Source organism: Ostrea edulis, chromosome 5 (assembly GCF_947568905.1).
Source record: "Ostrea edulis chromosome 5, xbOstEdul1.1, whole genome shotgun sequence".
Taxonomy (NCBI): Eukaryota; Metazoa; Mollusca; class Bivalvia; order Ostreida; family Ostreidae; genus Ostrea; species Ostrea edulis.
The window spans coordinates 11,857,165-11,923,993 of NC_079168.1; the positions used below are offsets into that span (position 1 = coordinate 11,857,165).

Consider the following 66,829-nt stretch of genomic DNA (forward strand, 5'->3'; position numbering starts at 1 on the left):
AACCCTACCTATGTTTTTGCTGCCAACCCAAGATATTTTATTGATAATATATATGAATAAGATAAAAATTCAGAATTTTCAAACTGGAATTATTTTCTTTTCATGTTTGAGTTTCTCTGATTTACATTTTCACTACTGTTGATCTTCAAAATGTTTGAAAAGTATTTGTAATGTATATAGACATGTATTCAAAGCATATCAAAAACTAAAGATTTCAAATGAAATGTTTCAATAGAATAAAATGTTTTAAACTGTACTTACCTACCCTACCTAATTTTTGGGGGACTGAAATAGGAAACGCACATATATTTTATTTTGGCCTAATATATTTGGATGTGTTGTATTGTACATTGTCTTTTATATTTGTGACCTTTATTTGGTTTATTTGATGGAATATTTAACAGAGAGAGTGGAATGTACCTATAGAATATTTTATGGGTGAATACAATGTATGTATTGAATAGTTTACGGAGTAAAAACCATTTTATTACTAATCATGATACACTTAATGCTTAAGGATGATGAACCATATTCCTGTCTTTGATAAATATGACAATGAATTGTTGGTATATGAAGACTAATATCTGATGAGTTCAATCCAAATTCAAGAAAATGCTGCAGGTTTTCTCTTGTTTTGTAAATTCAGTTTATTCAAATCATTGCTCCAATATGTGTCCAATTCATGAAGGAAAAATCTTTAAAATTTAATATCTTTTTTGTATAAATGTCCTAATGGGCCAAAATGCTTCTATTACCTGTGTAGGAAAAATCTTATCATATCTTTTCATTAACATTAAGAGCAAAGGTGTTACATATGATCATCCTCATATAGTGTTGATTTAGGTGTGAGTGGAAACTATGATCTCTAGGATCTGGAAGACTTCTTTCTAGGTAAGGACAAAGTAAGGCAGGTGAGCATTATGTTCAATAGTTATCGTATTAGAGGAATTTGCAGCCTGTGATAAATTTTTATGAATAGTGCTGTTTAATATATTACATGTAAAGACCATTTACAATGTATATTACCTGTGAAAGATGTATATGGAAAGTCTGATGATATTGCTGTGTGTGGATACGAATGATATACTTTGAAAAGTGTACCCTGTCCTAAATACAGTAGGCAGATACACATGTAGCCTCCGTTACTGTGGAAATCACTATCTGTTTATGTGTATCTGTCATGATACTGATGAAGCTGTTATGATACTATTAATAATTGAATCTGAGATTACAGGTATATACTAATATTTAACATTTTGATCACTATCTGTAATATATATGTCTGTAATGATGCTGTTGATATGACACTATTAACAAATGAATCTGAGATTACAGACAGTATTTAACCTTTTTGTGCAATACTTTACCATCTAACGAGTCTGTAATGTACAGTTACATAATCATATCTTTGTACATCACAAGTGTTTGGTTGCGAGGTTTGATGTTTTGTTTTTGTTTGTCGTTGTACGTCTCAATCAAGAATTTTTCACTCATGATGAGAGGTCATCAGCTGTGGGTGAAGTGCCACATACTTTGACCTCTGCATGGTGCGTACAGCCGTATAACAGGGACGGAGGGTTCTTCATCATGCCAGTACCTACCGTTACTGGGACCTCCTATTTCTAAGGTAGCATCAGAGACCTGCAACTTTCACTAGGTGAAGAAAAGATCACTGCCTTTGTTATTAAAGGTGTTAGATTTAATGTTGACGCCCAGTACCTAAGTAACATGAATTTTTGTATCTTTAGAATGATTTTTCTTTAATGGACACAAGGACTGAATTTGAGGTAAAAGCATGAGGTCTGACTGTTTTATCATACATTGTTAAAAATCATTATTATCAACAAACTATGTGTGTCTGTACATTTGTGTGTGTGGTATACAACTATTTATAAATGTACAATTATTTTGTTAAAATTCTGTAGTACCTTATTGTTTTAAACTGTGTATGTTCAATTAGTTGCTATTCTTTTCACATTTTCACAAAATGCTTGCATAGAAAATTCTTTTTCAACATACTGAATTTTAAGGTAGAATGAAACTGCTGTTCATTTCCTTTGTGGAAGTGCATACAATGCTGTGATGCCCAATGTAGAGAGCTGTCGGATGTTGATGGATATTTACAAAATTATGTTTGATACTAAATCTACCTTAAAAAAGCAGTGTGACGTTTATCAGTTATAATCGATAATGTTGCACTAAAAGAGTGTTTAATTGTGAAATTCTGCAACTCATTTATCTAAGAATTTTAAGAAATGAATTTCACTTTTGAAAAGGGCATGAACTGCGATGCTTTACACCAGCATACTTCATGGAGTGCTAATATGCTTCATGAAAAGTTACTCCAACAAGTTAAAGCCTCGGTTAACGTCCCTTATATACACCACGCAGCGGCGCCAAGTCAAAAGTGTCTCGCCGTGAACCTGTTGTATGCTGGAGTACATCAAAAGTATGCCAGAATCAAGTGTTGCAAGTCATGTCCCCATGTATTTTCTAAAATGAAATTTATTTTTGATATTTACATTCTACCGTATAAATGGCATTCTTAGCGAGACACAAATTTAGCGATTTGTCCATAAATGGTGGGTATATAATATATATTTAGCGAGAGCTAATTTTAGCGACTTTATCATTCTAAGAAAGATAGCTATTAAATCCGATATGGAATAAAGTGTTAGCGCTATTCAGTTTTAGCAATCTCCACACAGTAGTTAATGCCAAATTAAATCCTCGCTAAAAATTCTGTTTAAATGCGGTATTTTTATTTCTGTTGTCAGCTGTTGAAATAGATGCTCTATACGGCATCTTCATTTCTGATGTCAGCTGTTGAAATAGATGCTCTATACGGCATCTTCATTTCTGTTGTCAGCTGTTGAAATAGATGTTCTATATTTTTCAAGATTCATCAACGCATTGTCCACATCTGCATCGCTTTCAAATGGTAAAGATATCAAAGGCAAAAACATTGGAAATGTAAATTTTAGATATAAATGTCAAAGTTAGTTAATTTTTATGCCTGGAAAATGTAGAGAACAGTTTGTGTAAAGTACTACCCGTCTAGTATTTGGATGTAATAGAATCTTAGATACTTAGAACGACAGATTTGACCATTTTACTCTGTGTGTTTTCCACTATTTGTCAGAAGAAACTTGTGGGCTCTGCTGTACTGTTTTTGATCATGATGTTTTATTTTCTTCCATGTATTATTGATGGGATGCAATGATATAAAATATCTGGGAACTTTGCCTAAATTGGTATTGTTTATTACTGCAGACATCTACCGAAGATTTTTAGATTAATCGTAAAATTTTCAGATGGTACCTGTCCTTGTTCTGGAATTTGTCACTACCCCAAAAATCCATCACAATCCCAAAATTTGTGGATCCACCATTTAAATTTCTTCCATATCTTAACCATAGTTATTGAGATCTATAATGTGATGAAATTACTGTGATGAAATCTAGGCAGGTTTTCTTATGCAATTTTAGAAAAAATACAAACAAATGAACCAAAAATGTCGCATGAAGTTGCGTGATGTGGGTGCTGCATATATCCGGTTGTAGTCCGGCAGTGTCTCGTGTCCACCGGTCATCAACGGATACGAGCTGGAAAAATACAGGAAAAGAAGCGCATGAGTTCCGATTAAGGAGGAATGCTTCACCAGAGAAATTTGATATGGATGAAAAGTAGAGGATATGTGCAACAATATTTTGAAATTGAAAACTTTCAAATTTTCTTTATTTAGTCGAAAAACGCAGTATTAGTAGAAAGTAAAAAAGTAGAGGACAATATTTTGAAATTGAAAACTTTAAAATTTATATAATCGAAAAACCCAGTTCTAGTAGAAAATAATCTGAAAGAAAAAAAATAAAAAACCTTTGCTGGACCCGAACCCGCGATCAGCAGTCGACGTGCTAAGCTACTCAGCTAGACAATGATATTTGAAAAGAATAGACAGGTATTGCTGATATTTATATTTTCGTCCATGTTTGAAAAGGAAATGTCTTGTTAAATTTTGAGGGAGCTTAGCCAGGGCCCCATCCCTGACAGCTGCCCTATAAATTAGTGTATTTTATTATTACTATCATTATTGTTATAGAATAGGTACCGTTTCAAGTTTTAGACATGCTCAAAACTTTCCGGCGGACAATGAACGCGTTTGCCGAAAGAAAAACGGACAAGAAACGCAAAGGAACGGAGACGTCATTAGCGTTATCCGGTGACGTGTGACTGCTGCTTTAATTTTAGCGCAAGCTCGGATTTACGCCGGAAGTGAAGTTACACCTGTACGACAGGCGTACGCCTCTTGATGAAATGAACCCTTAATTTAAGTGAGAACAGACTTGGATCAAAATTGAGCTCCTCGGAGTTTTCGGTGAGAACAGACTTGGATCAAAAGTGAGCTCCTCGAAGTTTTATGGCCCCAGAACTCGACTTCAAACCCTTATCTTGTATTCTGCATACATGTACCTCCTCTATTTCTGGAGGTCTATAGTCACAATGAACACTCGCCTCCAGTCTCGCTACGAAGGAACTTTGAGTTGGACTTCGCTTGTGAAAACTTTGTTTGGTGTTCTGTCATAAAATGAATGGCATCGCGTATAGAAAAAAGAAGAAGACAATCCTGTCCATTCACTCTCCGAGGTAAAACGAAATCTCCCTAAGTGAGAGTTTTGTGAATTTACACAATATTCAATCTTCATTCAACAATTTGTGTATGTAGATGCATGGCTAGATCTGCAGTGTTTGCAGGATTCACATTCCAACATTATTTCTGGTTAACAAGGTGAATCTTGTGTAGTGAATATTGATACAACGGTGTAACGACCATTTCGGATCTAAATTGTATTCCGTAACCTGCAATTTAACGGGAAAACCGCCGAAATAGGTCAGGCTATGACAATTGGTATCAGAACATCGACAAAAATACGTTGTGAGTACTGCGAACGTCTAAATCTAACCACGGATGTGTATGAAACAAAACAGAACCTCAAAGGAACTGGTTCTGTTCAGCTTGCAAGATAAAGTGATTTAAGAACATGCATATATTGATTGAATGCATCTTGTTTAACGTCCCTCTCGAGAATTGTTTACTAATATGGAGACGTGAACATACATAGAGAATGGTACGCAGAATTAATGCAGAAATTAGAGGAACTTAAAATGAAGTTGGGAGAAATGTAGGCTCCTAATTCCCGAGGCCTTTCGAATGCAAGCACCGATAAGTTCTCATTGAGAACCATCAAGTCGAGCAAAAAACCCTCGGATGTAGGCTCTACATATGTAGCTAGAATACAACGATTTTCATGGTGAAAATGTGAATCGTTTCCGGCGTATTACCGACTATGCGGAACAGGCTTGGCAAAAAAGTGGTCAATATGAATATTGACCGGGTCGGTGGTCAATACTGGTTAAAACCGGTCAATACTGGTTGATTGAAAATTGTTTGGTCATTATAGTCTGTGTTATTGGTTATTTTAAATGTTTAAGTGTCCATTATGGTAAATATTGTAATTCATAACATGTACTACCAGTTTATAATATGCTTATAAGTCATGATATTAGATAAATAATGTAAATTACTCTGTTAAGGGGAAGATGTAAAGGTTTATTGTAAAAAATTAAAAAACGTTTCGTCCCTGCCAAGGGTACTCATCAGGTGACTAAATGGCTACCATTACAGTTTTTTATTTTATTTACCATTATCATTCTTTTGAAAATATATATACAACATATATATGCATGGGCAAAGTAAAACAAAACAGTCCATCACAACACAGTTAAGTAAAAATAAAACCCACTTAATTTCACCATTCAACTTCTTTGCCTCTCAGATAGCGGTGTAACAATATTTTAACCTCGATGCTTTCTGTAATCCCAGCCTATTACGGAGCTTGCTCTTAATTAAACCAAACTTGGAGAACACTCCTTCAATTGAGGCTGAACTTGATGGCTTCTTCAGTGTTTTCTTGGCAAGAGTACATAAGTCTAGATTTCTGTTAACACATGACCACCTGTTGGACTGGTTCTCGTGATGACTGTCATGTAGAAGTGGTAGTGGAGGAGAATCAGATGTGAAGTTCGGGAGGTCGGGTAACAACTCTGGGTAAGTTCAGGGCACTTGTTATATGGTCAGGTTGAAGTTTTTCCCCTCTGTACGCTGGATGAAGTGAGTTGGCTAGATAGTGGACTGGAGTCATTGCTTGGCTAAATCTGGTGATGACTTCGTCATAGTATTACTGGAGATCTGGATGTTGAAGTAGATCTAACCACACTTCACAGGCATCAGCAATAGTTGATGAGTCAGACTGTAATCTGTCGACGGTTTTAGAAATGGGCTCAAGCTGCTTCTGTAGATTCCTTACTTCATTATACAGGCCGACATTGTGAATTCTGGAATCAATGAGGTCTTCAGTTTTGGCGATGATCATTAACATGAATGGCCTGTTTCTGCAGTATGTCTCAATACAGGTGAGCTGACTATTCCATCTCGTCTCTGCTGGTAATTATGGTTTGACCGAATCTCAGACAGAAGGGCATCTGGCACGAGATGATTTCTTCAGTACTTGTTAATTTCTATTACTTGGATGACGATCTGTGATGGAGTTATGTCATGTCCCAGAAGATTCGACCAGTGACAGAGCAGCTGTAGACTGTTCAGTCAGGGGTTGACTCTTTTAGGTTTTACTTCATGGCAACCATCTTCTTCTCATTGTCAGTTACAAAACCATTCATTGGTACAGATCAGAAGCTTCTTTGATGGCTGTCACAATTTATGATAATGGCATGGAAATAATCCCTCGCTGCAAACCGTTCTTTGAAGAAAGATCAAGAGTATGTGCAAATAAGTTTATTATCGTGCTCACTAATACGCCGGTTTCGAGATACGTCCGAGTTATTTCCCTTTGAGAACTCTCGTACATAGTAAGGTGCGAAAGAATTTGTTTACACGCGGGAGTGGGACAGATATTCATCACAGCATAAGTGAATGTACTCAGTAAGTTTCTCATACGCTGTTTGATAACCCGAATTCGACTGACACACAAACTAAGTAAGTGATAAGTATTTGGGGAGTAATTAAATACATAGAATTCATATCCTATCACGTTATTTCGCTGGTCATAAGTACTATATCCAAGATATTTCTTGCAAATATGACATTGTTTGTATGTTTCCACTTCGGTAAAACATTTCTTTCGATAGCATTTTGTATTTCCCACATTTACATATTTAAAGAGAAGCTGCTTTTAATACATTTCATCGTCTTTCTCGTTGGCTGTATATCCACTCTGTCCCACTTAGGCATTCAAAGTTCCACTAAATGCACCTCCTATACAGAAGAGTTCGTATCTCGAAACTGACGTATTTAGCAAGTAATATCTACACTCATACACACGCATGCACACAACAACACTCATACACACAAGAACAAAACAAAAATATAACAAAACAAAAAATATGAATTTACAGACGATTACACGTGTACCCGACTAAAGCTAAATGTTAAGTTATGTTGCCTTATGTAGGAAAACTAGCAGACTTGTCTCTTGAATTCGAAATAGGTTACACAGGATGGCGAAACAAAATACGTTGACTAAAGAGTTACCACACTTTACACAACAGTCATTGGCTGTCTTCAGACACGTGGTGACACTTTGTCCATCACTCGCTCAACGTTTCTGTAGCCGTAAACGTATTTCCTGTATTTCTATAGGTCGTTCTCCAACGCTGTTCAAATATCTCAGAACGCCATAATATATGTTGCGAGCACCTGCTCGAACCACACAATAACACACACAGCTGGTCACCTATAATTACACAGTAACAGTCGGGGTTTTTACATATACATTATATACACTGAAAACTTGCGTATGTCGGGTATATTGTGTAATACAAATAAACTTGTTACATAAATTTAAAAAGAGTAACAAAATTTCCTAACTTAAAACAAAAATGAACAGTTCACACTCACCGCTGTCGAAATGCTCAAAATTGTGTTCTCACTTTCCACACAGGAACATCATTCGAACACCCGTACTAAATGTACATACAATGCAGGCCCAGTAAACCACACAGGTAAAACTCTCGACCACACAGATCTATCATTTTCACACATTGGGCGGACACACCTTCCCACTTCCACAGCCTGGTCAGAACTAACACGTAAGCATTTACAAACCGGTCTGACAGCCGTGACCAATTATCCATAACGACTATAAGGTGAGAACAAACTATGGAACGTCATAACAAGCATAATAAAACAAACTCAAATTGTGACAATGGCATCCAGGTCAACAGAGGCAGCTGTCTTTTTGTTGGCCCCAGCATCTATAGCAGACATGAAGTAGGCTTTAGTCTTACACTGTAGACTTGATGCAATTACGGGTGTGTTGTGGGTATCACTCCAGTCATCTTGAATCAGTATCAGTAAAGAGGCTTTCCTTTTAAACTCAAGACTTGGCCTTATCTCTTATCTTGTGATAAACCTGGTCTAAGAGACATTATCCAATATCCTTACGGCTAGGTGGTTGATAACCTGGGCGTTTTTGTGTTTTTGTGTTGAAGAATTAATAGTACATCAACAATACCAATACCCCCATCCATAATTTTTCCAGTCTGTGTGTTTCTTTTTATTCTGTCTCTTTTATTCCAAATAAAATTATTTATGACACCTTGTATTTTGGTTCGATACATTCACTTGGAAAGTTTAAAATTTACTCAACATATATCAGTTTTGATATTGCAAGGCTGTTAATTACACACACTATTCCAAAAATTGATTCGAAAAGCTTTTCTAGATCATTTACAATTTTTGTCCAGTTTTTATTGTGACAAATTTCTTTATTGTGTCCTATATGAACACCTTATCTTATGCAATCATTATTAACATCCACATTTTCTTTTCTTTTTTATTATTAAGGTTTCCAAGAACCTGTTAGAATACATTCTGTTTGGGACATGTTTAATTTCATACCAGGTACTTTACTAAACTCTTATAACCTCTAAAGAGTATTCAAGAGACACCTTATCTTTTAAAGGGAGGGTACCTGATGTATAATTTTTATGCTGCTTTTATTCAAAAACTTCTACGTGAGAAGAAAAAATCTCTCGCTATGACCTTCAATTCGACTTTTAGATATATCGATGACGTTTTGTCTATTAACAATGATAGCTTTCATTCATATGTCGATTTGATATATCTCTGTAAGCTCGAAATAAAGGACACCACAGAGTCGTCCACTTCTGCTTCATACTTAGATATTTTATTGAAAGTAGACATTAACGGCAAACTGACAACTCAACTGTATGACAAACGGGATGATTTCAGCTTCTCCATCGTCAACTTCCCACATGTATGTAGCAATATTCCATTATCACCTGCATATGGTGTTTATATATCTCAACTGATTCGATATGCAAGAGCTTGTTCTGGGTATAGTCAGTTTTTAAATCGAGGTAAGCTACTGACAAACAAGTTGATGGTACAGGGATTTCAACAGTCTCGATTGAAGTCAGCATTTCGCAAATTCTATGGTCGTTATAACGATCTAGTTCGTCAATACAACCTCGCATTGGGTCAAATGCTGTCTGACGTGTTTCATACCGATTGTTAAGCCGTTCTTGGCACACTGATTTGACTGCGGATAACTCCGTTTACCTGATCAGGATATGGGGCTCACGGCGGGTGTGACCGGTCAACAGGGGATGCTTACTCCTCCTAGGCACCTGATCCCACCTCTGGTGTGTCCAGGGGTCCGTGTTTGCCCAACAATCTATTTTGTATTGCTTGTAGGAGTTATGAGATTGATCACTGTTCGTTATCTTCACTTTGTCATACCAGGTTTTTGAAACTCTGTTTGACTTTGATCTAATACCAACAACTAATACTTCTATATGAAGAGGAATAAAATTGCTGATATGGGGCATCCCTGTCTTATACCTCTATTCATATTTCATATCTTAGATATCCATCCGTTGCTTTTAATTCTAGATATAGATTTATTGTATAGTGTGCCTCTCAAATTTAAAAAGTTTTCTCTAAAGTTATATTTGTGAAGAACTTTTAACAAAATTCCATTCAACTGAATCAAATACTTTTTGGAATAAGAAATAGTAATATAGATTGTAAGTAATTTTCTTCGCAGTATTCAAAAATATCTATGATCAGTCTTGCATTTAGAGCTATATTTCCTCTTTTTATATATGCTGACTGATTTACATTTATTGCAGTATCCATTTTTTTAATTATAGTTTTTGGCTAAAATACAAGCAATTATTTTATAGTCAGTATTTGTAAGACTTATAGGTCTGTAATTGCCTACGTTTTTTGGTCCCCCTTTTTAAATAAAAGTGTTATTAAAGATAATCTTTGTGTTTGTGTCATTTTATTTTTATCAAAAATGTCTTTAAGTGTACAGTAGTATAAATCTTTTATGTTTTTTCAGAAAGTTTGATAAAATTCACCAGGTAATCCATCAAGTCCAGGTAATTTGTTTCTTCATATCAAATAATATTTCTTTACATTCTGTTAAAGTGGGAAATTTGTCAAGTTCAAAATTTTCTTCATCATTTATTGTGTATTCGAGTTGTACCTTATTGAGATATTCATTTATTTGATTTTTATGTTCGTTTTTAGATGTGTATTGTTTTTCAAAAAAATTGCAAGTAGATTGTAACATTTCATCTTCATCAACTACGGTAACGTTATTAATGTTTAAAGATTTGATTATATTTGAAATCTGTTTTTTCTTTTCAAAATTTAAGAAGTATGAAGTATTCTTCTCTCCTTGCTCTATCCAATTTTACGTTTTTATGTATTTGTGCTCCTTTTACCTTTCAATTAATCAACTCTGATGATTCATGTTCTAGATTTGTTTTTCTATTCACGTTTTGATCGTAAGGTAACTCTTCTATTTTACTTTGCTCTTCTGGAATAGAATTTATTTTGTTTTTGTATGATTAGGATAATTTTTTTTGTTGCGAAATTTACACAGACATTTTTAATATTCATCTTCAATTTCCTCATGATTCTATTGGATTTTCTTTGTCATAATTTGATAAATGTAATTTATGAGGAAGTTGTTCATTTCTCTGGTAAAAGTTTCATTTTCAATTAAAGATGTGTTAAATTTCCAATATCCTGGTCCTCGAAAGTTTTCATTTATAATTAAAGTTAAAACGATGCACCTATGATCAGACAACCTTGTTTCGTTTGAATGTGAACCTGGAATGTTTTGAAAGACATTGCTTAGTCTCGGGATCATCCGAATGGTCTCGGGATTATTCGCGGACCAGTCACACGACACGTTATAAATTCATACTCTGTGACCTCCTTTTTGGCTGCCAGTGGAATAGATGAAGCCCTGTCCGATCAATGCATGCAATATTGTGTCAAATAAAAGAGATGAGATGGGTTTTGCGCTAAAGAGACTTGTAGTATGACATCTCCATGACATACTGCTCCCCAAAATCCTTAGGTAACGCTGCAATTACTTGGAAAATGTGCCCCGAAACGGGGCCCTTTGTTTTTTTTTTACAAATTTTTGTCTCATACCTTGTGTATTTTATTATACCGGTAGAAGGCCAATCTCTAAAGCTTACAAAAAGAGTGAAACGATTACATGAATCGAAAGAGGGATGAGATAGACAGGGAATTCACACATTTCAGAGAAATTATTACCACCCCAAAATTATCATAAAGGGGGGGGGGGTAGTATAGTACTAATATGTAAAACTTATACGGTACCAATTTTGATGCACCAGATGCGCATTTCGACAAATAATGTCTCTTCAGTGATGCTCAACCGAAATGTTTGAAATCCGAAATAAATATGAAGTTTTAGAGCTAAATATAGCCAAAAACAGCGTGCCAAAAAAGTGGAGCCAAATTCGTCCAAGGATAAGAGATATGCATGAGGGAGATAATCCTTAATTTTGAAATGAATTTCTAAATTTTATAACAGCAATTAAATGTACACCCGTATTTTAAAGCTAGTAACGAAGTACTTAGCTACTGGGCTGTAGAGACCCTCGGGGACTAACAGTCCACCAGCAGAGACCTCGACCCAGGGGTCATAATGTAAACTTATACGGTACCAATCCATACTTCAGGTGCCTGTGGTTTTTCTAGCATCTGGTTTTGTTGTTGTTGTTTTTTAAAAAAGATATATTGCGCTTTTATCATCATTTATACAGTTGAAATCTACACATATTAAAATATTTTCAAAATTTGCATTATATTTACTGATCCATTCTTTAGCATATTTAAAGACATTACATCTGTCCTTAATTTCATTTGGTGCATATATATTAACAAGCGTAATAGTTTTTCTATTTGGATTACCAGTTTACCCGTGTTTACTCTTTAACTCTTCGTATACATATAAATAAGAAATATGGAATGGACACAAACTCTAAAGCCCGTGTATATAGAGACATACAAACAAATAGAACTATTTTTCTGACTATGATATCGCGGAGGCTCCGGGAGCAGTAGTTCCTGATGTGTTATGCGTGCAGAGGGTCAGAGATCTGTGGCGGATCTATACCAAATTGCCGGAAAGTAGTAGTCTAGTGGAGGGTTAATTCTCGGAAGTAGGACCATCCAAGTATTTGATACCAATCCATACTCCACAAGAACAGATACTGCTGATGAAAATGCAAACAAGTTCTTAGTGAAAGGAATTCCTCTATCAGTTAAAGATAGTTGTGTTAAAAATATGCTTGAAAAGCTGACCAGCGATATTGAATATGAAAAAAAACCCAGGCACCCCAAAGCTCATAGAATGACCGATGTCATGAATGGAAATCGCTTTCTACGAAGGCTGTTCTATATGTAATGTGTATTGTACCACAGCGCGATAACACTTTGCACGATTTCGAGGATGATACTCTTGAATAGCTCTATTCAATACCTTTCCAACGGTATAAACACGAGCCTTCGGCTCCACGTAGTTTTAAACTAATAGTCATTTCAATAGAGCCAGTCGTTGACCACTGTTGTAAAAATGGTTGGGAAACGGGTTGAGTATATTGAAGAAATTAGAGCTTATATAAAAGTTCGCACAAAACTCGATCATTCGGTAATGCAGGTTTTTACTGAATTGGGGGGAGTTTATGGGGGCTGATAAGGTATCTTATGAGACAGTTCATAGGTGGAGAAAGAAATTTCTGACTGGCACAGAGTCCGTCCCAGATGCAGCAAAATCTGGCTGACCTGTGACTAACAAGCAAGGCAAATATCTCAAAAGTCAAGGAAATACTTGAAAGTGATGGCAGATGCACGATTCGTGATATTGCCAAAGGTGTTGGCATATCGCTATCGTGGGTGCATTTCATTTTGAAGCGTATTTTGAAAGTACGAAAGATTTCTGCCAGATGGATACCGCATATATTGACAGATGACCAAAAACGGGTACGAGTACAAACCGCTAAGCAATTGCTCAAAATGTTTCCCAAATTCAATCAAAGACAATTTGCAAACATTGTTACTGGCGACGAAACATGGGTTCACTATTTCGAACCAGTAAGAAAAATTGGAATAAAAAAGATATGGCTAACTAAACACGGTAGAAGGCCTGTAGTTGCCAAAAGAACCATAAGCACAAAGAAGGTTCTTTGTTGCATATTCTTCTCATGTGATGGTATAGCCGTACAAATTCCGGTGCCGAAGGGCAAAAGCTATACTAAAAAGCTCAAGAAATATTATCATAAACGACGCCCTGTGTCAGGATTTAGGCATATTCATATACTTCTTGATAATGCTCCATCATATACATCTGAGCTTGTGAAGGAATTTTTGAAGTTGGAGAAGGTTACCGTCTTGCCACACCCACCATACTCTCCAGATCAAGCCCCATGCGACATTTTCCTTCCAAAACTTAAAAGGTTCTTATCTGGTCTTCGTTACAAGTCCCGATAAGCCCTATGTTCAGCCATCACTCAGTGCCTCAGAGGTCTACCTAAATCAGCGTACTGTGACACATTTCAGAAATGGATTCAGAGATTGAAATTATGCATTTCAAACCGTGGAGCATACTTTGAAGGAATGTAATGTTCATTTCACTATTTGAGTCGAATGCTTTTGAGACATTACATATCGAACAGCCCTCGTATATATAGCACCATAGGACGATGACAAATTTGTACCCCGCTCCACCACGTGTACGGGTTTACAATGCACTATATCCCATAAGGGCAGTCTATTCGAGAGAAGAAAAAGTAATTCACAAATTATTGGGCAGATCACTTTAGGAGAATCTGCGAATATGAAAAAGGTTGCAGAATCTGTAAGCAACCAGGACATAATCCTGGTTCGAAAAAATGTCGGTCATGCGTCGCCAAACAAGAAGACATCATATGTTTCTCTGGAAATGAAAAGCCACAATCAAACTTCTTCCTTACCGAGATTAAGGTTTATGGAACAACGTATCAATCTGCTGAACATGCATACCAACATGTCAAATCTCTTCGATCAGGTGATCTGAACCGTGCAAAAGCTGTTAGTAAACTGGTTTGGATGTGAAGTGCATTGGTCCTCGAGTCGGATTCTTGGATTACCACGAAGGATACCGTCATGAGTTAAATTCTGGAGGCCAAGCTGAAGCATGTAGGATATAGAAAAGTTACGTCTGCCCAATAATTTATGAACTTTTTATTTGACAGTTAGCACAATTGAGAAAGTGGCTACCCTTAAAGAGTATATGATCCTTATCACTCTACTAATCTTTGTACTAATAAACATGCTTCCGCCTTTCAATATTTTCATTTTTCAGTAACGTCGGTCTAGATGAATAAAACCCCGAAACAAACAAACAAACAAACAAAACTTCACCACATGACTTTACGTATGTTGCCGCGAACACCATTTCCCCGCGCAACGTCACGGAAGAGAGCGAATGCAAATAACTTTATTTCTGTTCGAGGCTAAGTATATCGATGGATCAGACAAACGTGAACTGTGTATAACCTGCTGTATTGAGAATGGAGTTAAAATCTGCTTGAATTGTTGGTAATGTTGTTTTTAAAACATTTCTGATACTAAAGTAGTTGTCAATATATGCAAAATAAATTCGAGGATACTGTTCACAGAATGCAACATTATGCAACCAAAGAAATTAGAAACTTGGATGTAAACTAACAATGCTATTTTTCTAAGCCCAAAGGCCATACTTTAATGAAAAATAAATGGACCGAGACGAAATCTGATCTCGATCTGTAACTTGTTATGTCAAAGCAATGTACCAAATATCAAATGAATATCTGTAAGCACAACAACAAAAAAGTCAGGAAAACTGATAGTTCATGATATTTTTCTATGCCCATGGGCCGTAATTTAGAGAAAAATCAACAGACCGAAACGAAATTCAAACTTGATCTGGAACTTGTTATAGCAAAGCAATGTACCAAATATCAAATGAATATCTGTAAGCACAACCAAAAAAAGTCTGGAAAACGGATAATTCATACTATTTTTCTTAGTCCAAGGACCGTAATAAGTGAAAAATCAACGGAACAAGACGAGATTCGAACTTGATCTATAACTGGTTATGGCAAAACAACGTACCAAATATCAAATAAATATCTGCAAGAACAGAAAAAAAAGTCTGTAAAACTGAACTGACGGATGGACGGACGGAGCGCAAACCAAAAGTCCGTTTCGACTTCGTCGGTATAGGACTAATAAATACGAGAATGGCGTTTTATATATTCCCAGAATGCTACATTATGGAACCCAAACATGCGTACTACATATGTGCCTCAAAAAGCTATAACATAGTGTTATTAACGCCCGACGGTACTAGCAATAAAATACATAATCCTTAACATTCATGTTTGATGACAATCTTCTACATGACCTTCATGCCTGCTTTGTGGTGTTCTGGGCTGCATTCTAGATCGTAGCGGCTAGCCTAGCTGCTAGGCTAGATATCTAGGTCTACTGAACGCACTGTATGGATTAACGCTTGTTATCCCTATGTAGGGCTAGCCTAGCACATCGATCAAGATCGTAGCGCTACCGAGCCCTACTTAGTCGCTACGATCTTGAACGCAGCCTGGGCTAAACCATGCTTAACATAATGACAAGATAATTATCGCATACCATTACACGTTACAATGCACTTTGGAATCGATGATGTCTTGTTTGTCGGATGGCCTGATTCTCTGACGAAATCTCAAATATCACTAGAACTTTTGCAATAGTACTTCACCTGACCTTTGAGTAACTTCTATTATTTTAGAGGTCAGTATGGCATAGGGTCGAGGTCACCAGGATACATATGAACGGATTTCAAATAGAGGTCCAACAGTGAAGTATCTGTGACTGAGAGCTGGTATTAATTCAAACTTTATCATGAAAGGTGAAGATAACGAACAGTGATCAATCTCATAACTCCTACAAGCAATACAAAATAGATAGTTGTGCAAACACGGACTCCTGGACACACCAGAGGTGGGATCAGGTGAATAGGAGGAGTAAGCATCCCCTGTCGACCAGTCACACCCGCCATGAGCCCTATATCTTGATCAGGTAAACGGAGTTATCCGCAGTCAAAATCAGAGTGCCAAGAACGGCTTAACAATCGGTATGAAACACGTCAGACAGCATTTGACCCAATGATAGATTGTTTTGACGAACTAGATCGTTATAACACCATAGAATTTGCGAAATGCTGACTTCAATCGAGACTGTTGAAACCCTGTACCATCAACGTCTTTGTAAGTAGCTTACCTCGATTTAAAAACTGACTATACGCAGAACAAGCTCTTGCATATCGAATCAGTTGATATATATAAATACCATATGCAGGTGATAATGGAATATTGCTACATAAATATGGGAAGTTGACGATGGGGAAGCTGAAATCATCCCGTTTGTCATACAGTTGAGTTGTCAGTTTGCCGTTAATGTCTACTTTCAATAAAATATCTAAGTATGAAGCAGAAGTGGACGACTCTGTGGTGTCCTTTATTTCGAGCTCACAGGGATATATCAAATCGACATATGAATGAAAGTTATTATTGTTAATAGACAAAACGTCATCGATATATCGAAATGTCGAATTGAAGGCCACAGCGAGATATTTTTTCTTCTCACGTAGAAGTTTTTGAATAAATTCTGCTTCATATGAATATAGAAACAGGTCAGCTAACAAAGGAGCACAATTCGGGCCCATGGGAATTCCAACAGACTGTTGAAAGACCTTATCACCAAAGACCACGAAGATATTGTCAGTGAGACCATTGCCGTTGAAAATATACTCTTAGGGAAAAGTTAAACATTTCATTCAATCAATCAAGGATCATAATCTAAGCGCCATCAGTCCTCCTAATTCGTTAATTTGAGATAAGACTAAAATGAAACAACGCTTTATATTTTTCATTTTGTCAACACAGCATAATTTCGACCATTGGTAATATTATAATAGAAATCTTTAAAACTATACAATATCAAATTTTCAGGAAATGGAACACCTTCCACATCTGGGGTCTTTTAGGCCATTGAGTTCATCATCTCGTGGAGACCTGCCTTCTGCCGCGTTATTTCTAACTGTTTCGAAAGCGTCGCTCTCAGATATACCTGGATTTTTTTTCATGTAATCATTTTTATCTTTCTCCAGAATTTTGGTTGCTTGGTCATAGAACTTATGTCTGTAATATTCTTTTCCTCGCTTCGAGTTTTCTTTGATGAGCTTCGTTAGCATATTATCAAATTTCTGCACACATTCCTTAGGTATTTCCTTTTTATCATCCCCAAAAATGACGTGCCTACCTCCACACTTTACGTTCAACTGAACGACATCAGGGGCTTCTGCCAACAATTCATTTAGTTCGTTTTCATCGTTTTCTAACTTGGTGATCACAAGAATCATGTATTCAAACGCACTCTCCCCTAGTAATACATCTAGATTTTGAAGCATTTGCAAATCTTCTTTTGCTATTCTCTCTGATGCCGACAACACCAAGACAATGGCGTGAAATCCCGGGGACGTGCAATACAAACAGCGCTTGATATCGGTTTCTACATCTATTTTTTTCTGCATTTCCTGTGGTGAATTTACTCCTGGCGTGTCATAGATACGATACCGAAACCCGTCCCTGATAGCTGAACTATATTCACATCTCCTCGTGATAGAAGACCAACACCGCTTGCTGACAAATTGTTTGGTTCCTAATATTCCATTTCCGCTGTGGCTTTTACCTGCACCAAGTTTTCCAATTAAGATGATTCGCCTTTCTTGCACGTTTTCTTTCAAAGATGGTAAAGCCACTTGTGCCATAGAGCTTTCTGAAACAGAAGATAAATGTAATTGATGTACTGCTTCCGGTTACTACAAGGACATATAACACTTATACACAATAACAACGACTTTATGATTCTTATTTCTGAAGTATATGTATAAATTAGAGTTATGGGTAAACAAACCTGCATTTCTTCTGTAAATTTCAGTTTCTTCTGATGAAGCCATCATAATCTTAAAATCTTAAAAAGAGGTTAAAAGAATTATGATGTGCCAGATTTATAAAGCACGAGATTGCAGCAACACCCAATACCTTATAGTGTCGGATTGCAAGGTCAAATACAAAAATGAATAAACCACTAAAATGAAAAATGACCTCCTCGAGACAAGCGATTATTTTTACATAAAATATAGGGTACAGCTGAGACAGAAATTATTTTTCCAAGACGAAAGATGCAATATCATTTGTGTACGTTTTATCATCGGATCGTCAGCACCTAAGTAGTGCTGTGGCATAATTTTTAAAAATATTTTTTATACAATACAAATGGAACTTATGCAATAGAAATGTAAAATATACAACACAATACAAATGAAACACTATGCAATACAAATGGAAAGTATTTAATACAAATAGAAAATATACAGTACAAATGAAAAATTATACAGTACAAATGGAAAAGATCAAATATTGCAACGTTTGACAGGCCATATCGATCGGCTCTGCAGCATTAGAGTTTACTGCTTTCTAAATTTCTGGTTAATAGAAACATGGCAGACTTAGCAGTGGAGTATCTTTTGAAAATGTAAATTGAAATTAGTTCTAATTGTAACGGGGACCATTACATGATGTTCCCCAAACGTCCCCATTTACAAAGTGGTGCCATTTGTTTGATTACGTTCTATTGAAACGTTTAAAATACACTTTAATTAAAAACAGTACAACTTTCACTCTGATTAGATAGCTCTGTAAATTAAAGCATTATCCAATCAAATTCAAATGAACGTGCATGCACTTACTGGTCAGTGAATTTGACAATGTCAATCCGTTCAGTGTTTCAATTGATATCTACACTAATATTTTCAAACTAATTCATTGAAAAGTAAGAAAAGTTTAGACGTTTAAATATTATCTAATCAACATTAAGGGTGCGTGCATGCGCGTTTATATAAATAATTTTGAACATGCCAATCAATTAAGCATCTCATTATGTACTGAAAACATTCAATAATTGCTGTATCATTCAAGTATCATCCAATCAAAATTCAGCGCAAATTTCAACTCTTCTGGCACAGTGGTTTTCAAGAAGATTGCTTATATTTGTATGTAAATCTTTGAGTCTCTGGTGTAGCCCCAACCTACCCCCGGGAACCATGATTTGGAGAAAATCGAATCTGCACTATATGTCAGGAACCTTTCATGTAAATTTCAACTTTTCTAGCCCAGTGGTTTTTGAGAAGATTTTTAAGTGACCCAACCCTATTTTGCGTTTTCGTGAATACCTCGGTACCTCCCATTTTAAGGGTGTATGGTTCTTCATGTAAACAAACTTGAATCCCCTTTACCCAAGGATGATTTGTACCAAGTTTGATTGAAATTGGTGGCGTAGTTCTGCAGATGAAAATGAAAATGTGAAAAAGTTTACGAACAGACAGGCGGACATATAGACGACAGACAAAATGGGATCAGAAAATCTCACCTGAGCTTTCATACGCGAGCTAAAAAGTTAGACTGGGTCCAAAGTTTTGTACCAAATATCCAATGGATGTGCATCCATGTGTGGGACTAAATGACATTCGTTCTGTACATCAACAAATAATATATTATCATTATAATGAAAGGCGAAGATAACGAACAGTGATCAATCTCATAACTCCTATAAGCAATACAAAATAGAGAGTTGGGCAAACACAGACCCCTGGATATACCAGAGGTGGGATCAGGTGTCTAGAAGGAGTAAGCATTCCCTGTCGACCTAATTCCTCGTACAATTTCTAAGTACTCTTCCAGACAAAAAACGTTCTCGAGAAAAATAATAATCAGAAGCAATCTTGTTGCAAGCAACGAATAGGTCTTTCCGTCTCTGATTTTGAAATGATGTGACACAATACATACATAATTCATATATTATTTTAACTAAAGGCTAGTCACAAGATTTAACATGAGTTACATAGGCCTTATCGAGTATTATTTATTTAAAACTGTTAAAAATATCATAGTCCCAAGGGCTACGAAATCTAGAAAAAAATTCCTGTTCTGAATAACTAAGCCAAATTCTAAAATTCAGTAACAGTATAAAACAAAATCCTTTCATTCATATGTCGATTTGATATATCCCTGTGAGCTCGAAATAAAGGACACCACAGAGTCGTCCACTTCTGCTTCATACTTAGATATTTTATTGAAAGTAGACATTAACGGCAAACTGACAACTCAACTGTATGACAAACGGGATGATTTCAGCTTCTCCATCGTCAACTTCCCATATTTGTGTAGCAATATTCCATTATCACCTGCATATGGTGTTTATATATCTCAACTGATTCGATATGTAAGAGCTTGTTCTGAGTATAGTCAGTTTTTAAATCGAGGTAAGCTACTGACAAACAAGTTGATGGTACAGGGATTTCAACAGTCTCGAATGAAGTCAGCATTTCGCAAATTCTATGGTCGTTATAACGATCTAGTTCGTCAATACAACCTCGCATTGGGTCAAATGCTGTCTGATGTGTTTCATACCGATTGTTAAGCCGTTCTTGGCACACTGATTTTGACTGCGGATAACTCCGTTTACCTGATCAGGATATAGGGCTCACGGCGGGTGTGACCGGTCAACAGGGGATGCTTACTCCTAGGCACCTGATCCCACCTCTGGTGTGTCCAGGGGTCGTGTTTGCCCAACTATCTATTTTGTATTGCTTGTAGGGGTTGTGGGATTGATCACTGTTCGTTGTCTTCACCTTGCCTTTCTTCATACTTAAAAATGCCCTCGAAAGTGCCTATACTGATGAAAGGGACCCATCCTAGAGTCAAACCCTGGGGTTGCGAATTCACAATTTTGGCACATCCTTTTCTGCTTTTTTTAAAATATGTATATAGTTTAAAACTGTTTCAACAAACTTAAAGAAGATAACGATAATATTCACAATAATGATTTTGGCTCCACCTTGGAATTAAACCCTTACCCACTAGGATCTTGAAATACAATTTTGGTAAAGGACTACCTACTCCTTCTAAACATTTAGTTCAGTCTAGTATTAATAGCATTAAAGAAGATATTATTTAAATGTATTACACCTATACACTATATATACCAAGTATTTCCCCGCCCTGGAGTCAGAACCTTTACCCTGGGGATAATGACATTAGATTGAGGCCTTCCTGCGCTACATCACTATGTATTTAGTTATTCTTAGAGATATGCGGCTGTGGAGAAAAATATTTTTAAAAATTGGTCAACCTTTGACAGTTTTTGCCCTGCCCTTAAGGCCTCGGGGATGTAGAAGTCCTGAAATTTACAATTTATGTCCCCCTTGTCCTAACGATGATTCTGACCAAATTTGAAAAGAATTAGAATAGTAGTTATCAAGAAGTTAAAAATGTTCTGTTGTTCACACATTTAATAGCTTACCATTTTGGCCCCACCAAAATCAAAACTCCTACCCTACCCCTGGGATCATGAAATTTACAATTATGGTAAAGGGCTACATGCTCCTTCTAAATATCCATTTAGTTTCAATTTAGTATCAATATCATTAAATGTGTTTTTAAATGTTTTACACATAAATACTATATATTACCAAGTTTGACTCCACCCTGGAATCAGAACCTCTACCCTGGGAATCATGAAATTTACAAATTTGGTAGAGGCTTTCCCGCTCTACATCACTATGCATTTAGTTTTTCTTACACATGTGCGGTTGTTTGAAAATTTGTCCAATTTTTGACAGATTTTGCCCCGCCCCCAAGGGTGGTAAAATTTACAATTTATGTCCCAAAGATGCTTCATACCAAATTTGAAAAGAATTGGAACGATAGTTATCAAGAAGTTAAAAATATTTAATTGTTAACGCACGAAGACGGAAGCAGACCAATTGCAATAGGTCACCTGAATTTACTTGCTTTATGCCAAGTTTGGTTGAAATTGGCCCTGTGGTTCTGGAGAAGATGAAAATGTAAAAAGTTGCTGACGACACCGACAACGACGCCGGACAAATTTCGGTCAGAAAAGCTCAGGTGAGCTAAAAAGGATTGGAATTGCTTGGGGATGATCACTTATATTGAGACAATTAAATCTTTTCTCTACAGGGTAAAAATAACCTTGTTTGATGACGACATAATGAAAATAAATGCCATTCACTCTACAACGAATAGGAACGTAATATACGCAAGATGTCTGTCTACAGTTAAATCAAGATCATGGAGTGAATAGGTAATCATGAAAAAAAAATGAAGATAACATACAATATAGGATTTTATGTAGACTTGCTCAAGTCTCTATGTTGTTTTTATTACTTTATCATTTCGTTCAAATTTTTCTGTGTTTCAGAAGTCTAACTATCTGCTCTCTACCATACTTAATGTCACCAAACATAGAGCACAGAGCTTATCAGCCTCCTAATTAAATCTGTCATCTTGCATCCATCTGTAGGATGTTTTATGACCTTTCCCAAAATCAAAATGTTTTAGTTTAGCTGTTGCATTCCTAGTGTTTCCATATGGTCAATTCACATGGCAGTTTCTACACTGAAAGTTTTTCAGTTTTATTAGGTCACCTTAGTAAACTCGGGTGACCTATTGCAACTGCTCTGCGTCCATTGTGCGTTAACAATTCTTGATAACTACCATTCCAATTCTTTCCAAATTTGGTATGAAGCATCCTTGGGACAAGGGGGACATGAATTGTAATTTTCAGAACTCCTACAACCCTGGGGCCTTAGGGCAGGGCAAAAATTGACCAATTTTCAAAAATCTTCTCTAGAACACCACACATGTGTAAGAAAAACTAAATGCATTGTGATACAGAGCAGGAAGGACTCTACCAAAACTGTAAATTTCATCATCCCCGGGATAGAGTTTCTGACCCCAGGAAAAACCAAACGTGATATATAGTGTTTATGTGTAAAACGCTTAGATAACATCTTCTTTTGTGCTATTGATACTAATTTGTAACTAAATGGATATTTAGAAAGAAAAGGTAGTCCTTTACCAAAAGGGGGTAGGGGTTTTGGTATCAGGGTGGGGTCAAAATGGTCAGTTATTAAATGTGTGAAAAATAGAACTGTTTTAACTTCTTCTTGATAACTACTGTTCCAATTCCTTTCAAATTTGGTATGAAGCATCTTCGGGACATGACGTAAAGCATCAATCAATCTTCAGGACAAGGGGGACATAAATTGTAAATTTCATGATTCTAGATGGTAAGGGTTTGGTTTCATGGTGGAGCCAAAATTATTATAGTGATTATTGTTTTTATCATTTGAAGGATTTCTTTAAGTTTACTGATGCAGTATAAAAACTAATTGTATAATTTGGAAAAGCAGAAAAGAATGTATAAAAAATGGTGAATTTTGCAAAGTTATTCCAAGGATCATCAAAGACAGAATATTTTGTGTTAATTGAAAGATATTACTTGCACATTGACATAAATCCAGACACCCATACTAATAAAGTTTGCCTTAAGTGTGTAAGAAAAGTCAATAAGGTGAATGAAAGTCTTTTGAAACTTAAGACAAACTATAAGTGAACAATAGGAAGTCTGTTGCAATTCTATGGACATGGAACATCTAAGAGATTAGTTTCTGGTTGAATTTTAAATCACTTATAGACAACTGATTTATATCTTATGATATGGCTTTAGAAGATTAAATATTTCCGTTTTCATTTTAATTCAGAGAAGTTTTGATTGTTCAACTTTGTAACATTTTGGAAATCCCCATAGCCATACATCACCTGTCAACTTATCATCGATTCTGCAGCACCACACTGCAGCATTGTAATATGATCCCTTTACCGACCGTATTCTGGTCGGTGATTTTGCAGGGTTTACGAAGTCTCTATGTTTGGCATTATTAACAAGAGGCCCATGGGCGACATCGCTCACCTGGATCACCTTGGCCCATATCTGAAGACTTTCCATATATATTTGCATGTAAAACCTTAGTCCCTATTATGACCCCAACTACCCCTGGAGGCCACGATTTTTGCAAACTTGAATCTACACTACGCCAGAAAGCTTTCATGTAAATGTCAACTTCTTTGGCCCAATGGTTCTTGAGAAGAAGATTTTTAAAGATTTTCCCTATATTTGTATGTAAATCTTTGAACCCCCCCCCCACTTGTGGCCCCATCCTACCCCCCGGGGGCCATGATTTGAACAAACTTGAATCTGCACTTTGTCAGAAAGTTTTCTTGTAAATATCAGCTTTTCTGACTCAGTGGTTATTGAGAAGAAGATTTTAACTATATATTTGTATGTGAAACTTTGATTCCCCTTGTGGCCCCATCCTACCCCGGGAGGGGGGGGCATGATTTGAAAAAAACTTGAATCTGCACTATGTCACAAAGTTTTCATGTAAAAATCAGCTTTTCTGGCTCAGTGGTTCTTGAGAAGAAGATTTTTTAAAGATTTTTCCTATATAAACACATATAAAATATTATTTCACTTAGTGTGGCCCCACCCGACCCCTGGGGGCTATGACATGAACAAATCTGAATCTGCACTATGTCATAAAGCTTTCATGTAAATTTGAACTCTTCTGGCTCAATGGTTTTTGAGAAGAAGATATTTAAAGATTTTTCCTATATACACACATATAAAATATGGTTTCCCCTAGTGTGGCCCCACCCGACCCCCGGGGGCCATGATATGAACGAACTTGAATCTGCATTATGTCAGGAAGCTTCCATGTAAATTTGAACTCTTCTGGCTCAATGGTTCTTGAGAAGATTTTAAAAGATTTTTCCTGTATAAATACATATAAAATATGGTTTCCCCTATTGTGGCGCCATCCGTCCCCTGGGGGCCATGATATGAACAAACTTGAATCTCCATTATGTCAACAAACTTCCACGTTTTCAACTATACTGGTACAGTGGTTCATGAGAAGAAGATTTTTAAATGACCCCACCCTATTTTTACACTTTTGTGATTATCTCCCCTTTGAAGAGAACCTGGCCCTTAATTTGAACAATTTTGAATTCCCTTTAACTAAGGATGATTTGCATTAAGTTTGAATGAAATTGACTTACTGGTTCTGGAGAAGAAGATTTTTTAAAATTTTCAGTGTATTTTTACTGATTTGCTATTATCTCCCCTTGAATAAGGGGGTTGGCCCTCATTTGAACAATTTTGAATCCCCTTCACCCAAGGATGATTTGTGCCAACATTGGTTAAAATTGGCCCAGTGGTTTTGGAGAAGAAGTTGAAAATGTAAGTGTTTAACAGACAGACAGACAGACAGACGACGGACAAAAAGCGATCATAAAAGCTCACTTGAGCTTTCAGCTCAGGTGAGCTAAAAAGTATTAAAGAGAGCACTGATTATTAAACATAGAGACTTGAGCAAGTCTAGATTTTATGAGCAAATAATGGAGATTTTTTAAATACACATACAAGTCCATGATAAATATAGATGCTAGTTACTCTTCATGCAAATCTCAAAACGTTTACCGTTCCAGATCGCTGATCTGATGATTTTCCGCTGAAAACATTTCACACAACCATCTTAAGATAATTCTATATCACTAAAACGCCATACTTACATGCAAAACACAATTAGAAATGGTAGCTGAAGCATTCGAGTTCACCATTTGCTGACATCCTGCCAAACGTTCAGCCGACGTGTGTGTAATGTATGTGCACGCCCTGTCTACAACATACACCATTACTCACAGCTGATGCCAAGGGTTGGATATGTCACTGCTGAACAGGGTAAGATAGTATGATATTTTTCATATTATTTCTAAATATTACATACCAATATTTATAATGTCTTATGTTATTTATTCAATGATAATATCCAGAATTCTCCGCGGCACTGAAAATAAAACGGAAGGCATATATATGTAACAAACAATTCACTGCTATTTTTATCTGCTCGGCGAGAACAGATTGCATATAATTATAATGCAGAGGATGCGTGATTTATATTTCCTCAATCCATGCAAGGAGTTGAAATGATGTACATCTTTTCGAGTGATTAAATCGCCATTTCAACTTGTTGGATGGAGCAAATATCAAATCAAGCTATTATAGATATTCTATCACTTTGGTACCATTGTTTGTTCTTGTTCCTACGCGAGAAAAAATAGTGCGATAAAAATCATACAGTCACACTCATTTTTATTAGTACGTATATAAATGAAATTTACTAAATTTAGAAGGCATTGGAAACCTAGTAGTATGTTTAGATCGGTAAAGTTAGCTACTAGTGATGTATGCATATGCATGTTACTTACAGTGGCGGATTTAGAGGGGGCGCAGCCGGGCCGCACCCCCCTAAAATTTTCAAATTTAAGGTAACTAGCGGTATCCTGTTTCGAAAAATGTACTACACGATAAAAGTAGCAATAATTTCTTCCACTCCTGGAGAAATAAATGACAAAATCTTTTGATTTCTTGAATTACTTTATTGGGAGAACTTAATCCCCCCCCAAACCCTTAAAATTTGGGTTATTTTATTAATTTCACCTTATTAAAATGATAGAAAATAGTACAAATGACTAAATAGGAGAAATATATCAAGCCCCATAAAATCTGTAAAATCCAGAAGCTTCGCCTCCTGGACCCCCACCAGGGCTTTGCCCTGGACCCATTGCCTCATATAGTGGTGCCCCCGTAATCGCAATTCCTGGATCCGCCCCTGACTTAGCTAAAACAGAAAAAAGTTGACTACTAGTAGTCACATATATGTACTTATAACTGCAAAAGTTAGCAGATAGTAATCAGCTACTTAAAAAGTGAATAAACCTATACTAGCCAGTTACTATAGGGAATAAGGGCTATCCACAATAGCTAGCTACAAAACAGGTGACTGGGTTTACTCTAGCCAGCTACTATAGGGAATAAAGGCTAACTACTGATAGCTAGCTACAAAAACAGGTTACTGAGTTTACTCTAGTCAGCTACTATAGGAAATAAAGGCTAACTACTGATAGCTAGCTACAAAAACAGGTTACTGAGTTTACTCTAGTCAGCTACTATAGGAAATAAAGACTAACTACTGATAGCTAGCTACAAAAACAGGTTACTGAGCTTACTCTAGTCAGCTACTATAGGGAATAAAGACTAACTACTGATAGCTACATCTAGCTACAAGAACAGGTCACTGGGTTTACTCTAGCCACCTAGATGTTCAGCTGCGACATTCTTATTCCATATTATTATGTAAATATGTTTCTTTCTTTTTTTTAAATTTCTTTACATTTTATTTTTATCATTTTTTATTTAATCATTATTTATAATATCTTTACTTAGTGCCCTTAATTATTTTTTAACATTTTTACTATGCTCCAATGCCAGATTAGATATTTATTTTCCGATTTAATCTTTTCATATTACTTCATAATCTTTATATTTTATTTTTCATCACAGTTCAACACTAGTTATATACCTTTACACCTCCAGGTACGAAATACTCATTCATAAGCCGTCATTAGAACGAGTTAACATACGGCTAAAGCATACTGTATTTATATATATATTCAATAAATTCTTTTTTCTTGGTATCGGGGTAGAATAAAGTCAAAAAATAAAATCCAGTACTTAAACTTTTATCTATAGATAAAAGTTTGAGTACTGGATTTTATTTTTTGACTATATATATATATATATATATATATATATATATATATCCAATAATAAAAGTCAAGAAACACAAAACTCGAATAACATTTCACTGTTAGCGCTTTCGGCTTTAATGACTCTTCAGACAGTTATAAAATGCATTAAAGCCGAAAGCGCTAACAGTGAAATGTTATTCGAGTTTTGTGTTTCTTGACTTTTATTATTGGATGTATTTACTGTATCAAATACCGAATTCTTTATATATATATATATATATATATATATATATATATATATATATATATATAAAGAGTTAGGCAATTACGGACCCCTGGATATACCAGAGGTGGGATCAGGTGCCTAGGAGAAGTAAGCATCCCCTGTCGACCGGTCACACCCGCCATGAACCCTATATACCGATCAGGTGAATGGAATTATCCGTAGTCAAAATTGGTGTGCCAAGAACGGCCTTATAATTGGTATTGAAACATGTGAGACAGCATTTGACCTAATCATGAGATAAATGATAGGTTGTATTAGCAAACTAGATCGTTATAACAACCATGGAATTTGCGAAATGCTGACTTTAAATGAGACTGTTGAAACCCCTGCATCGTCAACTTGTTTGTCAGTAGCCTGCCTCGATTAAAAAACTGATATCTCTCGAAGTAAGTCACGGTCCCAATTAACTAAGCAAAATTCCTATCGATCTCTCAAAGTGGAGTCCCGTGAAACATATTTCATTGTTTTTCACTCTCGAGGGAAGTGTGGTAGCGTTCACATGTATGTTCACTCGTGCACTCGAGCGTATAGACCTTACCTGGATAGCGGTGAATGCCTGGAGCTAGTTTGGCGATGTGAATTAGGTGTTTGTTTTGGTGACACATCGCCAGTGTTTCCAAGGAATGTAGGGCAATGACAATGTTTATTCTCATAAACTATAGGGTAGAAAAAGATAACAAAGTATGAATAACACAGCCATGCGTGGATTCCTATCCAGGAGAATCTAACCCTTTCAATGACAGTTTTTATAAATTTACATAATTTTATCAATTTTGTTGTTTGCATTAAAACGTTGTTCAAATTTAAACACATTATATAAGTAATTCTTGATTGTAGAGTACGTTTTTCGTCGCAATTAAATAAGTTGTGAAATTCATCAGCAATTTCATTTTTCGAACACAATTCACAAATTCTGTTTCATCTTCCAACTTCAACAGCTAGCTTAGTATTACAAGTTCTAAATCTACAAAAATATTTCAGGTAGTTATAAGGCAATGATAATGTAATTCTAGACAAAATGATGTATTGTATATTCTATAATGAAGACCTTAATTTCTTTAGTCATGTTATATTCACTTTTTGCCCTGTTTGACAAGTGTATGAGAAAAGTCCACAGTCATTTGATGAAATTACACCAAAGGTTGTTATAGTGCTTTAGAGGGTAAAATAACTTCAGTGATACTTGACCATCTTGTGAAACATCTAATTTACACCAAAAGTTTATCAAACTCTTTTTATAATTTAGTGGAAATAGATAATAAACCTTTAACTGTATTTGAATACATTAAATTTTCAAGATCATTTAAATGTATCGCAAATAGAAATGGGGCAAATTGTTCCCCTTGTCTGACCCCATGGTACAAGGGAATGGGTCCGAGTATAAACCATTTGACATAATTCTTGACTTAATGTTATTGTACTGTTGTGTTATCACAGTGAAATATTTGTCATCTATATTACTCAGTAATACTTTGTTCCAAAGTTGCAGACGCCAAACAGAGTCTAACACCTTTTCGAAATCAATAGCTACACTGTAGGACTGTTTGAATGCGTAGGTTTAAGAATAAAACTGAAGGTTTCATCGAAGCGCCGAGGGAGGTGTAGATGTATAGAAATTGATCCCTCGTCATGAGTATAAGCCTGGATTCATGTTCTTGTAGATGGCTGTTAGTCGTTCTATAGGTGGCTACTGGCAACATGTTTTTCTCTCGTTATCAGTTGTCTTTTTATGTCGCTGGTTACTAATAGTCGGCTACTAGCAGTGTTTTCCCTAAGAACCGGCCGCCGGCCAAATTGACCGTTTCAAACGATTTTCTGGCCGGTTCAAATATAAAAAAAAAATCAAAAAATAATATGTTGTCAATTTCAGTGATGTTGATTTACACGATCAATCTTTGCAAAGAAAGTATGCGGAAGCAATTGGTTGACTATAAATATCTTTCATATTTCTTCCTTGTTTATGTTTTTATCGAGAGCTTTTTGAAACGGCGATTTTGATTGGACGATATTTTAAACTCTCACCTTGCGCGTGAGAAGCACATGGCAGTGAAAAATAATGAAGTGTCGAACGAATACATTAGGGCTGTTCCAGAAATGATCAAATGGGGGGGGTCGGGCGGCAAATGATTTTTTTTTTGTGTGGGTGGTCATATTTTTTCATATTTTATTTGGTCCGTGGTTGGACTGTTAAAAAAATATTTATTATGGTTAGTGGGTAGTTTCTATTGTTTTATTTTGTGCCACGTGGGTGTTGAGTTTTCAGAATATTTTTATTGTCGCTCTTGTCGTGCTGGTTACAAAACGTCGGAGGGAAAATTGAAAACGTGCTTTCGAAATGCTGCTTTCGAAAGTAACAAAGAACTATTAGAGTTGTCGCTCTTTGCAGCGCATAACTTTCCATTACGACACTCTTCAAATTAGAGGCGCGTTTAGTAGGGTCCCTTTGGACGTGATGGCGGCGAACTCTGTTCTGTAGATTATTACAGTTTACAGTGCATCGATTTTGGGAATATTTTGAAACCAATAGGTATTCCGTTTTCTAATAAAAATAGGCAAACGTTAGTTGATTTATACGAGGGTACCGATGCGTTATATTTATCAGTCAGTGTGATGGTGATATAGAGGCCTCCGGGCGCGGGCTCCATTAGAAGACGAACGATTCGTGGATCGTTTGGACTCCCGATCTTTCCAACATTCCCGCCATAGATGCCTTTGATTGTTGATGTGACATCGTTTCTTCAGAACTACTGTGATACAATGTCGCACAGGCATTACCGCGTCATTGACTAGAATGTTTGTCCCGAAAACCTCGCGAGATTTGTACCGTTTTCATTTTTAAAAATATTTTTGTAGTGGGTCTGGTTAGTTGTTTTTTTTAGATGGGTCATTGTAAAATGAGTTTATCAATTTGATGGGTCATGGGGTAATTTTTTATTTTTTTTTATGGGTGCTTGGTATATACAAAAGGTGCCTCCCGACCCCCCCCCCTCATGTATTTATTTCTGGAATAGCCCTTACATGATTTCTTCCAGTCAAAACATCGGAAAGGTGTGTATTTAACACCACTGTGACTAACTTGTCCGAAGTAAAAATGTTCAACCCTTTGGTATATATTTAAAAATGTAGGTTAAAAAGTGGCATATGAACAAGGGTCATTTTGCCCCCTGAAATGCCTCAGAATGCAGGATTTTGCGTCTAATTTTCCAAAATTTCATGGGGGGGAATCCCCATACCCCCCTCCCCCGGCCTGTTACAATTCTAAATGGGCCTGTTCAAATGAAATGAATGGAAAACACTGTACTAGTAGCTACCATGTCCAGTTCCCAATCACTGATTACTAATAGTCGGCTACTAGTAGCTACCCCGTCCAGTTCCCAATCACTGATTACTAATAGGCGGCTACTAGTAGCTACCCCGTCCAGTTCCCAATCACTGATTACTAATAGCCGGCTACTAGTAGCTACCCCGTCCAGTTCCCAATCACTGATTACTAATAGTCGGCTACTAGTAGCTACCCCGTCCAGTTCCCAATCACTGATTACTAATAGCCACCTTTTCTGTTATATTGAAGTTGATTTCTCTGGACTTACCGTATGCATTCGGAACACCCCAGTGATTATATGGAGAACTCCGGTAGGCGTCGTGTCACTCGATGCAAACTTCCGTTGCTTTCGATAAGTAGGGGCAGGTATTGAGGATGTTTCGGGTCACTAGATCTTTAATACGGCATGTAGACATAAGTAGACGATAGGGAAAAGTCGTTGGATCTTTTTCCAACTTAGATCTCGCCAGAAACCGGTAGGCAGAGAGTAGAAATTGTTAAAAACAAGCCGTGAATCGAGCCCCCCCCCCCCCCACCCCCACCCTCCCACCCCAGAAATCCAAGATGGCGAGTGTCGTCCCTTTACTTTTTTTAATGTACACATGGTACACCTTTTTTAAAACCTCGAAAAAAGCGGATTTTGGTGGTGGATTTTATTTATATAATCTATTATTCGGACACAAATCATGTAAAACTTCAATTTATTATTCGGGAACAAATAATACAAAACTTCAATATCTGACAACCGAGCCCCTGTGGGTTCGAATCCCGGCCGCGACATACCAAACTCGTTTTAAACAGGTAGTGACAGTTCCATCGCCAAACGCTCGGCATCAGGTGTGAATGTCACGGGTCGTCGGAGATGACCTTAGAAACGGATGTCCCGTGTCGCAGTAGGTGTGGCACGCTAAAGAACCCTCACTGCTCAAAAGCCGTACCGTAAGCGCCGAGCAAAGGCCTAGATTTGAAGCCCTTCACCGGTCTTTGTGACGTCTCCACATGAGTGAAAAATTCTCGAGAGAGACGTTAGCAAGATACAATCAATCTATTTTGCTACTTCAGGGTAGTTTATCGAAAACGAAAGTAGGTTTTAAATAAATTTCACGATATTTACTAATGAAGTAAGATTCTATTATAGCTTACGAACTTAACCTCTTATATGAAACAATATTAAAGGTACAAGTAGGAGCAAGCGTTTCAGAGTGTCTGGGAATTTCCATACGGATGATTCAAAACTAAGATCATAAAAAGAAGAAACGAACAACCGTATCATTTTTGTTAAAAAATTATCAGAATTTAGTTTTTTCTCTGTAAGATCAAAATCTAGCAGCGATAAACACAGATCTACTATTCATTGATTTACTTCATATCGTATAATCTTAAGTTGTTTTTTTTTTAGTCTCACTGGCGTAGATCCACCAAAGTGTGTCCAGCACTTCACTTCCCCCCCCCCCCCCTTTACTTGCTATTTCAGGGTCGTTTATAGAAAACGAAAGTAGGTTTTTAATCAATTTCACGATAATTACTAATCGATTAAAATCCAGTTATAGCTTATGGACTTCACCTCACATGCATATGGAACAATATTAAAGGTGCATGCACTAACTCTAGCGCAAGCGTTTCGGAGTTTATTTACAAAATTTATTCATTTATAAGTATAAATAATTCATATTACAAATTCCTTGTGTTTTTTCGACATACGAACATTTGGAACTAGTTTAGAATATATAAAATTTTAGCGGCCGATAAATTTTCTAGTAAATCATGAACGTTTAAGCTGAATTATATAGTGCAATCTACTTTTAAAAGAGAGACCTTTGGTCACCTCCCATGATCGAACTATGTGAGTGAATCAAAGGATCTAATTATCACGAGACATATAACTATAATGTTATCTAAATTACGATTCAATATAATCAAAGTACTGAAAGTGTTGAAATACGGAGTTGAAGTTCCAATACGAGAACAAGTTTATTGTTTTTTTCGACACACGAACATTGCTCTTGAATCGAGTTCACAAAAGTTATATTGTACCACATACTCCTTTGAATCATCAATATGATCGGCTAATACTATATATATTTCCATTAAAGTCCTTCAATGATATTAAAATTAATGTACCGGGTATATTTTTACAGTTTATCGTACTTTTTTTATCGAAATTGACACTAATTGTCGGGATAATGTGTTGTGTGATGGGACGAATCTTGAGGTGTGATTATTCGAAAATATTTGATATATACATCTTATCCGTCCTCAAACGAAGCATGTTTGCACATTGTCTAATAGCACTATTCCTTCCCATCAAGCTATTCCAAGCCTACCCCAGTAAGACATGACAGAAATAGAATAGTTAGAACAAGGTCATGACCACCTAAAACGTTTGTCTGAATTTCTTTAAGCACAATGATTACCCATTTGCAAAAGCGCATTATCCTGGTCCCAGGCAATGGCTAAACTGAATCCTGACAACTATTTCAACTTTGTAGAAAAAAAAGAAATCCACACAGATTGAAAGAGATGGAGATACCTGATACGGGAAAATCGAGCAATGGTGATGCATTCAGAGTTCTCGTTGTTGGAGGAATTGGACATGGCAAAAGTGCCTTCATAAACACTGTGCTAGGAGAATACAAATGCAAAACTGGGGTTACCTGGGGGGTGGACAAGTCAATCACTAAGGAGATACAAGAGATTGATTGCAAACGAAATGACCATACCATAACCTTTATTGATACACCATCATTAAAGACATTGGCGTCCAACCCAAAATTCAAGGACCTCTACAAAAGCGGATTTCATGCTATTGTGATTGTGTATTCAATCAAACCATTCACACAGCATTACCCTACCATACTGCAACGAGTGAAATCCAAGTTCCCAGAGGATCTCTCAAAATATGCAGTGATTGTCTTAACATTTCAGGACTACTTGGAAGATGCAACAGTGAAGGATTTTCTGAATGAAAATAGGGAGTTAAAAGATTTCGTGGAAAGATCTGGTGTTACGTGTGTAGCTATATGTAACAATTCTGATGATGAGAGACAGACGGTTGAACAGAGAGATCACTTTTTTAACCACTTAGACGTTGTTCTACGGAAAAATGTTGAACCATTAAGAAAAAAAGCAACCTGTTCGTATTCGTGCATAATTGGAGTAATAGTAGGTACTGCAGCGGGAATAATTGCATGCATCCTTGCGGGTTACTTTCTATGGGATGAATTGTTTTAATGTACTATATTCTGCGTTTGTTGTATATCTTTATGAATATTTTCTAGTAAAATAAAGGACAAAAAGGCATTGTTTTTATGTGATTTTATGCTTAACATCAAAAGCTCACTAGGTATGCATGTACATGGAGGTGAACAGCCGTCTGTTGTCTGATAACAATTGTCTGTGTGTCCTATCCTGTAGTGAAGATTTTCATATTTCAGCCTGATTGTATATATAGTGAAGATTCTCATACTTCAGCCTGATTGTATATATAGTGAAGATTCTCATATTTCAGCCTGATTGTATATATAGTGAAGATTCTCATATTTCAGCCTGATTGTATGCAAGGTGAAAATAACGAACAGTGATCAATCTCATAACTCCCACAAGCAATACAAAATAGATAGTTGGGCAAACACGGAACCCTGGACACACCAGAGGTGGGATCAGGTGCCTAGGAGGAGTAAGCATCCCCTGTTGACCAGTCACACCCGCCGTGAGCCCCATATCCTGATCAGGTAAACGGAGTTATCCGCAGTCAAAATCAGTGTGTCAAGAACAGCCTAACAATCGACATAACACACGTCAGACAGCATTTGACCCTATGAGAGTTTGTATTGGCAAACTAGATCGTTATGTAACATGTAGCGGTCACCCAGCCAAGTGCTGAACACGCTCGCCGTTGCTAAACATGCGTGATCAAGAGAGACACTCTACCACAGCACTAGAAAAGCTAACTCTCTAGCGAGGCAGTACAAGTTCCCTCTTATACTGTCCGCTACAGTTATAACGACCATAGAATTTGGGAACTGCTTAAGCATGATTTTACACAATGCAATTTTTGCTAAATTTATCATAATTCAATTTGCAACCATACCTTTCGCGTTGTATCAGTTTATACGTGTTGTCAATGGTTTTCAATATCGACTTTAGCACATTCCAAATGAAATACTTATCGTTAAAATGCACTTCAGATCTGTAGACCAAGTGTTGTAAAGAACCCTTTTCTTGATAGATATATTTTGTACAGTGCTTGTCCATAAAATGAAGATAACCCATATTGATTATTTGGTCAAAGGTCAAACTACTATAACTTAGAAAAATTATTCTGCTCAATACTCTTTATTAGACAGTTGGCAAACTTGAGAGAGTGGTTGCTCTTCAAGGTAATATTAACCTTATTGATTTCTAGGTCACACGTTTATTGTATGATTGATTGTATCTTGTTTATCGTCTCTCTCAAGAATTTATCACTCATATAGAGACGTCACCACGACCGGTGAAGGGCTTCAAATTTAGGCCTTTGTTCGGTATTTACAGCCATTGAGCAGTGAGGGCTCTTTAGCATGTCATACATACTGTGACACGACACATCCGTTTTTAAGGTCATCTCCGAAGACTCGTGACATTCACACCTGATGCCGAATGTTTGGCGATGGAATTGTCACTACCTGTTTTAACGACTTAGGTCTGTCGCGGCCGGGATTCGAATTCAGGCCTTCTGCATGCTTTCACCTATCAGTACTCTCAGTACTTGGATTTCTCAGAAACAAAGAAAAAAATCATCACATATCTTTATGGATATTGCCGTGAGAAGGCAGTTCCCCGGCAAAGTCACGGAAGAGGGCGAATGCAAATAACTTTATTTCTGTTCGAGGCTAAGTATCAGTGAAACTTCTCCAAACCGGCCCCTCAGAAAACCGGTTCTCCCTGAATATCGGCCGATTTTCAAAGTCCCGGCAGAAACCTTAACATTTCCTTACAAAGAAAGTCTCACAAAACCGGCCACCCCTGAAAACCGGACATCGACCACTTTTTAAAGTACAATTGTTAACAAACATGTGTAATTTACCCTTATAATACCGGCCACAATTTGAATACTAGAAAATTTTGGCCAGAGTGGTGATGAAGACTGGCCAGGTGTAAAAAAATGATTGACCTACCGGCCAGGTGGGAAATTATCAACCGGAAGTGTGAAAAACACAAGTGGCCTCTATAAGTTCTATAGTTTACCTGTGCTGTCCAGGGTGTTAATTGGTGCTTGGCTAATCCAAGTGACCCTTTCAAATTTCTGTACGAAATGTTATAAACAGATATGCACATATTGAATGAATACAATCAATACGCCATATTGTTGCACCATGGATATAAGCGGTAGTTAATTAATAACAAACCCATGACTGTTAATGATAATTTTCAATAGATAAATGATTTTGGGGGGGTTTCCATAGACTTAAAATTCCTAAGAAACATCAAAATTAAAATTATATATTTACTACTGTACTTTTCAAAAACGTCAAAACAAATTTGTTAACGATATAAGCAATGGACGTAAACAGAGTTTTTATAGGTAAGAGGAATTCCAATAATAGGCCTCTGTGTTTTCTTTATGTATCCTGTTATAAATTTTTAGTTAAAATTAGATGATTGCAGCAAGACTATTTCTTGTAATAATTACCTGTAGGTACTAGCGGTCTAGTTTAATCTCCACCGATAATTGATCATAGATCCCCATATCAAAGTGAGCAGTACCTACTCTGTGTATTATTTGCATTAATCAAATGGCTATGTGTTTGTTTTGTTTATTAAAACATAAGCCGAAATTTTACATAAATGCTGCTAGTCTACAGATTTCTATACATATATATCAAATGCAGTTTTATTTAAACGGAATGTTTTCCATTATTTATGCATGTCAATGTAAAAATGTTTATTCATATTTAATTAGTTTTAGTGCTATAAATTGAAAATAAACATGTCAGTAAATTATTTTGTTTTATTTCCAATAGTGAAATAATAGTCCTTGAACACCATATTAAATGGTTTGTGCTATGTCAATGAAATATCTAATACAAATTGAGCTGAAATGTCTTTAAATGCTAAATTCGCAGTATACCGGCCACCCCTCTAAACCGGCCGTTTTTTTCGGTCCGACAGCTGGCCGGTTTAGAGAAGTTTCACTGTATATCGATGGATCAGACAAACGTGAACTGTGTACTATAACCTGCTGTATTGAGAATGGAGTGAAAATCTGAATTCAAGATGTATGATCTGATGTCATGTATTATTTTTGTACAAAATTACTTTAAAGCAGATTAATTAGTTTTTAAAGCTATTAACTTCCCCTTAATCACATGCTGGAAAACAATTGCATGTGAAAGAAAACAGTGAGAAGATTATTATAAACGTAAATATAGTGAGTATGCAGAAATCATATATTGTCTGTTAGGCGTCTATAAATAGCTCCACGTGCGTCAGGAGAATCCCAACGTGATGTATATAACTTAGAAGCAATTGTCCAACTTTAATAGTGAAAGAGCGCAAAACAACGAATCACTGAGGTATTTGATAATGTTATTCTCTTAAACTTACGGCAAGGTACTGTTGTAACAAATGCACAGCTTTACACAGATACAACCACCGATTAACTGAAAGTCTAAACTGGACACGTGATTTTCACTTGAATGGCCGAGTGACGGTTGTTTTTTCACACAGATCTAAAATCAAATAATTCTACCTAAAACAGATGAAATAATGTATGTAATGTCGTACGTGCGATGATTTAACAGTGTTTTTACAAGGTGGGGAAAAATTGTCGAAATTTGGATCATATATAACTCTAATTTGTGATGATCTTGTATTTAAAACATTTCTGATACTAAAGTACTTATGCTTTGTCAATATATGCAAAATAAATACGAGGATACTGTACTCAGAATGATGCATTATGCAACCCAAGCATGCGTTCTACTCCTAAAAGCACTAACATAGTATTGATAACGTCCGACGGTGCTAGCAATAAAATACGTAATGCTTAAACATTCATGTTTGTTGAAAATCATATAGATATATCGACGATAGATATGAATTTACTCTGAAGTTGAAATTAATAATATGCTAGAGTTCCTCATTGACAATATCTTCGTGGTCTTTGGTGAGCAGGTCTTCCAACAGTCTGTTGGAATTCCCATTGGCACGAATTGTGCTCCTTTGTTGGCCGACCTGTTTCTATATTCATATAAAGCAGAATTCATTTTTTTAAAAAGTCCTACGTGAGAAGAAAAAACCTCTTGCTATGGCCTTAAATTCGACATTTAGATATATCGACAACGTTTTGTCTATTTACAATAATAACTTTCATTCATATGTCGATTCGATATATCCCTATGAGCTCAAAATAAAAGACACCACAGAGTCGTCGTCTTCTGCTTCATACTTAAATATTTTATTGAAAAAGACATTAACGGCAAACTGACAACTCAGCTATATTACAAACGGGATGATTTCGGCTTCTCCATCGTCAACTTCCCATATTTATGTAACAATATTCCATTATCACCTGCATATGGTGTTTGTATCTCTTAACTGATTCGATACGCAAGACTTATTCTGCATATGGTTAGTTTTTAAATGGAGGCAAGCTACTGACAAACAAGTTGATGGTACAGGGGTTTCAACAGTTTCGATTGGAGTCAGCATTTCGCAAATTATATCGTAGTTATAACGATCTAGTTCGTCAATACAACCTACCATTGGGTCAAATGCTGTCTGACGTGTCTCATACCGATTGTTAGGCCGTTCTTGGCACACTGATTTTGACTACGGATAACTCCGTTTACCTGATCAAGATATAGGGCTCACGCCGGATGTGACCAGTCGACAGGGGAGGCTTACTCCTCGTAGGCATCTGATCCCACCTCTGGTATAGTCTGGGGTCCGTGTTTGCCCAACTCTCTATATTGTATTGCTTATAGGAGTTATTTTCACTTTTTATACATGACCTTCATGCTTGCTTTTAGGTGTTCTGGCTAAACCATGCTTAACATAATGACAAGATAATTATCGCATACCATTACATGTTACAATGCACTTTGGAATCGATGATGTCTTGTTTGTCCGATGGCCTCTCTGAAAACCACTGGTTTTCTGACAAAATCTCATATATCACTAGAACTTTGGCAATGACACTTCACCTGACCTTTGAGTATCTTCTATTATTTAAGAGGTCGATCAATTAGAATAACATCAAAGTCACCAGATCACTCACGAACTGATTGGAGTATGATATCTCAAATATAGTTTGAGGTTTAACATTTTTAAAAATTAACTTCAAAGGAAAAGTCTCCGTAACCGGGATTCAATCAATCAAGGTCCATAATCATAATTTAAGCCCCATTTGTCCTCCTGATTCAATAATTTGAGACAAGGCTAAAATGAAACAATGCTTTATAAAGATGCACTTTAATGCTTCTCCAGTTTCTCACCACAACATACATATGTAATACACACAATGGTAAAATTATTATAGAAATCTTAAAAATTGGAACACAGTGTTAAATTTTCAGGAAATGGAACATCCTGCACATCTGGGGTCTTTGAGGCCCTTCAGTTCATCATCTCGTGGAGACCTGCCTTCTGCCGCGTTATTTCTAACTGTTTCGAAAGCGTCGCTCTCAGATATACCTGGATTTTTTTTCATGTAATCATTTTTATCTTTCTCCAGAATTTTGGTTGCTTGGTCATAGAACTTATGTCTGTAATATTCTTTTCCTCGCTTCGAGTTTTCCTTGATGAGCTTCGTTAGCATATTATCAAATTTCTGCACACATTCTTTAGGTATTTCCTTTTTATCATCCCCAAAAATGACGTGCCTACCTCCACACTTTACGTTCAATTTGACGACTTCCGGGGCTTCTGCCAACAATTCATTTAGTTCGTTTTCGTCGTTTTCTAACTTGGTGATCACAAGAATCATGTATTCAAACGCGCTTTCCTCTAGTAATACATCTAGATTTTGAAGCATTTGCAAATCTTCTTTTGCGATTCTCTCTGATGCCGACAACACCAAGACAATGGCGTGAAATCCCGGAGACGTGCAATACAAACAGCGCTTGATATCGGTTTCTACATCTATTTTTTTCTGCATTTCCTGTGGTGAATTTACTCCTGGCGTGTCATAGATACGATACCGAAACCCGTCCCTAATAGCTGAACCATATTCACATCTCCTCGTGATAGAAGACCAACTTCGCTTGCTGACAAATTGTTTGGTTCCTAATATTCCATTTCCGCTGTGGCTTTTACCTGCACCAAGTTTTCCAATTAAGATGATTCGCCTTTCTTGCACGTTTTCTTTCAAAGATGGTAACGCCATTTGCGCCATAGAGCTTTCTGAAACAGAAGAGAAATATAATTGATGTGCTGCTTCCGGTTACTACAAGGACGTAAATGAGGTTAAAAGAATTACATGTATGTGTATGCTAAGCCAGATATAAAGCACTAGATGGCAAACACTCGATGCCTTGAATAGTCGGATGAACAAAGTAAATTCAAGGTCAAATACAAAAATCATATAAAGCACTAAAATGACCAATGATCTTTCTCGAGACAAGCGAATTAATTTTACATATAATATGGGGGTACAACTGAGACTGCAATTATTTTTCCGAGACGAAAGATGCCATATCAGACGGGTACTTCTTGTCTTTGGATTATCAGCACTTAAGTAGTGCTATGGCATGATTATTTTATTGAGTCATTTGCTATGGAATACAAATGAAAACTTATGCAATACAGATGTAAAATATACAATACAAACGAAACATACAATGCAAATGAAACATTACATTATAAAATACACAATACAAATGAAAAACTAGTTCTAATTGTAACGGGGACCGTTACAGATGTTCCCCAAACCTCCCCCAATTAAAAAGTGATGTCCTTGTGAATCTATAGGAAAAAATCATTGTATTTTAGCCTTTAATTACATGTAGTACGTTCAATATGGTCATTTCAGTACCAAGAAATGAAAGAAAGCGTTGCACGTGCATACACGCGCACGCGTGTATGATTCCGAATTTTTGTTGATGTCGTTCAACAGGCATTTGTATCATATACCCACAGTATGAATTTCATAACGTTTCCACCAAATATAAGGAAGTTATAGCGATTTTAAAATCGTCCAATCAGAAATCAGCACACGTGCATGCACGTGCTGAGCAGTAATTCTAACCACAGCAATTTGTAAGGAGTACCAAGATACATCTAAACCCCTAATATGAATAGAATTTGATGAAAAACAAAAACGTTATCGTCCTTTAAAAATTGAACATTTAAAAAACGTTGCACGCGCATGCGCGTGTGTGTTGGCATTTTTTGTTACACCAACATATAGATACACATATTGTCTACATATGCTGTGAATATCATCTCATTCGCTTCATAAATAAGATAGTTACAAACGTTTTAGCATTATCCAATCAAAATGAAGCGCACGTGCATGCGCGTGCAAATTGGTAATTTTGACCATGTAAATCAGTTAAGGGTCTCAATATCTACCTATGATATGAATTTCAAGCCATTTCAAAGAACAACAAAAAAGTTAGACTGATTCCAAAGTTAGCGTACAAATTTTGTAATGCGCGTGCACGCGCATGCGTGCGCGTGCTGGCAAAATAACTATTATTTTTCATATGTACAAATGATATACTATCATCCTATTTAGGTTTTATATCGCTTCCTTCAATATTCTGATTTTCCATTTTTTGTACCAAAATTGCAATGCACGTGCGCGCGCGTGCATGCACGTGCAAACAAAATGACTATCACTATGCACATCTACAAACGCTATACTATCATCCTGGAAAGTTTCATATCGATCCTTTTTGTAGTTTCTGAGAACACTACCGGACAAAAAAGTACCGGAGAAAAAGAATAATAATAAGAAACAGAGTAAAAACAATATGTTCCCAAACTTTGTTTGGGGAACATAATTATAGAGGGCGAAGCCCTCTCACGGCCCGAAAATAATGAAAAATTAAACCATACCTATGGAACTTGAAAAGCTTGGTACCAATGGCGTCGATTCGAATATTAGCGCGTGGACATGTATTCCTCCATTTTGAATCTCGTCTACCCTAGTTAATGTCGTTCTGAGATGTTACACATAAAATCCGTAAAAGCATGTAAATCTTATTTTCTTAATCATATATATAATCACTCCAAAATTAACGCCATGTTTTTTGTTGTGGTTCAAACGCTATGTTTGTAAATTTGCTAAATAACGACACTGAATATGACGTCACAATGTACTGTTTACATCAATTGCGTTATATTTCCCGCGTTCAATATATAGGCGGATCAAATGTCCAAAATTAGGATGCTTTGGTACAGCTCCGTCCGCGTGCTAACTTCGGGTTGTTTTTGTCCTGTTTTGGATATAGATAATAATGCCAAAACTTTTTTGCTTCGCCCTCAAATACGGTCACGCCGTAAACCATATTACAATACAAATGAAACATTATACAATAGAAACAAAGAATTATACAATACAAATGAGAGAAAAATACACACCATAGATAATGGAAAATATACAGTACAAATGAATAATTATAGAGGGCGAAGCCCTCTCACGGCGCGAAGGACAGTGAGAGCGGAGCTCTCCCTATAGGTAACACGTATATACATGTTTAAAAGGAAAATATAGGAAATAAATGAAAAATTAAACCATACCTATGGAACTTGAAAAGTTTGGTACCAATGGCGTCGATTCGAATATTAGCGCGTGGACATGTATTCCTCCATTTTGAATCTCGTCTACCTTAGTTCACGTCGTTCTGAGATGTTGCACATAAAATCCGTAAAAGCATGTAAATCTTATTTTCTTAATCATATATAATCACTCCACGATTAACGCCATGTTTTTTGTTGTGGTTCAAACGCTTTGTTTGTAAATTTGCTAAATAACGACGCTGAATATGACGTCACAATGTACTGTTTACATCAATTGCGTTATATTTCCCGCGTTCAATATAGAGGTGGTTCAAATGTCCAAAAATTAGGATGCTTTGATACAGCTCCGTCCGCGTGCTAACTTCGGGTTGTTTTTGTCCTGTTTTGGATATAGATACTAATGTCAAAACTTTTTTGCTTCGCCCTCAAACACGGTCACGCCGTAAAACATATTATTGAGATGTGGATGTAGGAAAATATAGGAAAATAATGAAAAATTAAACCATACCTATGGAACTTGAAAATTTTGGTACTAATGGCGTCGATTCGAATATTAGCGCGTTGACATGTATTTCTCCATTTTGAATCTCGTCTGCCCTAGTTCACGTCGTTCTGAGATGTTACATAAAATCGTAAAAGCATGTAAATCTTATTTTCTTAATCATATATAATCACTCCACGATTAACGCCATGTTTGTTGTTGTGGTTTAAACGCTATGTCTGTAAATTTGCTAAATAACGACGCTGAATATGACGTCACAATGTATTGCTTACATCAATTGCGTTATATTTCCCGCGTTCAATATATAGGCGGATCAAATATCCAACATTAGGATGCTTTGATACAGCTCCGTCCTCGTGCTAACTTCGGGTTGTTTTTGTTCTGTTTTGGATATAGATACTAATGCCAACATTTGTTTGCTTCGCCCTCAAACACGGTCACACAATAACACATATCTAGACGCGGATTGTAGTTCTAATTGTAAGAGGGACCATTACAGATGTTCTCCAAACGTCTCCCATTTACAAAGTGGTGTCATTTTATTTAATTAAATTCTATTAAAACGTTCAAATTACATATGTACACTTTAATTTAAGACAGTAAACTTTATTTTCTTGAGTTATAAGAGAGCTGTGAAAGTTAAAGCATTATCCAGTCAAAATCAACTGGACGTGCATGCACTATGAGTTGCTGCTCAGTAATTTTGACCTTGTAATTCCATCTCAAGCTAGAGCAAATAAATTCATTGAAAAGCAAGAAAGGTGTAGACGTTTAAGCATTATCCAATCATAACTACTGCCAATTGTAACGGACACCGTTACAGACCCCTCCCCCAGAACGTCCCCTATTTACAAAGTGGTGTCATTTTCTTTGATTAAGTTCTACTGAAACGTTCAAAATGCACTTTAATTTAAAGAAATACAACTGTCACTTTGATTAAATAGCTCTGTAAGTTAAAACATCATCAAATCAAAATCAAATGAACGTGCATGTACTTGATGGTCAGTAATTTTGACAATGTCAATCTGTTCAGAGTCTCAATTAATGTGTAAAACTTATACGGTACCAATTTTGATGCAGCAGATGCGCATTTCGACAAATAATGTCACTTCAGTGATGCTCAACCGAAATGTTTGAAATCCGAAATCTACACTAATATTTTCAAAGTAATTCATTAAAAATTAAGAAAGTTTTAAACGTTTCAGCATTATCCAATCAATAGTAAAGGTACGTGCATGCGCGTCGATATACATACATGCAATTTTTACCATGCCAATCAATTAAGCGTCTCATTATGTACGTATATTATGACTTTCAGTCCATTTCATATTGAAACCATTCAGTTATTGCTGTTTAAGTATCGTCGAATCAAAATTCAGTGCAAATTTCAACTTTTCTGGCATAGTGGTTTTTGAGGAAAATATTTTAAAGATTTCCCTGTATATTCGTATGAAAATCTTCAATTATCTACAATTGTTACCACGCCCTATACCCATGTTACGGGGTTGCAAACCGGTTCTAATGACCACACAGACCATCCGTGACAGGTTATGAGTTTATTGAAGAAATAAATCTATTTCTGACATGTAAATAGCAGCTCTGAAACATAATAAACAATTATAAGCATACACAATCACACACCACATAAAATATACAAATACTAGGGAAATAATTTCAATACAATGAACACAAAATTATTCGTCCATTATTTTGTGTAAAGTTAAAGAAAAATTATAAAATAACATTTAAATCTCAAAATGAGGCTCTTTACCCATAATGCATTTAAATATAATAAATCTTATCATTTATGACATTTATGCAAACTAAATGGTAAAGTACACATCGAACACACACAAAAGAAATTATATGACAAATACAAGTTAGACATCACAGAAATACATACAAAACAATGATCTTACCAGATATATGGTACCAGAGCCAAAATATCAAAAATAGGAAGATAACTGATTTTCAAGGAACCTGTATAAAATATTAATTCTATTTTACTCCTTTGTTAAATATGAAATAAAGTACATAATTTCATTTCTTTCATTCATTAACACATTCACACCAATTAATATGTTAAGATTCATTTTCTTACCTCAAGTCAGAAAAAAGATGTCAAAAGATATGCAAAGAAAACCACCCTTCAACACTCTGCTAGTGAATACAACTGACTATCTAAAAATCCAACAGAACTCACAAAACCCATGACATATAACCTTTGACACTAAGCTTAGCCAACCAAAATGAATTAAATAGACCATGAACAACAACTGCATGCATGGTTTAATCATAAGGAAAGCCATTAAGGTCATAATTACATTACTACATATCTAAATAGAGAAATATGGAAGACCATTATATAATCCAATAAAAGTTTATGTTTTGCAACTTACATATTTTATTTACACTAATATAAAATAAATTATTGATATTAATTCACCCTACTACACCCATAAAACCATGATTTGAACAAACTTGAATCTGCATTATATAAGAAAGACTTCCTGGAAATTTCAATTTTTCTGCCTAGTGGTTGTTGAGAGATAATGCCATTCACTCTACAACACAGCATCCGTGAATAGGAACGTAACATACGCAAGATGTCTGTCTGCAATTCAAATCAAGATCACAGGGAGAATAGGCAATCATGAAAAAGTTAAAGATAACAAACACTGATCAATCTTGTAGTTATAAAATCCAGAACAGGTCGTACAATAAAAGAACAAATAACGGGGATTCTATTCTAATACACGGATAAGTCCATGATAAATGTAGATGCTAGTTATTCTTCTGATCGCTGATCTGATGATTTTCCGCTGAAAACATTTAACACAACCATCTTAAGACAATTCTAAATCACTGAAGATCCATACTTACATACAAAACAATATTAGAAATGGTAGCTGTAGCATTCAAGTTCACCATCTGCTGACATCCTGCCAAACGTTCAGCCGACGTGTGTGTAATGTATGTGCACGCCCTGTCTACAACATACACCATTACTCACAGCTGCTGCCAAGGGTTGGATATATGTTACCGCTGAACAGGGTAAGATAGGAAGTATTAAAATAGCAATTTTAAAATGTTACATACCAATATTTGTAATGTTTTAAACTATTTATTTGATTATTTGACTCCATAAGCACTCTAAAATGTCCAGAATTCTCTGCGACACTGAAAACAAAACGGAAGGCATATATATGTAACAAGCAATTCACTGCTGTCTTTTTTATCTGCTCGGCGACAACAGACTGTACACAATGGCGTGATTGATATTTTCTCTATCCAACGAGTTCATAAATCGCCATTTCAACGAGTTGGATGGAGCAAATATCAAATCAGGCAATTATATAATTATTTTCTAGATATCTCTGCGCTTTGTATCACTTTGGTATCACTGCTTTTCGTGTTCTTATGCGAGAAAAACTAGTAGTGCGAGAAAAATTATAGAGTCACACGAATTTTTATTCATACCTAAATGAATTATATATGAATGAAATTTATTATAGAATGCATTGAAATTATGAAACTTAATTATATTTAGATCTGTGAAATTAGCTACTTGTAACTGGCTACTTAAACAGAGAAACGTTTACTACTACTATCAGCCTACTTGTAACTGGAAAGGTTAGCTGAAAGTAAATTAGTAACCAGCGAATTAAAAAGTCAGTAAACCTATCTACTAGTAGCCAACTACTATAGGAAATAAAAGCTAACTACTGATAGCTAGCTACAAAAACCCCCAAGTTACTGAGTTTACTCTAGCCAGCTACTATAGGGAATAAAGGCTAACTACTGATAGCTAGCTACAAAAACACATTACTGAGTTTATTTTAGTCAGCTACTATAGGGAATAAAGGCTAACGACTGATAGCTAGCTAGAAAAACAGGTTACTGAGTTTACTCTAGGCAGCTACTATAGGGAATAAAGGCTAACGACTGATAGCTAGCTAGAAAAACAGGTTACTGAGTTTACTCTAGGCAGCTACTATAGGGAATAAAGGCTAACTACTGATAGCTAGCTACAAAAACAGGTGACTGGGTTTACTCTAGTCAGCTACTATAGGGAATAAAGGCTAACTACTGATAGCTAGCTACAAAAACAGGTTACTGGGTTTACTCTAGTCAGCTACTATAGGGAATAAAGACTAACTACTGATAGCTAGCTACAAAAACAGGTTACTGAGTTTACTCTAGTCAGCTACTATAGGGAATAAAGGCTAACTACTGATAGCTAGCTACAAAAACAGGTTACTGAGTTTACTCTAGTCAGCTACTATAGGGAATAAAGACTAACTACTGATAGCTAGCTACAAAAACAGGTTACTGAGTTTACTCTAGCCAACTACTATAGGGAATAAAGACTAAGTACTGATAGCTAGTTACACAAAAACAACAGGTTGCTGGGTTTACTCTAGTCAGCTACTATAGGGAATAAAGGCTAACTACTGATAGCAAACTACAAAAAACCAGGTTGCTGGGTTCACTCTAGTCAGCTACTACAGGGAATAAAGGCTAACTACTGATAGCTACCTACAAAAACAAGTTACTGGGTTTACTCCAGCCAGCTACTATGCGGAATAAAGACTAACAACTGCTAGCTAGCTACAAGAAACAGGTTACTGAGTTTACTCTAGTCAGCTACTATGCGGAATAAAGAGTAACAACTGATAGCTAGCTACAAAAACACAACAAGTTGTTGGATTTACTCTAGCCGGCTACTATAGGGAATAAAGGGCTAACTACTGATAGCTAGCAACAGAAACGGGTTACTGAGATTACTCCAGCCAGCTACTAAAGGGAATAAAGACTAACGACTTATAGCTAGCTACAGAAACAGGTTATTGAGTTTACTCTAGCCAGCTACTAGAAGAATAAAGACTAACTACTGATAGCTAGCTACAAAAAACATTAACAACTGGTTGCTGGGTTTACTCTAGCCAGCTACAATAGGAAATAAAAACTAACTACTGATAGCTAGCTACAAAAACAGATTACTGAGTTTACTCTAGCCAGCTAGTGTAGGGAATACTGACTAACTACTGATAGCTAGCTATAAAAACAAATTACTGAGTTTACTCTAGCCAGCTACTATAGGGAATAAAGGCTAACTACTGATAGCTAGCTACAAAAACAGGTTACTGGGTTTACTCTAGTCAGCTACTATAGGGAATAAAGACTAACTACTGATAGCTAGCTACAAAAACAGGTTACTGGGTTTACTCTAGCCAGCTACTATAGGGAATAAAGACTAACTACTGATAGCTAGCTACAAAAAAACCCCAACAGGTTGCTGGGTTAACTCTAACCAGCTACTATAGGGAATAAAAACTAACTACTGATAGCTAGCTACAAAAACAGGTTACTGAGTTTACTCTAGTCAGCTACATGTTCAGAGGCGACACTCTCATTCTGTTATTATACTCCTCCTAGGCACCTGATCCCATCTCTGGTATATCCAGGGGTCTGTGTTTGCCCAACTCTCTATTTTGTATTTCTATAGGAGTTATGACATTGATCATTGTCTGTTATCTTCACCATTACATTATATATACATAATATATACACTCCAACTGCCCTTTCAAAATACGACATTCTTCAAAACCATGCTTCCGTTTTAGACACATTTACTATCTCAGTCAATGGGTCGGATGAATATGAGTAACTGTACCTATACTGGATTCCTAGATTTCATAAAAACCATCACAAACAAAAATACATTGCTGGATCCTGTAAATGTTCTACAAAGCCCCTACTGTCTGTTAGTTTAGAGGAGCTAGTTTTGTCGTAAAATGTTCATTAAATGGAAAGGTGACGATAATGAACAGTACTCAATCTCATAACTCCTATAAGGAATTCAAAATTATGAGCTGGGCAAACACGGATCCCTGGACACACTAGAGGTGGGATCAGTTTCCTAGGAGGAGTAAGCATCCCCTGTTGACCGGTCACACCCGCCGTGAGCCCTATATCGTGACCAGGTAAACGGAGTGATCAAACATTGACAATATTTTGTAGATTGTCTGAGAACTGACTGAAGCTACACACAATGCATTTTTCACTGAACTTAATAGATTGCTTCTGGTTAATAAATAATAATGACATTCCTAAAGTAAAACTGTGTGGTCGACAACTAGCAATGTGTACATATCTTGATTTACACAAGTAACTTGTAATAAGTATAAGAGGAATATTAAAATCTCGATTAAGACATATTAACTCCGTTTACCTGATCAGGATATGGGGCTCACGGCGGGTGTGACCGGTCAACAGGGGATGCTTACTCCTCCTAGGCACCTGATCCCACCTCTGGTGTGTCCAGGGTTCCGTGTTTGCCCAACTATCTATTTTGTATTGCTTGTAGGAGTTATGAGATTGATCACTGTTCGTTATCTTCACCTTGCATTAAAAGAAAAGTATGTACCACTTATCTATATGTGTTCAGTTTAGTCCTTACCACATGCAAATCTTCAATATCTAAACAAAAACTCTGTAAACCAAGATGGTCCTCACTTGAAAATTGTGGGAGGAGTTCGCCGGACATATTATTAACCCTCCATATAACAATAATTTTCAAATAAAGGGGAAAAACTCCAGCAAGAGAGGTCGAAATGGATCAATATTGCAATATGATCTAGGGTGATCCACAATGAAGCTACATAGCAAGTTTCAGCTTGATATGTGACAGAGAAGTGAAATTAGAAACAGAAAACCCGAACGGACGGACGTACAGACATCGTTGTACCATAAAACGTTCCGTCTAAAGACGGGCGTATAAAAACTAATCATGCGCAGAACATGCCTGACAACGAGAGACATAACTACCATATACACGTGATCATGAAATATTCAACACGTTGATAAAGGTGCACTGTAACATTTAAATTGATTAAAGGAAGTGAACATGAAAAAATATTTGTTGCATGATAAACTTAAAAGACTTTCTGAAACTATATAGTGTGGTCTGAATCTAATTTGCTTGTTTCTATTATGAGATTTAATCAATTGAACCCTCTAAGTTAATGGAGGTCATCCATTATTTCCCAGCATGCATCTGTGCTCTGACGTAGATAAGACACATTTGCTGTAATTGACTGGGTCACTGTTATACAGCAGAAGTTTATGGATTCATATTAGAATTGATGGGTAAGGTTTTGGAGCAAACAGAATTGAAATCAAATCTAATTACAATGCGTTAAGAAGGCGGGGGAAAAAACACTCCCACAAAATATATCCAGCTCCTCCAACTTTTGAAATTACTCAGATGCACAGTATATTTTAAGATGCCAAATCAATTAATTTCATTAGATTTTAAAATATTTCGTGATAATTAAGGTGACTGTGTCATAAAAGTACTGCAATATAGGCATGTAATTTATAAATTTTATAATAATTAATGTACATGGACCACACATAAATTTCGGAGATGCAATTTACAATTATATTATTTATTTACATTAAAAACATACTTATTCAGAATCTCTCTCACAGTGTGAGGTTTCAAGAAATCCTTCATAATTGCAGTGCTCTTTAGGAAATGCTCCCCTAATTTGTGTCACAACAAATGAGGGTAAAACTACTCCGAGTTTTCCCCCAAGGGGCTGACCGTGTCTGACCTAGTTAATAAACTGTCTGTAGGCCATAAATCTTCATAGCATGTCTGCAACAGAATTGTTACTGTATTCCATCACGTGTGTGTGTAATTGGAAATGTTTACACACAAATACCATGTTGTGTTTAGATTTTAATACATGTGAATACAGAAAGTATTTTTCATTTTCATGTTTTTCTTACTTGTTTAACAAGTTGTTTTCCCAGTCCTCTCAGACCCTTCCTCTCTGGATACATAAATCCATGGCTAAATGTAAGCTGTATCAATTATAACAGGACTTAGACACACCATGTCAAAATATGGGTGTAGAGAACCACACTTTATGTGTATATCCATGTAATCTGACACAAAATGTTCAAACTCATGACAACAAAGACACCCCTTGAATGTACATAGCTGCAATTTCCACAAGCACACCGATCAAGGAAAATTCCCCTCATTAAAATCAACTGCTGGTGAAGAAGTATAATTCTGAGAAACAATTTCTCCCACTGTAACATCAGGTTCAAACTTAATTCACTATCTGCGGATGACATTTTAATGTTGATGATTACAATGTGCCAAATACACAATATGTCCTACTGATGTCAGCATCAGTGCTGCCCTCTAGTGGATGCTAAGAGATAATCCAGCAGGGAGGTAATATTTTTTTTCAATGTGGCAGCTCCCAAGGATTCAAAAGATTAGTCAATCTTTATTAAATATCTCCCTACTGAAGAAAGCTACATCTTAATGATTTTCAGAATTGATTTTATACATCAAAATGACAAATTAAAACCCATTGTCACTTTTTCATGTTCACTTCCTTTAACAAAAGATTTCTCCTGAATAGCGTACCATCATTACATTACATTTACATAAGCGAATCTGCATTTGACATTCAAGAAATGCACGCTAAAGAAATAAAATGCATGAGAGTAAAAGTAGTTACGATGTACTTCAGTGGAAGGAAGTTATTTCAATATCCGTTGTATTGACACTGGGTAAGACATGTTTAAAAAAAAAAAGAAAAAAAAAAAAAAAAAGATTACACATCTACATTTGTGAAACCGGAAAACTCGGTAATTTATCAATGGTTTGCTTTTAGTTTGGTCTATAAATAGCATCTGTGAAGAAGAGGCAGAAGACCAGGCAGCGAGATGTCTGCACTGGGAGGTACGTAAGGAGTGGTATGCTCTTTATCATGGTTATTATAAGTTTATAGAGTATCTGGTGTTGTGTTTTATTCGAATCTTGCTCTGTCAGGGATCTTGTACCGCTTGCTTTTCTTCCTCATTTTACGTGACGGTGCTCCCGAAATAAATATTGTTATGAATGTGCAGACATATTGTTTAAAGCTGACATGCAGTTATAAACACACTGCAAATTGTTTTTGAACACGTCCGTAATACACAACTCTTATATAAACTGTGTATACTCTACTATGTCTGTTGTACTTGATTCAATAAATACGTACAGCACTACAAGTACAATGTGCGTGTACAGTTTGAAGATTCTGTAGCCTCAAAACTTCCCAATGGGACGTTGAGCAATACTGTAAAGCAAATAATATGCTATTGGAATGCATGTCAACGCAGATATGCACCCAGATACACTTTGAATGTAAAACACATAAAAATGAATGTTTTAACAAAGTTCTAATAGTTCGTTAAAGCACCTCTTATGAAGTATTATTTTAACATCGAAATGGTGATACAAGCTCTCAATTTCTTATATGAATTTTTCTGATTTTTCTGAAAGTATAAAAAGGATGTTTATTTTGCAACTAAGATATTCTAAAGTCCAAATTTTCCTGTGATTATGCTGCGATATAATTTTCAAAACATTCATTATTATAGGCATATTCAGAGATTAAAAAATCTTAAATAAGAATTAATTTAAATCCAAGACATTGGTTGTGCTTTATTTATTTTGTGATAGCCTATTTTACCTATATACGCAGAAGAATTCCCTGTTGCCATAGCAATTTAAGATTCTAAACGAAGTTTTTAGTTAAGACACTCTTAGTTTAAGATTTTTATAAGTTCTTTGTGTAATCCATTTTTAAAGTTAGCAATCTTAGTTAAGTCCAAATCTTAATTTTTAAGTTTTGACTTAAGTTTAAGACAGTTTCATGATCCCAGAGCCAGACCTTTCTGAAGTAGGTACCAAGACCTTTGACCTTCTTATCAGAATCTTTATTTAACCTTGGTTATATCTTTTGACCCAAGGGGGGTAGGGTAAGTAGAGTCATGCTTCCTGGCGAGTTATAATGTCTTGCAACAATTTTTGCAAATAAGGAGAGATATAATTGGTTATTTTCTCTTACAGGTGTAGAGATGGAACAAGAGCCATCCAACCCCGAGGGAACACCGGAAGTCGATGTATCTCGAGTTCTTGTCGTCGGAGGAATAGGACACGGTAAAAGTTCTTTCATTAATACTGTCTTGGGGGAAGACAAATGTGCGTTTGGAGATACTTGGGCAGTCGACAAAACAATTACTAAAGATATAGAGGAGGTGGATTTCCAACGGAAAAATGATATAATAACGTTTATCGATACACCGTCACTGAAGACGCTGAAGTCAAATTCTAAATTCCTGGACCTTTACAAGACTGGATTCCATGCCATTGTGATCGTATATTCGATAAAATCATACATACATCCTTCATCATCCGTGTTAAAAGAAGTCCGAAAACTTTTTGGAGATGAAGTCTTTCGTCACGTGCTGATTATATTAACGTGTGAAGACTACTTGGGAGATTCCACGGTGGATGAATTCTTGAATGCCAATACAGAATTGAAACATTTCGTGGATAGAACAAGAGACAAGCCTGTTGCAATATGTAACACAGTTGAAAAGAACAGTACAGAAGCAAATGAGCAAAGAGCTCGATGTTTGGTTTACCTCGAGTCTGTTCTCAGAAAAAATGAAGAACCTTTGAAAGAGATTGAAAAATGTTCGTGTTGTAGGAAGTGTTTTTCTTGGTTTACAGATATCGTGAATATCAACAGATGAATTTCAATTGCAAACAAGAAGCAACTAATCAATCATGTACAGAGTCATTTAAGGATAGGAAATGTCTGTAGTACGTTTTTGATATTTAGCAATGTGCAAGTCTTCATACTTTATTGAAACTCGAGAGCATTTTATTACTCTTTTTCCAGTTTGCATAAGACATTCGCACGAAATATTTCTTGATTTAGTATAATGAATAACAATGAATAGTGGTAAAAAATTCACTTCAAAATCAATGATTGTTCTTCTAAGAGACTGGTTTTAATTAAAATGCCTAGTTAGGTTTCAAATATTGTTTTCTTGTAGCTCAGACCTTGGTTTTTGGGAGTTGAACTATGTTCAATCTCCCTGGGTCATCACGCACTTTTCTGCGCAGTAATTTGTATTGATTTGTATAGTGGTCGTCAGCGGGGGTTCTGTGTCAGCTGATTTACTCCTAAGTAAATCAACATAAACTTTTATAAACATCCGCCATTAAATAATCCATGTAACTTTTCTGAATTAATCTAATTTTGATAATTGACATGTAAATAAATGCAATGATATTGTATTCAAATCAATTTGAATACAAGATTTCGATCAAATTGATACTGATAGACATAGAAAAATAAAAGATAAGGTTGAAAATTGTCGTTTGTAGCGCAGCGTCACCTATAAACATTGATAGGGAAACGAACGACAACTGCACACAAGCCCTATTGACACCGTGGCGCGAAATATCGAATATGGTGCGAAACCTCAGAAAATTTACAAGAAATAACTCTACAACATTGTGTATGTGTATATATTTGGTTTTTTTTTTAATGTGATATAAAAAATGCTTGATGTTACATGTAGATTGAATTAAAACACGTCATTCCCAGTCAACAACTTTCGATTGGGATCGGAATACGAAATAAAATTTCTTATATCCGGTGGCAAAGTGAAACTTCTTCATGCTTCAAGTTATTGAATTACGTAGTAATTGCACGTTACACATTAGAGAACTGTTCCTTTTAATAAAGAAAGTCACAAAATAGATACAAAATGAGTGTACCTTATTCATTACTGTTACCGAGCTTTCGTCGACTATAATCTCGAAATGGCGTGTTTCGCTGCGCTTGACGGTAAGGTCCACATTTTCTACGTGAGTAGTGTGATATTTGTTTATGAATTTTTTGCGCATACATGGTATGTCTCGGCTAGGAATAATGGAAACTTTCTCACCTATGTATGTAAAGACATATCAATATCTATTTTTAAAAATGTAGAACACTTTTATCAAATGACAATGTTTGAAAACGCTTAGAGCCCCGATGTCAGAATTTCCTTTTCCAAGACATCAATATGTCAAATTCATTATCCTTTTTGAATAGTATGTACCATATTTTGTACCAGTTATCCATTTTGAATCCCTATTACAATGGGATTTTGCTGCACTCTGTAATGTTTGAGTGGATGTCATGAGTGTGTGTCAAACAGAAATTTTAAGAGCATGGGATAAGGTGCTGCCATGTATTACTTCACTATCAAAGTTTAACCCAGTTGCCACAATGTTGAATTTATGCTGCAAAAAGGATTGGAAATTGCTCTGGTCAAAACACATTGTTTATTTGTCTACAGATAAAAGAGACATGAGGATTCTCCCTCACAAACTGAAAAAAAAAATAGTTATGGATCTTGTACATGTATAGTTGTGTCGCCTGCGTTACACGCAGTGGCGACATATAGGGATCACTATCCGTCGTCCTGCGTCGTCGTCTGGCGTCGTTGTCTGGCGTCGTCGTCGTCACAAAAAAATTATGTCACAGTTTTCTCAAGAACCACATGGGGCAACTCCCTGATATTTGGCACAGAGCATCAGTGTGGCCAACTGTATTGTGTAAGACATTTTCGAATCTGTCGCTTATCAACTTCCTGTTTGCCGGGACTTAGAATTACTTTTTCAACATTATACGTGATATATTACATATAGAATGAACTAGCAGGCGACACATGTCTTCCGGGGAAGACTTAATACTGAGTTTATTAATCACTATAGATTTCCAGCATCACAAGTCTGATTCCACTATATGCTTTCCATACTGTCAGGTTCATTCACCCCCTGTTTGAGCCACAGTATAATATCCCAAATACCTTGGCAATAAATAACATTATTTGACTATTGTTTCATTTTTAGCGGAGTTGCGATGAAGTCGAACTCGGCTTATGATCTGATGAAGTGCCTTTGGGCGGGCAGGCGGGCACGCATCTACATTTCATTTCCGCACCATAGCTCTTGAGCAAATTATAGGATCTCATTCAAACTTAGATGGATTGTCACCCTCAGTAAGATGAGGAAGCGTATCGATTCTGGGGGTCACTAGGTCAAAGGTCAAAGTCACTGGCTATAAATAGACTGAAATTTGGAGAAAATTTTGTTTTCCGCACCATAGCTCTTGAACAAATTATAGGATCTCAATCAAACTTAGATCGAATAAGTAAGACAAGAAGCCTATTGATTCCGGGGTCACAAGGTCAAAGTCACAGTGGCTATAGATAGACTGAAATTTGGAGAAAATTTTGTTTTCTGCACTATAATTTTTTAACAAATTATAGGATCTCAATTAAACTTAGATGGATTATCGCCCTTGATGAGACACAGAAGCCTATTGATTTTGGTCAAGGGTTAAAGGTCAAGGTCACAAAGGATTTAAGTCGGCTGAAATTTATGTACGCAAAATTTTGCTCCCTGCTTGATAATTCTTGAAAACTTTTCTGCCGGTTCCCTCTATGCCCATTCCTTGCGCAACTCGGCTTGTGCATTTCCGATGCCCGACAATTTTTAATTTTTTTGCATTTCATTTATTTTGAGTTATTATACAATTATTTACCATTCCATTGATCCTCTACAGGACTGTAGTATACTCAGGTGACAGTTTAGCATATTCGACTACCTTTTCAAGTAACGAATCCTTAGAATTAGCTATAACTAGGATTAAACTTGAATGTATATATACAGGGGGAAAACTTCTTCATAACTGCAAGGCATTGATAACCATATTGATTTGAATGTTTGGGCCATAATATGTGGTCACATTTTTCATGAGAATATAAAGGGGTGAAATTCTAGAAAACAACAACACGACTTCAGTTACTCGAGGAGCGTTGTGGCCCATGGGCCTTCCATTATCCATGTTTGCTGTTGTAACGCTTTGAAAAACAACAGTTGATTTGTATCTAAAATCATGATAATATTCAGTCATTTATCCCCCTCCCCTTCCAGTACTATCTTTTCTAACTGAATTTCCACAATGTTCAACTCCCACGAGTACTTTAAGTACTTTGATTCTTATTTCATATCGAGTAGGACGAGTTTGACCCAATGCATAACTGCTCAACGGTAGCGCCAATTATATTCAAAGATTGGGCACTGTGGATCTTTTTTCCGCCCCCTTTTGCAATGCTTTAATTTAAGAAAATCTGGACATTCAATATAATTGAAAAACTTTGATTTACGCGAGTAAGTGTTTAGGTTTTCAAGAAGTCATTGCTGATTAGCGATTTCTCTATTTTAAGGTATCCGATCCATAAAAGCATTTATTTTCACAAAAAGTCAATATCTGTAGCACTAAATCTTTTGTGAAAACAAAATGCCTGATTTTTAATGAGATAAAGATGGCAGAGAGAGTAGATGATTCCACATCTATATTTAGTGAATTAGATTTTTTGTCAAAGTTATCTCCCCTTGTAGAAATGTAGAAAAAAAAATATTTTCATAATTTATATGGTGACCTTAACTTTTCGTCGCATATTTTGAAAGACTATGATAATAGGAATCTTTTCACCATGAACTTTCTTTGGAAATTATATTCTAATTACTGATTTTATATGTCAGAAATGTGTTTTTCTCAGAGATTAATGGTAATCTCTATAACAGATATTTCTTATGTCTTGTCAGTTTTAAAAATTCTTTTGGTGAATCACTGTGTATGTTAATTATCTTTCTTTTGATACCAAATTTTACATTACATAACAATTAATTATTGAAAAAAATTGGGGTTTTATGGATCGGATACCTTAAGTAGCAGATGAGACCATCAATTTGAGTATTTTGATTTCGTTATAGTGCATATTGATTTTCCTATTTCATATACAGTGTCGTGCACTTTGAACCAACTATACTTCAGCTTAAAGAAAGGGCACATGAATTCTAGTACAGGTATAATTGTTTCATACGGTGATTTATGCCACGTAAACTTTCTGTATATGATTTCATCCTAAATGTAAAGAATTGGTCTTTTTATTTAGATTCATTCTAGACTAATTTGTATAATGTATAACGTGTTTCATACCAATTGTTAGGCCGTTCTTTACACACTGATTTTGACAACGAATTACTCCGTTTACCTGATCAAGACATAGGGCTCACGGTGGGTGTGACCGGTCGATAGGGGAAGTTTACTCCTAGCCTGGTTAGGCATCTGATCCCACCTCTGGTGTGTCCAGGGGTCCTCGTTTGCCCAACTCTTAGTTTTGTATTCCTTATAGGAGTTATGAGATTGATCAGTTATCTTCACCTTTTCATGCATTACGCGCGCCTTCTTCACAAGTGGTCAAAAAGAAATATATGGTGTCTGTGAGGTTTAAAATCTTTCCTAACTATCGTAGTAATTTTCAGATTAAATTCGTTGTACTAGATCGTGTGCACTAGATCATGTGTAAAACACTTCGTATACTGATCCAAAAATTGGCGGGAAAATAGCACACGGTGTGCTAATAAGACAGTCACGTGGTCATTTAAAAAAGGCACTGGTCGTATTTTAAAAATAATCTTCATTTTATCATGTATGCATATCTATCAGTTTTTTAATGGAATACAGTCGTCTCGATATCTTTATTCAAACACAAAGCAAAGTCTGGGAGTGGAACTTTTTCAAAGAAAGAAAAATAAATCATGTATCAAAGTAATTGCGTTGTTTTGTTTTGTTTTTTAATTCAATATTAACAACTTCAACGCTTCTAATCAGCGATTTATCATAATTCGTAAATGTCATCCCTCAACTGCTAAAAAGACTGATTATCCAAGTGACTGGGCACAGTATAGAAAAACAAGACATATATGTATCGACAAAATCAGAAACGTAAGACAAACACGAGTACTTATCCTCCTATTAGAATTGATGAACTTTCACTTATCACAGCCATTTTGATTGGTACTAATAACCCCAAAAGGATGAAAAGACCCATAATGATTTAGAGACTCAAATACTAGATTTTTATCAATATTGATTCATCATAGTACATAAATTATGCTAATAACAATTCTTTATAAATATACAAATGTCTTATTATGTCTATTTTTATCCAAATCACATTAACACAGATGTTTGAAGATTTAAAATAATGATATCAATTTGTTAGTGGCACCGTTCAAAGCAGCTGTGATAAATGAAAGTACAGACGGTTTTCGAATTTTCGGTCTCTTGGAGATATTATGGACATGAATTGGGGTAAACAAATGAACTTAGAAATGATATCTAATGCTGCAGATTCTATGTGATAGCTTGTTGCAATGCTCAAACATTCTGTTTAGTCTGATAGTGGCAGGGCCCAACTAAAAGTCGACCAAAAAATAAGCATTTTTCCGAATTCATTTCTGCATATCTTGGGAAGTATACGGAATTTGGGGATGAACTTTGGTAGTAATGTAGATTGATTATGTATGAGTATTAGAATACAGAGTAGAATTTTATATCATTTGGTTTATCGTTTTTTACATCGACTAACTTGGGAACCCTATATTTAGAGTTCTATACCTTTACTGTTTAATAGTAAATTCGAACCCAAGCGATACAATTGCCTGTGGGTCAAAACAATTGCTTTTATCTTTTAATTCCACTAACACAGAATGTCTAACTGTATCTAATAAGGTCAAGAAACCTTTCCATTCTTCATTGATATTTGATTATGTTTATTTGAAAGAAGTCGAATCTCAAAAACATTTCGGGGTAATTTTCAATATTATATATTCTTTATTACTTAAGACATATGTCTTATCACATCAATTTCATAAATACATGTATATAAAAATGACATTGTATGGCAGTGTACTAATTCAAGCAAGCAACGGAGAATGACTTTTCTCGCAACTTAAGTACATTATGAACACTTAATAATTGTTCAAATTTGAAAACAGATGGTTTTTGCCAATAATACTTTTTGATTTATTATACCTCAGTATGAGAATTCTATGCAACGCGTAATCTGATTGGTTTTCATATCTCCCTCTCAAACATCATATCTACCTATCTTATTATACCTCAGTATGAGAATGCCATGCAACGCGTAATGTGATTGGTCTAGACGGTCACGTGCAAGGGAGGACAAAACTTCATATCTCCCTCTCAAACATCATATTTCCCCATCATATTTACCACTTGGGCAGCCTCGTGCATTTTTCATAAATTTAACGTAAAGGTAGACGAAGTGTATTGTGACGTCACAAGAAGTTCGAGTCATTGTACTTTCATCGTAAGGCACAAAATATGCGGGTCTCTGATGCACAGTTAAATCGCCTGGTTTTGTTTGATACAAAAACAAGCAAGTAAATCAGCATTCATGGAGAATGGAAATAGGAAACTGGTTATCATATCACTATATTTCGTTTTTTGTAACTTTTATACGTTGACGGTGCGGTGTTACCGTTAGGGCAATCTCAGCTACATACAATGTATAGATGAGCGGACTCCAATTTTAAACGCACTTTTGTAGTTTTGCTTTGCTTCGGTATAATAAACAATTTATTGCATGAATGTTCGGGAGATATGAAGATTTATTCACCCAAGAAAAATCATATTCCCCTCGGGCGTAAATTTAACGTCAAGGTAGACGAAGGTTATTGTGATGTCACTATAGGTCCGAGTCATTGTACTTTCACAGTTCAAAAGGCAAAAAATATGAGGGTCTCTGATAAACATTTTTTATAAATCGCCAGGTTTTATTTGATACAAAAAAAAAAAGCCAAGGAAGTAAATCTACATTCAAGCAAAATGAAAATACAAAAACTGGTTATCATTTCACTGTATTTCGTTGTTTGTACCTTCTACCGTGATACGTTGACGGTGCGGTTTTACCGTTAGGGCGATCTCAGCTATATACAATAGATGAGCGGACTCCAATTTCAAATACATTTTTGAAGTCTTCCTTTGTTTCGGTATAATAAACAATTTATTGCATGAATGATCGGGAGATATAAGATGTATTCACCCAAGAAAAATCATATTCCCCTTGGGCGTTGCCCTCGGGAAATATGATTTTTCTTGGGTGAATAAATCTTCATATTTCCCTCACTATCATGCAATAAATGTATAATATTTATGTCGAAATTCCTCGTAATGAGGGCAAATTAATATAAAGTAGTATTCGTCCTCTATGTCATTTTTACAAAATTTACATACTCTATTTTCTCTAAGTATATTGTTATGGCGGCCTGTTTCAATTCCAAGATTATGAGAGGATAGTCTAATTCGACAAATGTGTCTTTTATACATATTAGGTATAGGTTTACAAAGGTAATACTGTAACGAAAAGTGATCAATAACATGTTTGTAAATAATACACTTTGAAGAACAATTAATTTGTTCAACCAAACTTTGAACACATATATCAGTCAACCTGTTTTATAATAGGAAAGAAAAGTTTAGAAGTTGCATTCTCCTGATCACACCAAATATATCCTAACCCTATATCGTACAATTTTTGTTTGATGCAATAGGCCCAGATTTTGCTACAATTTTTTTTATTCTATCACAGTTGTAATATAATTCATCATAACAATTTCTAATTATACAATTTTCACTACGCAACACTTTAAACCAAAATTTGAACATTCTGAGGAATCGAATGATTTTCATAGGTAACCTCCCAGTTTCAAAATACACCGAGGCAGAATTTGTTTTTTCGCACACCTAAAACAGATTTTATAAACTCTAATTGTATCTTTTCTATATCTCTGGCATTATGGCTTCCCCATACTTCACAACCATAATTCAGGATACTTGTTATACATATATGTCAAAAAGTGCCAATAGTGTTTCTGTGTTAAAGCACATATTTTTTACTTTTGATTTTAATGAGAACATACCTTTTCTACCTTGACAGGCTAATTGTTTTTGTGTAAAATTGTAGTTACCGTTAAACTTAAATAAAACACCAAGGTATACAAATTTATCAACAACTTCAATTGGCTGACCATTCAGATTCCATTTTTCTGTATGTTTGATTTTACCTCCATTCCTAAAAATAACAATTTTTGTTTTATCAACATTAACAGTAAGATCCCACTCAGTTGTATATTCATAACTCATCTAACATATTTTGAAGCTCATGTACGCTTTCAGCAAAAATTACCATATCATCTGCATACATCAAAACATACAAGTTTAGCTCTCGCAACTGTAATGGCACAATATCGTGTTTTAAAAATTCTACTTCAAAATCATTCACATATAACGAAAAAAGGATGGGAGATAACACTTCTCCTTGTAATAGTCCTACGTTACTTTTAAAAACTTCTGACATCATACCTGCAGATTTAACACTAGATTTTATGCTTTGATACATAACCCGGATAATGCGTAGTAATTTACCTCCAATACCATAGGTGCTGAGCTTTTTCCACAATTTAATTCGATCAACAGGGTCAAGTGCTTTCTTGAAGTCTATGAAACAACAATATAATCTCTTTTTTTTTTTTTTTTTTTTTTTTTTTTTTTTAGAAAGCGACATATTAATAATTGAGGACAGACAAAAAATACCTACGTGAGATTAAAACCCAAACTGAGCATCAGTTATTATATCATCGTTGTAAGACCACTGTACTAGTCTTTGGTTTAAAATAGAAGTAAATAACTTACAAAAACAACTCACTAAACTAATACCTCTATAATTGTTGGGATCTGACGTATCACCCTTTTTATGTACTGGAACAATTATGGATTCTGACCATGCATGAGGAAAAATACCTGTTCTAAAAATCCTATTAAACAAATTGTGAATAATAGGCAAAATACAACTCTGAAATTCAATAAAATATTCATTCAACAGCAAATCAGTTCCATGGGATTTCTCTCGTTTTAATCTTTTAATTGCATCAAGTATTTCTTTTTCACTTATTTCACAATCAAGCTCCTCAAATAGTTTCATCAATATTGGTAAAGTTTTCTTCTGATGGTGTAGGTGCTTGCGATACCAGTTCTTTAAAATGCTCAAAGAAAATAGATGGATCAGAGTTTGGTCTCTTCCTTTTTTCCATTTCAAACTTTGAATAAAATGCCCTAGGATTATGTTTACGTAAGTAGTTCAACATATTTCCCTCTGTCCGTTTGTACTGACGCTTCAGTCAAGCTGATAGGAACCTTGTATGCTTTTTTCGACTGTAAAAGTTCCTGATGCGTGCTTCGCGTTTTAGTGCTATTGAACAATCGAAGGTCATTGCGGTACACATAATACTTTCTCTTCAGTTCAGGTGTAACCCACGGTTTGTCAATGGGTGTTCTGCTCGAGTACACATATCTACGTTGGTTACTAGCCGTTCTATTTTTCAATTCAAATATGGGTGTCATTACGTCAGAAAGTTGAGAAGTAAACAAATCCACCGAAGAATCAATAATGTCCTGACACTCGACTTCTGGAGATTCTGCTGCTGAGTGTAAAGTACTGAGACATGTTTGAAGTGCATTTCTTGCCTCATCGAGGCAATCTGATTTCCATCTGAATGTTCTATATGGTGCTGTATGACAATGGTCGCGTGCTTCTGTGTCCTTTGTTTCATTTAAACTATATGTTCTAATTTGGAGATGTTGTGGAGCATGGTCTGACCATGTAGTAAAACTTGACACAATAAATTTATCTATCAAATCAAAAATGTCTGGGGTAGATATGCAATAGTCGACAAGGCTACACCCTTTTCCTCCCATAAAAGAAAAATCTGTATCCATTTGTAACTTATGTCGTCCGTTTAAAATTCGAAGTCCACTGGATTTACATAAATTCAGTAGTTTTACGCCAAAGTCATTTACAGTATTATCGGGATTTTTTCGTGCTGACAAAACACTATCCATTTCGTGCGTAAGTAATTCGGTTACTTCCCTAAGTACAGAACTATCTAAAATATTATCTCCAATGAAATCATCTCTGTTCGCGGTTCTAGCAGTCATATCACCCAATAACATGATTTTCCCTTCGTTCACATATTACTACCATTAAATCTAGAGTGTTTTGTCGACATATTTACTACCATTACATCTAGAGGTTTTTTTTCGATACATTTACTACCATTAAATCTAGAGGGTTTTGTCGACATATTTACTACCATTGAATATAGAATGTTTTGTCGACATATTTACTACCATTAAATGTAGAGGGTTTTGTCAACATATTTACTACCATTAAATGTAGAGGATTTTGTCAACATATTTACTACCATTAAATGCAAAGGGTTTGGTCGACATATTTAGTATCATTAAATCTATAGAGGGTTTTGTCGACATATTTACTACCATTAAATCTAGAGTGTTTTGTCGACATATTTATTGAAAGTTTCCCGCATAAATGGGAAGGATTCAGTGAATAGGACAACAAAACATTAACAAGATTGAAAGAGTATTGTGGTTGTATAGTGACCAAACAACCAAACGTGCGGAGAAAACAGAGACATGCATGATTAATCATTTGACGCGAATTTCATGCTGGCGAATATTTGTGGCCAACGGTGTCGCTATTCTAAGAAAATGTCGTGGACATAAAACTCAGAAAGAGGCCAGCATAAAATGAGGTTACTGAACTCAAGGTCAGACTATGTCTGTATTTCACAGCTTTCAGGAAAACCTCATATCATGCCTTAGCTCTAAAATAACTCTGAAGCTTTCTGAAACCTTTCTAGGTCAAGGTGATCTATCCATAGAGCGGGAAGACTGTAAGCGGTGAAAGGAGGAGCAACCAGGTATGAATAGATTCTGCAGCGTCGACAGATCCAAAATATAGCAAAACAATGCAGTTCATTCTCGTGTCTTGTTTTTGATAAATAGAGTGTCCATCCAAAATAAACGTGTCCTTTATCCGTGTAGGAAGGTCACGCGTGCAGTGTACAATGACAAGTCATACCTGACAAAACATAGTGGCGAACAGTGACGGTTTAATAAATCAGGGGAGGTAACAGTCTATACGGAGAAATCTGGTACCCCTCCCCTTCCTGAAGGGACAACGGGTTCTGTATAGGAAAATCTACTGGTAGCTGTTGTAACACTGCACACCGAACCAGGGGACGGGGGAACTTTTCAGATCTAATAATACAGTATGTAGGAAAACCACAAATTGACATGAAAGTAACCCCAATAAACTGAAACTTCATGAAGAGCGTAGCACGACCTCAAATTTCAACATTCGCCATTATCCCCATAGCTAAGGAACTGAAAGGAGAAAGTACTGAGAGCGTCACTGTTTATAATGTTGATAATTAGTTATTGTGCTGTTGATACTGATAAGTTCTGAAAATTACTGATATATTCACTGTTGATACTAATGATTTCTGCTGGTACTGAGAAATGCTGATATTTACTGTGGGGATCCGGGTTAGAATAGGTCCTCAGTACCCCTTGATTATCGTAAGAAGCGACTAAATGGAGTGGTCCTTAGAATGGGACCGCAAAAACTGAGGTCCCGTGTCACAGCAGGTGTGGCACGATAAAGATCACTCCCTGCTCAAAGGCCGTAAGCGCCGAGCATAGGCCTAAATTTTGCAGCCCTTCACTGGCAGTGGTGACGTCTCCATATGAGTGAAGAATTCTCGAGGGACGTTTAACAATATACAAACAAACAACAACTGATATTCATTGTGGTTTGTACTTTCGAAATATTTACTGAAAATACCGCCAGTACTGAGAAGCGCTGGGAAATGTTGGGGATCACTTGGAGCCATCGATCTCCCTGATGAACATGATAAAAGTGGTGTTTAAAAATATTTTATACAAAAGCATATTTTCATAATATGCACATGGTTGTTTTTCGTCTTATCGAGTCAATTTCATCAATATCAAACACTGATATGTTCATGAGAAAACCCGACGATTTTTTACATTTTATTTTATATTAAGAAAACAAAATAATTGAGAGATGTACGCAAATCATCTGAATTTTTGTTATCCTGGGTTGTTGGTTTTTTTTAAACCAAAAATTATGATTGATGTAATTAAATATTCAGCAAACATAAAGCATGTTTATGAATGCTGTATAAAGAACATCAATCATAATTACTAGTCTGATTCTCTCTCTCTCTCTCTCTCTCTCTCTCTCTCTCTCCAGCAGGTGTGATATCTCTTCGGTTCTGCTT

The 66,829-nt window shown here is 35.9% G+C and overlaps 4 protein-coding genes across 22 annotated transcripts in view; 2 read left to right on the forward strand and 2 right to left on the reverse strand.

Annotated features, from left to right (window-relative positions):
* The window catches only part of LOC125651575 (UDP-galactose transporter senju-like), a 9,439-nt gene extending 6,194 nt beyond the window's left edge, over positions 1-3,245 (forward strand). The window contains exon 5 of the mRNA XM_048880228.2: positions 1-3,245. This exon is cut by the window's left edge and continues 850 nt beyond it. The gene's annotated coding sequence lies outside the window, so the exon portion shown is untranslated.
* Positions 3,246-17,358: 14,113 nt separating this feature from the next.
* On the reverse strand, positions 17,359-26,143 carry LOC125649270 (uncharacterized). Of its 2 annotated transcripts, none has more exons than XM_048876663.2 (3): positions 26,008-26,143; positions 18,428-18,484; positions 17,359-18,289 (listed from the first exon to the last, which is right to left on the reverse strand). In XM_048876663.2, the coding sequence occupies exons 2-3, from the start codon at positions 18,471-18,473 to the stop codon at positions 17,460-17,462; spliced, it is 876 nt and encodes a 291-aa protein (XP_048732620.1). In that variant the 5' UTR covers positions 18,474-18,484; positions 26,008-26,143; the 3' UTR covers positions 17,359-17,459. The 2 variants fall into 2 exon arrangements, with proteins under 2 accessions (XP_048732620.1, XP_048732621.1); XM_048876664.2 differs by having other exon boundaries at positions 25,916-26,027.
* Positions 26,043-54,770, forward strand: LOC125649271 (GTPase IMAP family member 4-like). 5 transcript variants are annotated; one of them, XM_048876666.2, is made up of 3 exons: positions 26,129-26,184; positions 52,569-52,636; positions 53,792-54,770. In XM_048876666.2, the coding sequence occupies exons 2-3, from the start codon at positions 52,621-52,623 to the stop codon at positions 54,478-54,480; spliced, it is 705 nt and encodes a 234-aa protein (XP_048732623.1). In that variant the 5' UTR covers positions 26,129-26,184; positions 52,569-52,620; the 3' UTR covers positions 54,481-54,770. The 5 variants fall into 5 exon arrangements, with proteins under 5 accessions (XP_048732622.1, XP_048732623.1, XP_056022663.1 ...); XM_056166688.1 differs by having other exon boundaries at positions 26,158-26,176; XM_048876667.2 differs by lacking the exon at positions 26,129-26,184 and adding an exon at positions 46,833-46,917.
* LOC125649269 (GTPase IMAP family member 4-like) lies at positions 40,057-52,749 on the reverse strand. Of its 14 annotated transcripts, none has more exons than XM_056166680.1 (7): positions 51,664-52,535; positions 46,747-46,908; positions 45,783-45,843; positions 43,870-43,973; positions 43,362-43,740; positions 42,678-43,057; positions 40,057-41,018 (listed from the first exon to the last, which is right to left on the reverse strand). In XM_056166680.1, the coding sequence occupies exon 7, from the start codon at positions 41,008-41,010 to the stop codon at positions 40,189-40,191; it is 822 nt and encodes a 273-aa protein (XP_056022655.1). In that variant the 5' UTR covers positions 41,011-41,018; positions 42,678-43,057; positions 43,362-43,740; positions 43,870-43,973; positions 45,783-45,843; positions 46,747-46,908; positions 51,664-52,535; the 3' UTR covers positions 40,057-40,188. The 14 variants fall into 14 exon arrangements, 12 of the variants coding, with proteins under 12 accessions (XP_056022655.1, XP_056022657.1, XP_056022656.1 ...); XM_056166682.1 differs by lacking the exon at positions 43,870-43,973 and adding an exon at positions 50,099-50,268; XM_056166681.1 differs by lacking the exon at positions 51,664-52,535 and adding an exon at positions 50,099-50,673.
* Positions 54,771-66,829: the final 12,059 nt, after the last annotated feature.

Excerpts from the sequence above, each read along its gene's own strand:
- LOC125649270 (XM_048876663.2), bottom strand. The coding sequence starts at position 18,473 with ATGATGGCTTCATCAGAAGAAACTGAAATTTACAGAAGAAATGCAG. Across the intron at positions 18,290-18,427 it reads AATTTACAGAAGAAATGCAG|AAAGCTCTATGGCACAAGTG; the intron begins GTTTGTTTACCC and ends CTTCTGTTTCAG.
- LOC125649271 (XM_048876665.2), top strand. The coding sequence starts at position 34,155 with ATGGAGATACCTGATACGGGAAAATCGAGCAATGGTGATGCATTCAGA.
- LOC125649269 (XM_056166686.1), bottom strand. The coding sequence starts at position 41,010 with ATGGCGCAAATGGCGTTACCATCTTTGAAAGAAAACGTGCAAGAAAGG.